Source organism: Nerophis ophidion, linkage group LG04, assembly GCF_033978795.1.
Source record: "Nerophis ophidion isolate RoL-2023_Sa linkage group LG04, RoL_Noph_v1.0, whole genome shotgun sequence".
NCBI lineage: Eukaryota > Metazoa > Chordata > Actinopteri > Syngnathiformes > Syngnathidae > Nerophis > Nerophis ophidion.
This window is the reverse complement of record NC_084614.1, coordinates 76,610,381-76,671,328: the sequence shown is the minus strand read 5'-3', so window position 1 is coordinate 76,671,328 and position 60,948 is coordinate 76,610,381. Positions and strand designations below refer to the sequence as shown.

Below are 60,948 nucleotides of genomic sequence, written 5' to 3'. Positions count from 1 at the left end.
ATATATATACTTACAGCATGTTTCAAACAGACACAACTAAATAAATGGCTAATGGGTATATTATATTGATCATCTGATGCAGAATGGGATGTTTGTTTAGAGGCTTTAAGTGCAGTTCTCCTTTAATATTTTTGATAGCCTTTTAATTAGCGATTGTCTACGGCCATGCATACGGTCAAAACACCAGATGCTACTCCACAAAAATAAATAAATAAAAATACATTCTCCAATTAAACAGCTTTGTAAGCCAATTCTAATACATTAGATAGTAACAGTTAATGTAAACTTTTCAACTAATTAACTAATGCTTGCAACTGTGTTTATACAGATAGATAATTGTAAGCTTTTGACTATATAAAAAACAACAACTATATGCAGTCGCACATGGGCATTACATTTTTTCAAGTACCAAAAAATGGCATTAAAAAGCATTACATTTGAATTTGCATTATTATTGTTATTGCATTGCATTGCATAGATTTGATACCTGTAGAAACTGATGTGGGACAAAATTACGAATGGCTGATTATTATGTTCTTGCCTTGCAGGGTATGTCCTGAGATGCGGTACCCTTCCTGATTGGGACAATATTGAGGAGGCCAAGCTCAAGAAAGCTTTGGTAAACAAATGTCGGGCCAGAGACGGTTTTAAGTAGGCCCTTGTACCTGTCAAGTTCATTCTATGGTAGGATGTTTCCTTGGTAAACATGTTAAATATTTTGGTCTAGGTTTGCGCAGTATATATTGTAAAAAATTGCCCTATGATGTAGCTTTTAGTACCACGTTATTCTGTGATAATGCATATTGAGGTGTGCTGTGCCAAGCAAATTTGGCACTGATGCAACATCACTAACAAGCTAGTGGCTAATATCCCTTCACAGTGCAAAGTTTTTTCCAAATAAAAAAAATAATGCAATTACGCAGTACGTTACTGCTTACATAATCAGGTATATTAGTAGCTTTTGTAACCAATTTCAAAATATTTCAATGATCATTTATGTACCAAATGTTAGATTGTTATCGCAGGAGGCTGTTCTATTGTTTACAACAGTGTTTCTTAATCATAGGGCTGGGGCCCACTGTTTGGCTGAGAGTACCCCTTGGAAGCCGCCAATATATATCTGTTTCTTAGCTGTTGTCCGTCCATATGGGCAGCAATGGTACTCGGTTGTCTTACACTTTAGTGTAAGATGACTAATTCAGTGTTTATATTTCAGTTGGTCCCAGACTCCTCTTGTGGAAAAGTTGGTCGTGCCCCAAGGTAAAAATGTTAAGTATCCCTGGTTTTCAATGTGTGATTATTTTTTGTATGTAGACTAGTTCCACACAGCACAGTTACAATTTTATAAATGTATTTCAGTTTTTACTTGGAATATTTCAAAAATGGAAATTTTGTCATTTACTCACCCTCTTACTGAGATGAAGTCAAGTGTTTTTTTAACTAAGGTACATGGTTTGCTCAACAAGGAGTTAAAAAACTACACCTGACTTTTTCATAATAGCAAAGTGAGTACTCAAGGTCAAATTCATTTATTTTTGTATTTGTTTTATTTTTTGTATATTGTTTTCTGTTTTAAGTACTGTGAATGTCAATATGTACATTATGTATGTACTAATTAACTACATTTACATTTTTGTATTTAATCTATTTTTATATTATATTTTGTATTTTTGTGTAGCCAAATAAAGTGATACACCTTTCAATATTTGAGTATTTGTTTAGTGTTATTTCTAATTAAGTCAGATGAATATTTAAATTGCACTCTCAATTTGTTCTCATGATTCTCAAATTTGAGATATGATAATACATTTAAGAGAAATAATCAAGACATGAAAAAGACATACATAAGATCTCTTTTATTGCTCATACATCTTGTTTCTTTCTCTTTTTATTATCCTTCAAAATAAATGAGACATAATTGAGATCAATGGCATACATATATGAGCTCTCGTCAGTGTATCCCACTTCTCAAATATTGCTCAAAGGGTTGTCTCAACTCAACCTCCTTTGTCTCAGTGATGTCTTGTCTCTTTTTAGCTTATTTATTGCTCCTAAGGGTCCCTTAGGAGCAATAAAAGAGAAACAATTGATCACAGAATTAGACAGATATGAGAAGCTCAAAATGTTCTCAAGATACGAGATTAAGCAACAGATGAGCAAGCAAATTTTTGCTATGGGGAGTTATTTGACAGAGTTGATCACTCATGAGTTAGTTTAACTCTGCTGAGATGCAATTAAGCCCCGCCCTGCATTTCACTTCAGTTGGAGGGAAAAGAGACAATAGGAACCATTTCGCTTCTCTCGTGCAGTTCCACAAGGTAAGTGCAATTTAATCAAATGTACTGAAACAGCTGCAAATTAATGCTGTGAAATGTAGCATGTACAATAAAACATGTATGGAGAATATGTGTTTTAGCAACTAAGCTTTTTTTGTCACCAGTTCTGAACAACAAAATCGGTCATGCTATTAGCTTGCATTTCTAAGCTAGCAGACAGTAGTAGCAAGTCACTTCAACTTTAAAAATGACAGTAAGTCACTTCCTCAAAGCCATGATAAACAAAGTTTTTACTGTACAAAATATTATTTAAGGCTGGAACTAACAGTTGTGGGGGCTTTTGTTATTTTGTCCCTCACACTCTAAACTTCAAAAAACTGCAAAAACCTGTGGAGACATGTTTCTCTTGTCCAATTTTGTCTGCGGAGGGATAAGCTCAGTAGTTACTGGTTCATTTATTGCTACTCTTCAAGTTTTGGTGTTATTTATTATCAGGGTATTCACTGGGTCATGGACATATTGTATTAAATATTAAATGAGATTTAATTTAATTTAGTATTTAATTCATACCAGGGCCTTTACAAGCATCTGAAACTGTCTTGACCTAGGAATATATAAATGTAAGAACTGATTGTTGTTGGTTTTTTTTCTTGATTAGATAAAAATAATATAGCTGCAGCCTCTCCTCTGTTCTCAGGGGCACAGAAACACACGCACGTCAGTGAGCAGCAGAGCAGAGGTTACGGTGGATCCCGTGAAATGACAGTAACTGTAACATCAGTTTGATGACATCTAACTGTAAGTACTGTATGTGAAGAAAAACCTCCTCGAGTATAAACATCTGTAAAACCTGCGCAAACATGTGAAATACTTTTTAATCCGTTTGCTCCTCCATCTCTCATTTATCCTCTGACACAGCATGCTGGCTCATCTTTAAGCTGTAGCAAACAATCTAGCAGTCGTTGTCCTTATACTTTCTGCTAACCATAACTCGCCACTGAAATGATTGTGTTAAAAGTTTCTGCTGGCAGAGCCAACCAGCCCTCACTGCCACATAAACAGCTGAGAAAGGAGGAAAGAGATAGGACAGGAAGAATAACTAATGTTTTTTTTTCTTTTTTGCTGTGTTTTTAATCCTATTTTGAAATTATTCAATATTGTGACAACAGGAATATGATTAAAATGACTTGTTTCCAGTGAGATATTGTTCAGATGATATTGTGACTTTTCTGTTGTAGAAATTACTGTTACTGCTCTAACATTTAGTTTTAATTACAATATTCAATTGTGATCCCTTTCAAAATTCTCTCCCTCTCTCTGTCTCATGTATACATAAATATAGACACATATATATATATATATATATATATATTATAAAGCAATCATTTAGGAATGAAAAAGAAAATTATTGATAGAGGCCCCTGCAAAATATTAACAAATCTTATCCTTTACTGTGACACATTGACCTCTAAACTGTTCTTTCTTTAAATATTGACTTTCTTTAATATATGTTTTGCATGTCTCAGTGAAGATGCTGGTCCAGGTGAAGTACAACCAACAGCAGAAGTATGTGAAGCTGGATGACGTTGAGGGACAGTTTGACTTTCTCCAATTCCATGGAAAAGGTGTTTCAATTTACTTAATCTTACCTTAAAAACTGTTTAAAAATAGACCCACTTTCTTTAAAAACCTCATGTTGTATACTCTGGTGTCTTTACATGCCTGAAGCAGATTCCTTTATAAATGGGGATAATTTACTCAACATGTGTGCCACCTAGAATGTAAAGCATTTTATACACAAGAACAGTTAACTGAGAAAAGCCAATACTTAACTTTTAAATTTGGACTTAAGAAGTGTCAGGGTTACTTGAGGGAAAAAATCACCAGTGGATGACTCCATCTAACTAGAACAGTCATTTGCTGTGAGACAAATGAAACTGCACATAAAGCACATAAATCACAATTTTCTCATACTGTTTCCCAGTCTTTGAGAGATTTTGCCTGCCACCCGATGCAAGCATTATGTACAAGGATGCAACAGGGACAGAAGTTGATGCGGAAATATTCAGCGACCTGGTTGGACAAGGCAATGTGGTGCTGACAATATTCTCAAGCCAGGGTGAGATATAACATCATGTATTATCAGGCACTCTGTACACTACTGAATAAAATGATCAAATGTTTTTTTTCTTTTATTCCTTTAGAATTTTCAGACCTGTCCTTGTCCTCTGCATCTGAGATCTCTGACTCTAGCTTCAACTCAAGCGGAACTCTTACCATGGATGAGATCCCTCGCAAGAGACAGCGAAAAGAGAATAAGCATGATGCAACATCAGCTAAACAGGTTTGAACAAAGCTTGATTCACTTGAGTTTTTTTACACATTAAAACAGTTTTTGCGTGTCAAGGATAGCTGTTTATCACCATATTTTGCATTTTCATGTTTTTGTTTTTCATCAGTTGATTGAAGCTGTGTTAAAAGCCAAGTCTGGCAGTGAAGCAGTACTTCAGGAGTACCAAACAGAAACCCTAACAGATATCACAAGACGACAAATGGTCAACATACTGGTGGCTCACATGATTGATAGTCATGGGTATGTATGTTTTTACATTCTATTTTTTTGTGCTTGATAACAACATGGCCATTACATGGATCTAGATTAAAAATTTGATATCTCCTATCAGAAACCTTCCCACTAAGGCAGTCAGAGAGGAATATGCTCTTGGCATAGTGACACTGTTCCCGTCTCTCAAGGATCCTTACACCAAGAAAGGCTATGTAATTCTTATTTTTATTATTTATGACTATTTTCATGTCATTCTTGCATCAACATTTATTTCAATAATTGCAATTTTTGGCCCTGATGCTAAGTGCATAGCACTGATATGAATTCTCTGAGATTTCTCATGAACTAAGTATGACAATGAATTTAATCTTTTTTCATTTCAGGAACACTTCTATGATGCTGCTAGTAGCACAGGATACATTTCTTGGCGTCTGAAAACAGTCCAAAGGAAAATTCGGCGTGGATCTGAGGCGCCACCAAGTAGCTCTTTGAACCTTTCTTCAGGAGGCCCAAAGTTCCAAAGGATTGTCAATGTCGACAATCAGCTTGATGGGGATGCTTGTCAAGAGGCAGTATCGTTGCTCAACCATACCACAGACAATTCCGTGATTCTCCAGAAGATGAGAGAGACATTTCAGCACCGTCAGAAGCTTGTTAATGACCCAGGTACAAGTGGTGATATCCTCTCCATCTTCCCAAGATTCCTCGATACAAAAGGATTGGTAAGTTTGGAATGAGATGTTTGGAGCAGCCTGACATTTGAAAGTATTTCCTTCGGTGGTAGTTAAATATCTTCTTTCTTAAAGGTGGAGCAAGACTTCATTCTCCTATTTGATGATGAGACATCCTCCAGGCTGCTTCAGAAGTGGGATGTGTTCTTCAAACCAAACATCATAAAAGAGGCTAAGCGACTTACTTCAGCACCAGAGTTGCGGCGCTTGTTACAGTCAGCAGAATGTTCCATTGGAAGTGAGGAGGCAACATGTGAGTTGTATTTGTTTTTCTTCTTTTAAAGTATCTCCTGTATCTCTGAAAATGTATCTGATATTTGGAATAAATATGAACATTAGATGGAGGAAATGTGAAAATTCTTGAGTTAATTCTTGTGAATCTTTGTCCTCAGCTTACGACCATGAAATGGCCTCCCTGTTGTTGCTCATACATCTCCTTCCACCACCACCAGGAGGACCGAAGTCTCCAAACATCAGTGCATGTGATGCCATTGAGAGACTTGTTGTCTTTCATAAGGTAATATTATGAAAGTGATAACTACTTGTCATGTGTCATGTTCTTAGCCACAAGTGAAAATGAAGGCAGTTAAAAAGTGAATGAAACTTAAATTAAGTCTTAACACTCATTCCGATCTTTGCACTGAGATTGAGAGGATGTTTGAATAATGACTTTAATAATGTTTTTTTGTGGCAGCACAATATTCTGGTGTCTAATACTTAGTTTCCTTCTCTCAACCTAAGTCATGCTGCAGTATGGAGGAGCATCTCCGCAACCAGCAGGGTCGGCAGCCATACCTCCTCGCTGTTGGCCGTCAGAAGAGCAAGATCGACAGCTTCTACATCGCCATGGATAAGCATCTCATCCCATGCCAGGCAAACCGCTCCCTTGGGGCATTTGTTAAACTTTTCAAAGCACATTTTGATGAATATAAAGTTGGGCTTGTTGTTTCTTTCAACTTTGATGTGTTGTACTTCTGTAGCCTGTTTCATGATGTATGGCTTTTGATTATTTCTTTTTCAATCTACAATTCCAATAAATAACACGTATTTCCAGATTACTGATAACTTTTTCAAAATAAAATGTAATTCCTGAATAAGATAATTGTATCGAATCCAATGGATTGTCTGGTCCTAGAATCTCTTTGTAATGTTTGTTTGATTCCCCCAAAATACGACACAGTCTAATTTGAAAAACATATGTGCCTCGTCGGCTGTAGTAAAAAAAAAAAAAACCCATGCCTCCTCGGTCTAACCTCTCCCAGCCCTTTATCTGCCGTGTCAAAGATGGATCAGAGACCACCTTGGCCCCTAACCCCCACTTCTTCTCCACTACCAAGAGAACAGTAATTAATCCGAGCTGAGTTTTTTAGAATATTCCAACATGACTTTTTACTTTCATTTTGTATCAAAGCTGAGTTGTGCTCTCTGGTTTATTTTGCAAATGAACCGACAGAACATGATCATGTACAAGACTCGCCTACCCACAATGCACTGCAGCCCAACGCTCCTGGTCGGATGTTTGTATCGGGGTTCATGGAGAGATGCGGTAAAGAGTGGTAGCCAAGACACACAGTCACACACGGCAATTATTTTGACCTGGGGAGCAGATTCAGAGGAAAAAATGTGTCTGGGGGGCCGGGATATCTGATTTTCAGGTACAAAAAACTTCACAATGACACAAAATAAACACAACAGTTAAACCTCACACTAAAAACAAGACATTTACTTGTACGTTCAAAAGACAGACTAGAACAAGACAAGACATGCAATGTCATCTACAAAATGTTATGTAAATGTTAGTCATTACACACGTGGCTATGGTTTTGATGTATTTGTTACAGACATGTTTACGTCAAGTAACATCACATGGTTCCATTTGCACCTTTCAACAAATCTGAAAAGGAATATTAAGAAGTAAGACTTATATTTAATCCTACCTCTTCTCCGAGCACACGGTGACTGTACATACGGGTCGAAAAATGTCTGTGGAGTTTTAAGGCAAATACCAGATGAGTCGCCCGCTGGCCTCTTCTAAAATTAGCTCAAATAGCAGCACTTACCAGTGAGCTGCCTCTATTTTTTAAATTGTATTTATTTACTGGCAAGCTAGTCTCGCTTTGCTCGACATTTTTAATTCTAAGAGAGACAAAACTCAAACAGAATTTGAAAATCCAAGAAAATATTTTAAAGACTTGGTCTTCACTTGTTTAAATAAATTCATTTATTTTTTTACTTTGCTTCTTATAACTTTCAGAAAGACAATTTTAGAGAAAAAATACAACCTTAAAAATGATTTTAGGATTTTCAAAAACATATACCTTTTTACCTTTTAAATTCCTTCCTCTTCCTGACAATTTAAATCAATGTTCAAGTAAATTAATTTCTTTTATTGTAAAGAATAATAAATACATTTTAATCTAATTCTTTATTTTAGCTTCTGTTTTTTCGACAAAAATTATTTGTGAAGTATTTCTTCAATTATGATTAAAATTAAAAAAAATTATTGTGGCAAATCTAGAAAAACCTTTAGAATCAAATTTAAATCTTATTTCAAAGACTTTTGAATTTCTTTTAAAATTCTTCTTCTGGAAAATCTAGAAGAAATGATTTGTCTTTGTTAGAAATATAGCTTGGTCCAACTCGTTATATATTCTAACAAAGTGCAGATTGGATTTTAACCTATTTAAAACATGTCATCAAAATTCTAAAATTAATCTTAATCAGGAAAAAATACTAATGATGTTCCATAAATTCTTTTTTTAGATTTTTTCAAAAAGATTCGAATTAGCTAGTTTTTCTCTCCTTTTTTTCGGTTGAATTTTGAATTTTAAAGAGTCGAAATTGAAGATAATCTATGTTTCAAAATTTAATTTTGATTTTTTTCCTGTTTTCTCCTCTTTTAAACCGTTCAATTAAGTGTTTTTTTCATCATTTATTCTCTACAAAAAACCTTCCGTAAAAGGAAAAAAAATGTATGACGGAATGACAGACAGAAATACCCATTTTTTTATACATATAGATTTATTTATTAAAGGTAGATTGAGCAAATTGGTTATTTCTGGCAATTTATTTAAGTGTGTATCAAACTGGTAGCCCTTCGCATTAATCAGTACCCAAGAAGTAGCTCTTGGTTTCAAAAAGGTTGCTGACCCCTGATATAAATGAATGTCACAATGGTAATAAAATGTTATATAGCAAAGTAAAAGTTGTGTTTCTTATCTAAGTAAATGTAACTCGTTACTACTCACCTACGTGGATAAGTGTGTTCACCTTTGACAGGTACGACAAAATAAAAATAAAAATGATCACCATCGAGTTTAGGTGACTTGAAACAAGCATGCATTCAATGTTTGGCTTTACCGTGTCTACTTTTACTTTCACTTTCTTTGATATTCTGCCAGCAGAAGCGTCTGCCTCACACTTTTCCCCCACGTTCAGCACTTTGGCCACAGCGAGTCCATCTCATGAAGGCTTTCTGCTGACTTTTTTACTCAGGATGAAACTTCCTGATGCAACCCTGGCCGGGAATCGAACCCATGCGAGGCAGATGCGTGTCCCGTTACCAGAGGTGGGACCAAGTCATTTTTTTGCAAGTCAAAAGTAAGTCTCAAGTCTTTGCCCTCAAGTCTCGAGTCAAGTCCCGAGTCAAGACAGGCAAGTCCGAGTCAAGTCCAAAGTCAATACTGGAAAGTCCCAAGTCCTGCATTTTGGGTTTCGAGTCATTTCAAGTCTTTTTAACCAGACTAATATATGTACACAGATTGTGTATGCTTTTAAAACGCTGTATGTATTTATTATTAAAAAAAACAGTGCTGACATTGCACTTCATAATAGCACTATTAACCAGTTATTCTAAACATTTAACTCATTCCTTTACAGTACAAACACATCTGAAAAAACAAGTGCAACTGTACTTATTTGCACAAAAGTGTTAACATTGTATTTCCATGGAATATTGCATTGTAACTAGTTCATCAGCAGTTTGTCATGTTGTCACCTTATCTCATTGATCTCATCTCATACTGTATGTGTTTATGTCTGTGTACACATGAAAAACCACAAATGCATGAACATAACAATGAACAGTGCTGTACTTGTTAGATGTCAGGGCCCTATGCAATATGTACACATATTCTTAATATAGTATACATTTTAACTGACCTTTATTTGACTATGTTTGTCTTTTTGTAGGTGGCTAAAATACGCGGTGCTGCTGACCGCCGTCTAATATTACGTTACTGTGTGTGATACATTCATTAACGTAACGTTATGTGTAGGTACCTCATGCAACCCTGCTTAAAAAAAATCACTTGACAATAAGTATGAATAAGGTAACATCTGCAGTGGACGCAACAGATTGCCGTGTTTGCAATGACGTTATAATCATAGACATCTTATAAGTAGACGCAGAATTGGCTGCTGTGACGCAAGTAATTTGGCCGCCATCTTGAAGTGGTGATGAGGAGCCGGCAAACAGCCTAAACTAACATTTGACAGGTAGAAAAAAAAGATGCTGGGCTGGTTTTCAGCGTTTTCCTGCTCAATTGAGCGGACTGTTGAAAATAGGAATTGGAGGATTACTTTTCACAAGTAAGAATTTACATTAACATACTATTGGTTGTATTTTGTGAAAATAATATTACCTCAGAGTTAAGCAGGAGCAAAGAACTACAATATTTGTATGTGAAAATCACAAAGAAATCTTCTGGGGGAGGATGACCCCACTACAGGTATGTGGTTTACAAACTTTCAGGCCCAACTAAAACAAAATTCACCAGCCGCCACTGATTATGATGCATTCTCATTTTATTGTAACCACAGATAAGTCTTCAAGTAACAATATTCAAATACTAACTTTGTTGAGTAAGACAGAATGGTTTTATTCTGAATCCAGTGAAACAGATTGGTGGTTTTAGCTGAAATAAAGACTTTCAGGTGTTTATATATGTTTAAGTATTTGGCAGACACTTGTACCCCCTGTGAACATTTTTTTTAATTCAAGTACCCCCTAATCAGAGCAAAGCATTTTTGGTTGAAAAAAGAGATAAAGAAGTAAAATACAGCACTATGTCATCAGTTTCTGATTTATTAAATTCTATAACAGTACAAAATATTGCTCCTTTGTAGTGGTCTTTCTAGAACTATTTCGAAAAAAAAAAAGATGTAAAAATAACTAAAAGCTTGTTGAAAAATAAACAAGTGATTCAATTTTAAATAAAGATTTCTACACATAAAAGTAATCAACTTAAAGTGCCCTCTTTGGGGATTGTAATAGAGATCCATCTGGATTCATCAACTTCATTCTAAACATTTCTTCACAAAAAAAAAACTTTAACATCAATATTTATGGAACATGTCCACAAAAAATCCAGCTGTCAACACTGAATATTGCATTGTTGCATTTCTTTTCACAGTTTATGAATTTACATTCATATTTTGTTGAAGTATTATTCAGTAAATATATTTATAAAGGATTTTGAATTGTTGCTATTTTTAGAATATTTTAAAAAATATCATGTACCCCTTGGCATACCTTCAAGTACCCCCATTTGAGAACCACTGGTCTATAGGTCCGTAAGATATATAGATATCTAATGTATTCATACATTGTTTATGTAAGATATACGCATGTATATATAACCTAATCATATTGTTTCTTTAACTTAAAAATAGCTGACTGTTTTTTTCCCCTTCTCTGGGATTATATTCCCAGTTTTGATCTCCGACGTCTGGTCACTTATAGCATATAAGAATATTCTATTTCTGTTAAGCAAATTATGAACATGCCAAGACATGTGTCTTTTATCATAGTTACACGTATGACAAAAAAAGCGCGTGAGTATCAGTGGTATTCAGTGAGTTAATATGAATTAAATGTGCTGACAATTCATTGCTCCTGCCAAAGGAATTGCCCTGAGTGAAGCGGATCACCACTCCAAGATGGCGGCCGCGCGTCACGTCAGCGGCAATAGGCAGTAGCGCTCGATGCTGTGTCTACTTATAAGACGTCTATGGTTCTAACGTTAGCAGTGAGTTTACAGCCTCACTCATTTAACTACACAACGAATAAAAGTTACGTTACTCAGCCAATAAACGTTAGCTTACATTCAAAACGTACCCTTCTTTGTGCAACTTCAAATGTCGAACGAAGTTGGAAGTTGTTGCGTCTCCGTCTGTAATCTTCCAACCGCATGTTTTGTATACGGCAGATTCCTGTTTTGTTGACCAAGTCGTACTTTTAATACCCGAACGAAACAATTTATGGCATAAATTTATTCACTTATTCTTCTGTTGTTTGAAAGCTCTTCTTTGTTGGTTTTCCTGCAATTTGATTGGATGAATGCTGTGTGACGAAAACAATATGGATGTAATTTGATTGGCTGTTGTACTGACAGGTAGCGCACAGGCTGTCATCGCACACATGTTGACAAACACGCGTACACAATGGAAGATACGGAGCGCTCCTGAATAACTTTTTAATTGTTGGGTTTTGGGGAAAGTACCAATGATCGTGGTGACTGCTTGTATTATCTGGAGCAGTTTACCAAAGGACAGCCCAGAGAGTTGGTGCGCAGTTGCCTCTATATGCCTACAGAGAGAGGCTATGCTACAGCAAAACGCCTACTAAGGGAACACTTTGGAAATCCTTCAAAAATAACAGCAGCCTACATGGACAAAATTATGGCATGGCCAAACATCAAGTCTGAGGATGTAAAAAATCTCCAAGCTTTCGCACTGTACTTGCGAGAATGCTCCAATGCCATGGATGAGCTGCAGTACTTGGACGAGCTCAACATGCCAGCTAGCATGAAGATGCTCATACAAAAGCTGCCACACAAATTAAGGGACCAGTGGAGAGGAAAAGCAGCCGACATTGTTGACCAACAAAGGCGACGTGCTTGTTTCACAGACATTGTGAAATTTATTGAACAGCAAGTCAGAATTGCTTTGGATCCTGTCTTTGGCGACATTCAAAACATCCTTCGAAATAAAGCAGTAACCAAACCCAAGCCTATACATCAACGCAAATCACAGTTCAGAAGGAACAGTTTCGCAACTCATGTGGCAGTTGTCGTTAAACCTAAACCGACTCCACACCTCAATAAGTTTGTGAACACCTCCAAGACAAACTCTATTTCCTGTCTTTACTGTACAAGTGAACATGCATTGGAGGACTGTCCAATACTGGAAAATAAGGCACATAGGGAAAAGCTTGACTTTCTAAAAGAAAAAGGCCTGTGTTTTGGTTGCCGGTGCACAGGGCACCTGAGCAAGAGTTGCAACAGGCGCATCACGTGCTCTTACTGCAACAAGACGCATCCCAAAGTGCTACATATTGACAGGAGGCATCTGGAAAGTGGAGAAAATAGCCAACTTCCAAAGGTAAAAGCAGATATTTGCACTACATCCTCAACTTGTGGCCATACAGGGGCTGGCAAATATGGAATTTTACCCATCCTGCCTGTTCAAGTGAAGTACTCAAAGGGCAGCAAGATAGTCCAGACATATGCTTTCCTAGATCCAGGAAGCACAGGGACCTTCTGTCCTGAACATTTGGTGAACAGGCTGAACACAGAAGGCCGAAAAACAAAAACCCACTTGCGCACCTTGGGGCACAGTAAGGTGGTCCCGAGCAGTGGTCTGGAAATCTCTCAGCTTACTTGTAGTAAGTTTTTTTGAGCTTCCTGATGTCTTCACTCAAAGGCAGATGCCCGTGTACACTAACAATCTGATTGGTGAGGCAGAACTTGATAAGTGGCCTTACCTCCAAGGCATTAAAATTCCTCGGATAACTGCCAACGTGGACCTGTTAATTGGTACCAACGCCTCAAAGTGAATGGAACCACGGGAGGTGATTAACAGCCACGGAGATGGACCTTATGCTGTCAGAACCCTATTGGGGTGGGTGATTAATGGGCCATTACAAGGCAGTGACACGCCCCACAGTTACTGTTAACAGTTTGGAGGAACTGCCTATGAACCAGTACATGCATGATTTCAATGAGCAGGGATCCAAAGATCAAAAGGATATGTCAAAAAAGGAAAAGAAGCCCAAGATAGAGAAGCCCAGCAGGAAGACACCAAAAAGAAAACGGAGCGCAGATGACAGTGACGATGAAAGAAAAGTCAGTCGAATGCGAACAATACGCCAGGCAGTCTCCAAGGCCGTGTCGAAACAGCGGGAAATCCTTCTGGGTGACGGAGGCCGTGAGGATGAAGAGCAGGATGACCCAGAGGAAGCTTACCTGGATCCTGATGAGTCTGGCAGTGATGAAGACTTCATGGTGGAAGATGACGAGGACAGCGACTATGGCAAGTCCAAAAAGAGAAGAGTTCCCTGAAAGAGGAGGAAGAAAACGACCCCGAGAGTCCTTTGGGAGAAGAAGAGGAGGAAACTGAGAAGAAAAAAAAGCTCTCCTACCCCCAAGGTGACGAAGAAAGCTGATGGCCAGGAGTAGGAAAAGAAGACAGCTACAGTCTACATGTACTGTTGGTAATAGATCACCTGTATTGGATGTGCATAAGGAAATGGAGGCAGAGGCAATATATCGCTGACCTTTTTTGGAACAGGTGGTTTCACGAATATTTACCGTTGCTACAAGAGCGACAAAAGTGGACAAATGAAAAAAGTTTGTCTGCAAACAAAAAGGATTATCATCTAAAGACCTGTTACAAAGACTAATGATCTATTGCTAACGATGGATTCTGATGCGTCATCTATGTTGCTGCTCCTCGATCTTAGCGCTGCTTTCGATACTGTCGATCATAATATTTTATTAGAACGTATCAAAACACGAATTGGTATGTCAGACTTAGCCCTGTCTTGGTTTAACTCTTATCTTACTGATAGGATGCAGTGTGTCTCCCATAACAATGTGACCTCGGACTACGTTAAGGTAACGTGTGGAGTTCCCCAGGGTTCGGTCCTTGGCCCTGCACTCTTCAGCATCTACATGCTGCCGCTAGGTGACATCATACGTAAATACGGTGTTAGCTTTCACTGTTATGCTGATGACACCCAACTCTACATGCCCCTAAAGCTGACCAACACGCCGGATTGTAGTCAGCTGGAAGCGTGTCTTAATGAAATTAAACAATGGATGTCCGCTAACTTTTTGCAACTCAACGCCAAAAAAACGGAAATGCTGATTATCGGTCCTGCTAGACACCGAACTCTATTTAATAATACAACTCTAACATTTGACAACCAAACAATTAAACAAGGCGACACGGTAAAGAATCTGGGTATTATCTTCGACCCAACTCTCTCCTTTGAGGCACACATTAAAAGCGTTACTAAAACGGCCTTCTTTCATCTCCGCAATATCGCTAAAATTCGCTCCATTCTGTCCACTAAAGACGCCGAGATCATTATCCATGTGTTTGTTACGTCTCGCCTCGATTACTGTAACGTATTATTTTCGGGTCTCCCCATGTCTAGCATTAAAAGATTACAGTTGGTACAAAATGCGGCTGCTAGACTTTTGACAAGAACAAGAAAGTTTGATCACATTACGCCTGTACTGGCTCACCTGCACTGGCTTCCTGTGCACTTAAGATGTGACTTTAAGGTTTTACTACTTACGTATAAAATACTACACGGTCTAGCTCCATCCAATCTTGCCGATTGTATTGTACCATATGTCCCGGCAAGAAATCTGCGTTCAAAGGACTCCGGCTTATTAGTGATCCCCAAAGCCCAAAAAAAGTCTGCGGGCTATAGAGCTTTTTCATTTCGGGCTCCATTACTCTGGAATGCCCTCCCGGTAACAGTTCGAGATGCTACCTCAGTAGAAGCATTTAAGTCTCACCTTAAAACTCATTTGTATGCTCTAGCCTTTAAATAGACTCCCTTTTTAGACCAGTTGATCTGCCGTTTCTTTTCTTTTTCTTCTATGTCCCACTCTCCTTTGTTGAGGGAGTCCGGTCCGATCCGGTGGCCATGTACTGCTCGCCTGTGTATCGGCTGGGGACATCTCTGCGCTGCTGATCCGCCTCCGCTTGGGATGGTTTCCTGCTGGCTCCGCTGTGAACGGGACTCTCGCGACTGTGTTGGATCCATTGTGGATTGATCTTTCACAGTATCATATTCTCATAGTCATTATTGTCACCGACGTCCCACTGGGTCATTATTGTCACCGATGTCCCACTGGGTGTGAGTTTTCCTTGCCCTTATGTGGGCCTACCGAGGATGTCGTAGTGGTTTGTGCAGCCCTTTGAGACACTAGTGATTTAGGGCTATATAAGTAAACATTGATTGATTGATTGATGGATATGCCTTCTAGGTGAAGGTATTGAGTAAATTAACTGCATTATTGCAAAAGGGAACATGAAAACCAAAGAAAGAGGTGTTTGTTTTTGGTATTATGGCTCTATTTTTGTTTTATTGATTCCAAATTAAATCACTCTGTTCGTCACGCCAGCAGCAATTAGGGGCTGGTGTGTTAGAGCCAAATACACTTTCTGTCTGTCAAATTGATGACGTCACTCAAGGGGTTGGCTCCAAGGCCAAGTGCCTGGATATTTAGGGAGGAGTCAGGATCTTGCCCAGGTGTTGCTGAGTAGAGGCGCAACAGTTTTTGACTGTGCCAGGCTAGTGTTTGTTTGCTCCCGTGTATTTTCCGTTTTTGAACAAAGTGTGTTATATAATTGTGACTTTATGTTAGTAAATATTTTGGTTAAACATGGACACAATTCTGGGCCTCAATTATTAGCCGGTTGCACACGTCTGAACTAGCTTCATTTATATTCGGCAACCAGTAGCAGTAAAAGTATAGGACTTTACCGCTACAGGGGTTTTGGATATTAATTATGAAATGTTGTTCCTAGATTACATCCATGCTAATAAAAAAAAAACTGCAATGACGTATTTTACAGACAAAAAGTTACACACTTTATCCCATGCCTGTGCAACAGCGTACATCTGGGCCCCTGTAGAGGGGGTCCAGACTGAGGCCAAGGGAAACAAACCTCATAGCCATAACACACATAAACATGTGTGTAAGAGGGAAACGTCAAAGAACACAAAGGACATTAAAGACTTTAAAAGATGAGAGCTGATGCAACCAGACGCAAAAGTAAAACAACAACAAAAAACAAACATATACACTCTGTGGTGTTCCACGCCAACGTCTGCTGTGGTGGGGGGAGTATGGCCGGAGACAGGAGCAGACCCAACAAAGCAACCAAGAGAGCCAAGTCCGCATGGATGAACGAGGATAGATAGAAGGATAGTACTTTATTGATTCCTTCAGTAGAGTTCCCTCAGGAAAATTAAAAATGCCAGCAGCAGCGTACAGAACTGAGGTCAAATTTAAAAAGTAAATCATAAATAAGAAGGGCATGTGTTATTGTTTTGCATCCCCTGTCATCCTCGTACAGGGGTGTCCAAAGTGTGGCCCGGGGGCCATTTGCGGCCCGCGGGTAATTTTGTAATGGCCAAAGCAAATTCTAAAAATACAATAAAAAAAAAAAAGTGCTATTAAAGAGCAAACAGGTGAAATGTGACAAGAAAATGTTGCAATGTTTACTCTAATAACACAAAGCTGCCATCTAGGCTGTTGTTTACTAAAAAAATAACAATAAATAAAAATCAATGTCATTATGGATTATTGACCTATTCAAGGCTCCAACGACGCCACATTAAATATTCCACTTTGAGATATTTTTGGGGGAAAATGTTGCATATTTTGTGTTTGCCATATAAAAAAAAAAAAAACACCAATAATATATATATATATACTTGATGGATGGATCTGAAGTTCATCTGAAGATGATTGTGTTTAAAGTAAACAGTAAAAAAATATATTTTTTGTTATTTCTAATGAGTAGGACACTTTTGGATCTCCAATAATTTCAGTAGGATTTTTCTTTTGTGTCATTGCTAAAAAAAATAAAAAATTAAAATCAATGTTTTTATGTGTTGAATTTTTTAAGGCTCCAATTATTACATACTCTCAAATATTCCACTTTAAAATTCTATTGGGGGAAACTATTGCATATTTTGTGTTTTTTTCCATAACAAAACAGGGTTTTCTTTGACAAAAAGGGCATACAACTTAAATCTTTGAAAAGGTTATATTGACAGATAGACCTAATGTTGATCTACAGATTTAAACCTGGAATAATAATAATAAAAAATAATGACACATTTTAAATATATTTTTGACCAAAATCCTTTGGGGTCCCTGGGATGAAGCCTGAGTGGAGGCCTAAATGTATATTTTTATACATATATTGAATATGTTATATAGCAAAGTAAAAGTTGTGTTTCTTATCTAAGTAAATGTAACTCGTTACTACTCACCTACGTGGATAAGTGTGTTCACCTTTGACAGGTACGACAAAATAAAAATAAAAATGATCACCATCGAGTTCAATGTTTGGCTTTACCGTGTCTACTTTTACTTTCACTTTCTTTGATATTCTGCCAGCAGAAGCGTCTGCCTCACACTTTTCCCCCACGTTCAGCACTTTGGCCACAGCGAGTCCATCTCATGAAGGCTTTCTGCTGACTTTTTTACTCAGGATGAAACTTCCTGATGCAACCCTGGCCGGGAATCGAACCCATGCGAGGCAGATGCGTGTCCCGTTACCAGAGGTGGGACCAAGTCATTTTTTTGCAAGTCAAAAGTAAGTCTCAAGTCTTTGCCCTCAAGTCTCGAGTCAAGTCCCGAGTCAAGTCCAAAGTCAATACTGGAAAGTCCCAAGTCCTGCATTTTGGGTTTCGAGTCATTTCAAGTCTTTTTAACCACAGACTAATATATGTACACGGATTGTGTATGCTTTTAAAACGCTGTATGTATTTATTATTAAAAAAAACAGTGCTGACATTGCACTTCATAATAGCACTATTAACCAGTTATTCTAAACATTTAACTCATTCCTTTACAGTACAAACACATCTGAAAAAACAAGTGCAACTGTACTTATTTGCACAAAAGTGTTAACATTGTATTTCCATGGAATATTGCATTGTAACTAGTTCATCAGCAGTTTGTCATGTTGTCACCTTATCTCATTGATCTCATCTCATACTGTATGTGTTTATGTCTGTGTACACATGAAAAACCACAAATACATGAACATAACAATGAACAGTGCTGTACTTGTTAGATGTCAGGGCCCTATGCAATATGTACACATATTCTTAATATAGTATACATTTTAACTGACCTTTATTTGACTATGTTTGTCTTTTTGTAGGTGGCTAAAATACGCGGTGCTGCTGACCGCCGTCTAATATTACGTTACTGTGTGTGATACATTCATTAACGTAACGTTATGTGTAGGTACCTCATGCAACCCTGCTTAAAAAAAATCACTTGACAATAAGTATGAATAAGGTAACATCTGCAGTGGACGCAACAGATTGCCGTGTTTGCAATGACGTTATAACCATAGACATCTTATAAGTAGACGCAGAATTGGCTGCTGTGACGCAAGCAATTTGGCCGCCATCTTGAAGTGGTGATGAGGAGCCGGCAAACAGCCTAAACTAACATTTGACAGGTAGAAAAAAAAGATGCTGGGCTGGTATTCAGCGTTTTCCTGCTCAATTGAGCGGACTGTTGAAAATAGGAATTGGAGGATTACTTTTCACAAGTAAGAATTTACATTAACATACTATTGGTTGTATTTTGTGAAAATAATATTACCTCAGAGTTAAGCAGGAGCAAAGAACTACAATATTTGTATGTGAAAATCACAAAGAAATCTTCTGGGGGAGGATGACCCCACTACAGGTATGTGGTTTACAAACTTTCAGGCCCAACTAAAACAAAATTCACCAGCCGCCACTGATTATGATGCATTCTCATTTTATTGTAACCACAGATAAGTCTTCAAGTAACAATATTCAAATACTAACTTTGTTGAGTAAGACAGAATTGTTTTATTCTGAATCCAGTGAAACAGATTGGTGGTTTTAGCTGAAATAAAGACTTTCAGGTGTTTATATATGTTTAAGTATTTGGCAGACACTTGTACCCCCTGTGAACATTTTTTTTAATTCAAGTACCTCCTAATCAGAGCAAAGCATTTTTGGTTGAAAAAAGAGATAAAGAAGTAAAATACAGCACTATGTCATCAGTTTCTGATTTATTAAATTGTATAACAGTGCAAAATATTGCTCATTTGTAGTGGTCTTTCTAGAACTATTTGAAAAAAAAAGATGTAAAATTAACTAAAAACTTGTTGAAAAATAAACAAGTGATTCAATTTTAAATAAAGATTTCTACACATAAAAGTAATCAACTTAAAGTGCCCTCTTTGGGGATTGTAATAGAGATCCATCTGGATTCATCAACTTCATTTTAAACATTTCTTCACAAAAAAAAAACGTTAACATCAATATTTATGGAACATGTCCACAAAAAATCCAGCTGTCAACACTGAATATTGCATTGTTGCATTTCTTTTCACAGTTTATGAATTTACATTCATATTTTGTTGAAGTATTATTCAGTAAATATATTTATAAAGGATTTTGAATTGTTGCTATTTTTAGAATATTTAAAAAAATATCATGTACCCCTTGGCATACCTTCAAGTACCCCCATTTGAGAACCACTGGTCTATAGGTCCGTAAGATATATAGATATCTAATGTATTCATACATTGTTTATGTAAGATATACGCATGTATATATAACCTAATCATATTGTTTCTTTAACTTAAAAATAGCTGACTGTTTTTCTTTCCCCTTCTCTGGGATTATATTCCCAGTTTCGATCTCCGACGTCTGGTCACTTATAGCATATTAGAATATTCTATTACTGTTAAGCAAATTATGAACATGCCAAGACATGTGTCTTTTATCATAGTTACACGTATGACAAAAAAAGCGCGTGAGTATCAGTGGTATTCAGTGAGTTAATATGAATTAAATGTGCTGACAATTCATTGCTCCTGCCAAAGGAATTGCCCTGAGTGGAGCGGATCACCACTCCAAGATGGCGGCCGCGCGTCACGTCAGCGGCAATAGGCAGTAGCGCTCGATGCTGTGTCTACTTATAAGATGTCTATGGTTCTAACGTTAGCAGTGAGTTTACAGCCTCACTCATTTAACTACACAACGAATAAAAGTTACGTTACTCAGCCAATAAACGTTAGCTTACATTCAAAACGTACCCTTCTTTGTGCAACTTCAAATGTCGAACGAAGTTGGAAGTTGTTGCGTCTCCGTCTGTAATCTTCCAACCGCATGTTTTGCATACGGCGATTCCTGTTTTGTTGACCAAGTCGTACTTTTAATACCCGAACGAAACACTTTATGGCATAATTTTATTCACTTATTCTTCTGTTGTTTGAAAGCTCTTCTTTGTTGGTTTTCCTGCAATTTGATTGGATGAATGCTGTGTGACGAAAACAACGCGGGTGTAATTTGATTGGGTGTTGTACTGACAGGTAGCGCACAGGCTGTCATCGCACACATGTTGACAAACACGCGTACACAATGGAAGATACGGAGCGCTCCTGAATAACTTTTTAATTGTTGGGTTTTGGGGAAAGTAGCAATGATCGTGGTGACTGCTTGTATTATCTGGAGCAGTTTACCAAAGGACAGCCCAGAGAGTTGGTGCGCAGTTGCCTCTATATGCCTACAGAGAGAGGCTATGCTACAGCAAAACGCCTACTAAGGGAACACTTTGGAAATCCTTCAAAAATAACAGCAGCCTACATGGACAAAATTATGGCATGGCCAAACATCAAGTCTGAGGATGTAAAAAATCTCCAAGCTTTCGCACTGTACTTGCGAGAATGCTCCAATGCCATGGATGAGCTGCAGTACTTGGACGAGCTCAACATGCCAGCTAGCATGAAGATGCTCATACAAAAGCTGCCACACAAATTAAGGGACCAGTGGAGAGGAAAAGCAGCCGACATTGTTGACCAACAAAGGCGACGTGCTTGTTTCACAGACATTGTGAAATTTATTGAACAGCAAGTCAGAATTGCTTCGGATCCTGTCTTTGGCGACATTCAAAACATCCTTCGAAATAAAGCAGTAACCAAACCCAAGCCTATACATCAACGCAAATCACAGTTCAGAAGGAACAGTTTCGCAACTCATGTGACAGTTGCCACTAGACCTAAACCGACTCCACACCTCAATAGGTTTGTGAACACCTCCTGTCTTTACTGTACAAGTGAACATGCATTGGAGGACTGTCCGATACTGGAAAATAAGGCACACAGGGAAAAGCTTGACTTTCTAAAAGAAAAAGGCCTGTGTTTTGGTTGCCTGTGCACAGGGCACCTGAGCAAGAGTTGCGACAGGCGCATCACGTGCTCTTACTGCAACAAGACGCATCCCAAAGTGCTACATATTGACAGGAGGCATCTGGAAAGTGGAGAAAATAGCCAACTTCCAAAGGTAAAAGCAGATATTTGCACTACATCCTCAACTTGTGGCCATACAGGGGCTGGCAAATATGGAATTTTACCCATCCTGCCCGTTCAAGTGAAGTACTCAAACGGCAGCAAGATAGTCCAGACATATGCTTTCCTGGATCCAGGAAGCACAGGGACCTTCTGTTCTGAACATTTGGTGAACAGGCTGAACACAGAAGGCCGAAAAACAAAAACCCACTTGCGCACCTTGGGGCACAGTAAGGTGGTCCCGAGCAGTGGTCTGGAAATCTCTCAGCTTACTTGTAGTAAGTTTTTTTGAGCTTCCTAATGTCTTCACTCAAAGGCAGATGCCCGTGTACACTAACAATCTGATTGGTGAGGCAGAACTTGATAAGTGGCCTTACCTCCAAGGCATTAAAATTCCTCGGATAACTGCCAACGTGGACCTGTTAATTGGTACCAACGCCTCAAAGTGAATGGAACCACGGGAGGTGATTAACAGCCACGGAGATGGACCTTATGCTGTCAGAACCCTATTGGGGTGGGTGATTAATGGGCCATTACGAGGCAATGACACGCCCCACAGTTACTGTTAACAGTTTGGAGGAACTGCCTATGAACCAGTACATGCATGATTTCAATGAGCAGGGATCCAAAGATCAAAAGGATATGTCAAAAAAGGAAAAGAAGCCCAAGATAGAGAAGCCCAGCAGGAAGACACCAAAAAGAAAACGGAGCGCAGATGACAGTGACGATGAAAGAAAAGTCAGTCGAATGCGAACAATACGCCAGGCAGTCTCCAAGGCCGTGTCGAAACAGCGGGAAATCCTTCTGGGTGACGGAGGCCGTGAGGATGAAGAGCAGGATGACCCAGAGGAAGCTTACCTGGATCCTGATGAGTCTGGCAGTGATGAAGACTTCATGGTGGAAGATGACGAGGACAGCGACTATGGCAAGTCCAAAAAGAGAAGAGTTCCCCGAAAGAGGAGGAAGAAAACGACCCCGAGAGTCCTTTGGGAGAAGAAGAGGAGGAAACTGAGAAGAAAAAAAAGCTCTCCTACCCCCAAGGTGACGAAGAAAGCTGATGGCCAGGAGTAGGAAAAGAAGACAGCTACAGTCTACATGTACTGTTGGTAATAGATCACCTGTATTGGATGTGCATAAGGAAATGGAGGCAGAGTCAATATATCGCTGACCTTTTTTGGAACAGGTGGTTTCACGAATATTTACCGTTGCTACAAGTGCGACAAAAGTGGACAAATGAAAAAAGTTTGTCTGCAAACAAAAAGGATTATCATCTAAAGACCTGTTACAAAGATATGCCTTCTAGGTGAAGGTATTGAGTAAATTAACTGCATTATTGCAAAAGGGAACATGAAAACCAAAGAAAGAGGTGTTTGTTTTTGGTATTATGGCTCTATTTTTGTTTTATCGATTCCAAATTAAATCGCTCTGTTCGTCACGCCAGCAGCAATTAGGGGCTGGTGTGTTAGAGCCAAATACACTTTCTGTCTGTCAAATTGATGACGTCACTCAAGGGGTTGGCTCCAAGGCCAAGTGCCTGGATATTTAGGGAGGAGTCAGGATCTTGCCCAGGTGTTACTGAGTAGAGGCACAACAGTTTTTGACTGTGCCAGGCTAGTGTTTGTTTGCTCCCGTGTATTTTCCGTTTTTGAACAAAGTGTGTTATATAATTGTGATTTTATGTTAGTAAATATTTTGGTTAAACATGGACACAATTCTGGGCCTCAATTATTAGCCGGTTGCACACGTCTGAACTAGCTTCATTTATATTCGGCAACCAGTAGCAGTAAAAGTATAGGACTTTACCGCTACAGGGGTTTTGGATATTAATTATGAAATGTTGTTCCTAGATTACATCCATGCTAATAAAAAAAAACTGCAATGACGTATTTTACAGACAAAAAGTTACACACTTTATCCCATGCCTGTGCAACAGCAAACATCTGGGCCCCTGTAGAGGGGGTCCAGACTGAGGCCAAGGGAAACAAACCTCATAGCCATACCACACATAAACATGTGTGTAAGAGGGAAACGTCAAAGAACACAAAGGACATTAAAGACTTTAAAAGAGGAGAGCTGATGCAACCAGACGCAAAAGTAAAACAACCACAAAAAACAAACATATACACTCTGTGGTGTTCCACGCCAACGTCTGCTGTGGTGGGGGGAGTATGGCCGGAGACAGGAGCAGACCCAACAAAGCAACCAAGAGAGCCAAGTCCGCATGGATGAACGAGGATAGATAGAAGGATAGTACTTTATTGATTCCTTCAGTAGAGTTCCCTCGGGAAAATTAAAAATTCCAATTGCACTGTACAGAACTTTGATCAAATTTAAAAAGTAAATCATAAATAAGAAGGGCATGTGTTATTGTTTTGCATCCCGTCATCCTCGTACAGGGGTGTCCAAAGTGTGGCCCGGGGGCCATTTGCGGCCCGCGGGTAATTTTTTAACGGCCTTAAGCACATTCTATAAATACGATTTTTAAAAAAAAGAAAAAACAGAAAAAGTGCTACAAAAGAGCAAACAGGTGAAATGTGACAAGAAAATGTTGCAATGTTTACTCTAATAACACAAAGCTGCCATCTAGGCTGTTGTTTACTAAAAAAATAACAATAAATCAAAATCAATGTCATTATGGATTATTGACCTATTCAAGGCTCCAACGACGCCACATTAAATATTCCACTTTGAGATATTTTTGGGGGAAAATGTTGCATATTTTGTGTTTGCCATATAAAAAAACAAACAAACACCAATAATATATATATATATAATTGATGGATGGATCTGAAGTTCATCTGAAGATGATTGTGTTTAAAGTAAACAGTAAAAAAATATATATTTTGTTATTTCTAATGAGTAGGACACTTTTGGATCTCCAATAATTTCAGTAGGATTTTTCTTTTGTGTCATTGCTAAAAAAAAAAAAAAAAAAATTAAAATCATGTTTTTATGTGTTGAATTTTTTAAGGCTCCAATTATTATATAATCTCAAATATTCCACTTTAAAATTCTATTGGGGGAAACTATTACATATTTTGTGTTTTTTTCCATAACAAAACAGGGTTTTCTTTGACAAAAAGGGCATACAACTTAACTCTTTGAAAAGGTTATATTGACAGATAGACCTAATGTTGATCTACAGATTTAAACCTGGAATAATAATAATACAAAATAATGACACATTTTAAATATTTTTTTGAACAAAATCCTTTGGGGTCCCTGGGATGAAGCCTGAGTGGAGGCCTAAATGTATATTTTTATACATATATTGAATATGTTATATAGCAAAGTAAAAGTTGTGTTTCTTATCTAAGTAAATGTAACTCGTTACTACTCACCTACGTGGATAAGTGTGTTCACCTTTGACAGGTACGACAAAATAAAAATAAAAATGATCACCATCGAGTTCAATGTTTGGCTTTACCGTGTCTACTTTTACTTTCACTTTCTTTGATATTCTGCCAGCAGAAGCGTCTGCCTCACACTTTTCCCCCACGTTCAGCACTTTGGCCACAGCGAGTCCATCTCATGAAGGCTTTCTGCTGACTTTTTTACTCAGGATGAAACTTCCTGATGCAACCCTGGCCGGGAATCGAACCCATGCGAGGCAGATGCGTGTCCCGTTACCCCAGCAGGGACGCCTCACGCTTGGGAGACATAACGGAGGTGAAAGTTAAGACGTGAAATAAAAAGAAGTGAGGATGTCCTGCGGTGTAGCGACTTTATGTCTATCAATCATTATTTGTATTGATGCTTTCTTGAGAGGACTACAATACGATCACTGATCGGATGTTCCAGCCCTGTCATTACTTTTAACTCTCAATCTCACCTTCATTCCTCTTTCTTTCTTTTCTTTCCAAGTTTGGCGGCCAACTTGACACACCTTTTTGTTGTCAAGTCACGTGATTTCCCAGAAAAGCCACACAAGCATTTACCTGACGTGGCCACAAGGGGCGCTCTCTAGTGAGTCCAGTAGAAGACTTCTTGTCAGTTGACTGCTGCCACTTTTCTGTGCAGAATAGCGTTTCGTTTTCTCTCCTCACTGTGACGTCACAGAATGCTGACTCCTCATTGGCTCAGGTGGAGTATTATAAAAAGAGCCTCGACAGTTCCTGGTTCATTTTTCCTGTTTGCGAGTCAAGCGAGTGTTCGTCACTTTTTTCTTTCTCTGCGGGATTAAAAGTGGCAAACATCTTTTTGTTTCACGCTGACATCATGAACTTGTTTTTATTCTTTCTTCTGGTCGTGCAAATGCACAGCGTGACGCCTGGTAAGTCCTTTTTATAAGTTTATTAATATTTTATTCATAAATCCTCTTTGTGCCTTCACTTATTTGACTTCTGAGAGTTTCTGTTACTTATTAATGAAATTATTGTTGTATTATTTAAGACCTTTATTACTTAATCCTGGTTCTTTTTAAACATATTTATTGTTTTCCCTTTTTCCTAGTAAAAAATTAAAATGTTCCAAGAAGTTTACAGAAGCAGATAAATCCGTTTAGGCTCTTTATTTATTTTCACTTTAGTGTTTCTTGTTCAAAGACTTATTTTTTCCAAGGCTTGTAAGAACGAACACAAATCTTCAAACACGGAAGTGTCAGAAAATAATCAAGTGTAGTAACATCACCCCGCCACAAGATGTCAGTAAGAGTCGACATCAAATGGGCAGAACAGGTTGTGTTCAACTCTGTTGTACTTTTTATTCAGCCTCCATTGTAGAAAATATATGTTTATTTTCAAAATGTTCAAACCGTCAACAGATGTTAGTAATATTATTAATGTGTTGTATTTGTCATAGAACATGTGAGTCTTGACTGTGATATCTAGCAGTGTTTGATGTTCACTTTAAGACCCGACTGAAGACGGAAGGAGCTAAAATATTCACAGTGCAAGATTGTTGAACATGAAACAAAATAATAAAAAGTCATCCTGTTGTTGTTTTCTTCTTTCAGTGATTCACACGCTGCAGTATTTCTACACTGCGTCCTCTCAAGTTCCAAACTTCCCAGAGTATGTGGAGGTTGGTTATGTTGATGGAGTTCAGATTGATCACTATGACAGCAACAGCAGGAAAGCAGAAGCCAAACAGGACTGGATGAACAAAATCACAGCAGAGGAACCAAAATACTGGCAGAGACAAACAGAGATCGGTGTTGGTAATGAGTTGATTGGCAAACACAACCTTGAAGTTCGTAAGAAGCGTTTCAACCAAACTGGAGGTTTGTTTATGTTGAACTTTCTACTACTTAAATGTATTTGATGTACTCTTTTTATACTGTAGTAAACACACATTACTGCACTGATACTTGTCTCTGTCCATCCCATAATAACCTACACTAATACTGTGTGTGTGTGTGTGTGTGTGTGTGTGTGTGTGTGTGTGTGTGTGTGTGTGTGTGTGTGTGTGTGTGTGTGTGTGTGTGTGTGTGTGTGTGTGTGTGTGTGTGTGTGTGTGTGTGTGTGTGTGTGTGTGTGTGTGTGTGTGTGTGTGTGTGTGTGTGTGTCACTCTGCTTTACAACACTGTGTGTGTCTCAGGTGTTCACATTCTCCAGTGGATGTATGGATGTGAATGGAATGATGAGACTGATGAAGTTAAAGGTTGGGATCAGGAAGGTTATGATGGAGAAGATTTCATATCGTTGGACATGAAGACATGGACATTTACTGCAGCAAAACAACAAGCTTTCCCCAGCAAACTCAAGTGGGACCAGAACAAACATCTACTAGATGACAAGAAGTTTTACTACACTGAGGATTGTCCTTCTTACTTGAAGAAGTATGTGAACAATGGGAAGGAGGTCCTAATGAGAACAGGTAGAAACACAACATGTACTTTCACCTTTTAACTTGTTAGCACTCCCCCTATAGGAACATTACTGACATTACACCCTGTCTCTTTATACTCTTCTCTCTTTCTCTCACCTTCTCTCCATCTTTACCTTCATTCCAACCTTCTCTCCATCTTTACCTTTGTTCTCACTTTCTCTCCATCTTTACCTCCATCTACACCTTCTCTCCATCTTTATCTCCACTCTAACCTTCTCACCATCTTTATCTCATTCTCTTCTTCTTTCCATCTTTACCTCCATCATCACCTTTTCTCCATCTTTACCTCCACTCTAACCTTCTCTCCATCTTTACCTCCATCCACACGTTCTCTCCATCTTAAACTGCGTTCTCACCTCTCCATCTTTACCTCCATTCTCTCCATCTTTATATCCTTCTCTTGATCTTTACCTCCATTCTCTCCTTCTCGCCATCTTTACCTTATTCTCTCCATCCCTCCATCCTCACCTATCCAACTTGACCTCCATTCTCACCTTCTCTTCATCTTTACCTCCGTTCTCCCTTTCTCTCCATCTTTACCTCCATCCACACGTTCTCTCCATCTTTACCTCCATCCACACCTTTTCTCCTTCTTTTCCTCCATCTACACCTTCTCTCCATCTTTATCTCCACTCTAACCTTCTCTCCATCTTTATCTCATTCTCTTCTTCTTTCCATCTTTACTTCCATCCTCACCTTTTCTCCATCTTTACCTCCATCCACATGTTCTCTACATCTTTACCTCCACTCTAACCTTCTCTCCATCTTTACCTCTGTTCTCACCTTTTCTCCATCTTTACCTCTTTTCTCCCCTTCTCTCCATCTATACCTCCATTCTCCCCTTCTCTCTATTTGTACCGCCATTCTCTCCATATTTACCTCCATCCACATGTTCTCTCCATCTTTACATCATTCTCTCCTTCTCTCCATCTTTACCTCCATTCTCTCCTTCTCTCCATCTTTATATCATTCTCTCCTTCTCTCCATCTTTACCTCCATTCTCTCCTCTCCATCTTTATATCATTCTCACCTAATCTTCATCTTTACCTCCGTTCTCACCTTCTCTCCATTTTTACCTCCATTCTTCCCTTCTCTCCATCTTTACCTGCATTATTACCTTATCTCCATCTTTACTTTAATCTACAATTTCTGTCCATCTGTACCTCCATCCACACCTCTCCATCTTTACCTCCGTCCACACCTTCTCTCCATCTTTCCTCCGTCCACACCTTCTTTCCATCCACACCTTCTCTCCATTTTTACCTCCATCCACACCTTCTCTCCATCTTTCCTCCGTCCACACCTTCTTTCCATCCACACCTTCTCTCCATTTTTACCTCCTCTCCATCTGTACCTCCATCCACACCTCTCCATCTTTACCTCCGTCCACACCTTCTCTCCATCTTTCCTCCGTCCACACCTTCTTTCCATCCACACCTTCTCTCCATTTTTACCTCCATCCACACCTCTCCATCTTTACCTCCGTCCACACCTTCTCTCCATCTTTCCTCCGTCCACACCTTCTTTCCATCCACACCTTCTCTCCATCTTTCCTCCGTCCCCACCTTCTCTCCATCCACACCTTCTCCCCACGTTGTCCTGTGTTCACACGTGACATCACTTCCTGTGCAGAGCTTCCAGAGGTGTTCCTGCTCCAGAAGACGCCGTCCTCTCCGGTCAGCTGCATGGCGACAGGTTTCTACCCCGACGGTGCCGACCTGTTTTGGAGGAAAGACGGCGAGCAGATCTTCGAGGACGTGGAGCACGGAGAGATACTCCCCAACCACGACGGAACCTTCCAGATGTCGGTGGCGCTGAAAGTGGAGGTGACGGCCGACGTGGAGGGCAAGTACGAATGTGTGTTTCAGCTGTCAGGCGTCAAGGAGGACTTGGTCACCAAGCTGGAGAGAAGAAGCATCCTGAGCAACGCAAGCCATGAAGGTGAGAAAGACACATTTAGTTGGAGATGTTTCCCATCACAAGTCCACCTGTCACCATTATTGATCCATGTCACCATGACAACGCTTGACGTCTGCATGCAAAGTAGTCATGAAGGTTTCCTCTTCATGCTTTGTCACTCCACTTGTGCTTTTTTGCTCTCCACAGACAACTTGAGCGTCGCCCTCGCTGCCACGGCGGCGGTCCTCGCTGTGGCGGCCATCATCATCATCATCATCATCATGGTCATGGTCAGGCGTCACAGAAACAGACAAGGTGAGGGACGCCAATGTCCTCTGTCTTCTTCTTCTCGGTGCACTCGGTCCAGGCCGTGAGTTGATGCTTTCATCCGGGCTGCAAAGGTGCGGCCATCTTTTAGTTGCCTTCCAGCCAAACACTCAAAGATCCACAGAGACAGAGCGCACACTCTCACGTAGAAACACGGCGTGACGTGAGGGGAAAAGTCCACTTCACCTTGTTTCTCTTTCATTTCAGCCCAGTACGATCCAGCTGGTAAGTAAAACATCTTTTCTTTGAGCCGCAAGAAACAAAGCCGTGGTGAAGCGTCACTCACATGGAGGTCTGATGTGGACCTTTGTTACAAGTTTAGCCGGAAAAGCCCAACTGGAGCTGACTCCTTCACAATAAAAGTCCCTCCTGTGAGCACACGCAATACAAAGTCTGGCATATCTCACTTTTGACAGGAGTCCTCATGATGAGGATCAGCCAAATGAGACATCAAGTGTGCTGACTCGTCATGTTTCCAAGTCACACCTCAAAGATCTGATGTGAGTGACGAGGCACCTTCTGGATGTTCTTCCTTCACCGTTTGCGTTTGTCCCGCAGCTCGCCACGGCGGCGTGGAGCTCGACGAGAACGTGCAGGCGGCTGAAGGCTGAGTAAGCTCACATGGACTGTCTGCACCTCCAAATGTTCTTGTGTGAAGATGATGTTCAACTTGGATTCACCTGCTTCTGTCGGGAATGTGCTGAGTGGTCTTCTTCCTCCAGGATGCTTTGTGCACTGGAACACAGGGAGATGTCTCCATCGCTGAGGGACGTCATCACACTCGGAGATGAGATGGAGATGTGCTTTGTTCTTCGTCCGACTGCTCCTCACGCTATTCCATGTATTCTTCTTTGGCCGTTAAAAGACTTTCAAGATCAAACGTTGGTGGCTGTAAAATCGCACGTTTCATGGCCTTGACGTCATGACGAGGATTTCTTCTTTTCTTTCAATGGCCGCTGCTTATGATCAATATCACATTGTGTCACATCTCTGTCAATAAATCCGTTTTTCCTCCACTCGCCTCGCACTGCTTTCTTGGGGACCAGGAAGAGTCTCAGTCATAAAAATGGTAGAATTAGGTCATTTTTGTTTGTTTTTACATTTTCATTCAACACTTTTGGTCCCACTTCCTGTTTGTCTCCCTGAGCCCTTTTCCCTCCTCACCTGTCGCTGATTGGCAGCCTGGCCACACCTGGTCATGGGGTGAGGGTGATGGGTCAAATGCAGAGGAAAATCTCACCACACCTAGTGTGTGTGTGACAATCATTGGTACTTTTACTTTAATCAACTGGCTTCTATTTATGCCCGCCTCGCCCTCCAGTCAGGGCTCAAGGATTGTTTTGTGAAACGTTACTTTGGTTTTTCTGTATGCTGCTTATGCTTCTGTGCACTTCCCTGCTGCACCTCCTTGTGCTCCCTGTGGGAATTAAAAGACTCTCACCCGCATGTCGTCCTCCTGTCTCCTGCATCTTGGGGTCACAACTAGAGCAGCCATGCAAGTACGTGACAGCTTCTTCATTTCTGTTTTTTTTTTTTTTTTGCCCTTTTAGTCAAAACCCCTTTTTTTTGTAAGGCAAACACAAAATATCCTATAAAAATATTTTGACGTCAAATTTTGTATGTGACGTATTTGGAGCCATGAATAGTTTAAATAATTTGTAATCAATCAATGTTTATTTATATATCCCTAAATCACAAATGTCTCAAAGGACTGCACAAATCATTACGACTACGACATCCTCGGAAGAACCCACAAAAGGGCAAGGAAAACTCACACCGAGTGGGCAGGGAGAATTCACATCCAGTGGGACGCCAGTGACAATGCTGACTATGAGAAACCTTGGAGAGGAGCCCAAATGTGGGCAACCCCCCCCCCCACCCCCCTCCTCTAGGGGACCGAAAGCAATGGATGTCGAGCGGGTCTAACATGATACTGTGAAAGTTCAATCCATAGTGGCTCCCACACAGCAGCGAGAGTTCAGTTCAAAGCGGATCCAAGACAGCAGCGAGAGTCCCGTCCACAGGAAACCATCCCAAGCGGAGGCGGATCAGCAGCGTAGAGATGTCCCCAACCGATACACAGGCGAGCGGTCCATCCTGGAACTCAACTCTGGACAGCCAGTATTTCATCCATGGTCATTGGATGGGGGGGACATAGGAGAAAAAAGAAAAGAAGCGGCAGATCAACTGGTCTAAAAAGGAGGTCTATTTAAAGGCTAGAGTATACAAATGAGTTTTAAGGTGAGACTTAAATGCTTCTACTGAGGTAGCATCTCGAACTGTTACCGGGAGGGCATTCCAGACGGAAAACGCTCTATAGCCCGCAGACTTTTTTTGGGCTCTAGGAATCACTAATAAGCCGGAGTCTTTTGAACGCAGATTTCTTGCCGGGACATATGGTACAATACAATCGGCAAGATAGGATGGAGCTAGACCGTGTAGTATTTTATACGTAAGTAGTAAAACCTTAAAGTCACATCTTAAGTGCACAGGAAGCCAGTGCAGGTGAGCCAGTACAGGCGTAATGTGATCAAACTTTCTTGTTCTTTTCAAAAGTCTAGCAGCCGCATTTTGTACCAACTGTAATCTTTTAATGCTAGACATGGGGAGACCCGAAAATAATACTTTACAGTAATCGAGACGAGACGTAACAAACGCATGGATAATGATCTCGGCGTCTTTAGTGGACAAAATGGAGCGAATTTTAGCGATATTACGGAGATGAAAGAAGGCCGTTTTAGTAATGCTTTTAATGTGTGACTCAAAGGAGAGAGTTGGGTCGAAGATAATACCCAGATTTTTTACCGAGTCACCTTGTTTTATTATTTGGTTGTCAAATGTTAAAGTTGTATTATTAAATAGAGGTCGGTGTCTAGCAGGACCGATAATCAGCATTTCCGTTTTTTTGGCGTTAAGTTGCAAAAAATTAGCGGACATCCATTGTTTAATTTCATTAAGACACGCCTCCAGCTGACTACAATCCGGCGTGTTGGTCAGCCTTAGGGGCATGTAAAGTTGGGTGTCATCAGCATAACAGTGAAAGCTAATACCGTATTTGCGTATGATGTCACCTAGCGGCAGCATGTAGATGCTGAAGAGTGCAGGGCCAAAGACCGAACCCTGGTGAACTCCACACGTTACCTTAACATAGTCCGAGGTCACATTGTTATGGGAGACACACTGCATCCTATCAGTAAGATAAGAGTTAAACCAAGACAGGGCTAAGTCTGACATACCAATTTGTGTTTTGATACGCTCTAATAAAATATTATGATCGACGGTATCGAAAGCAGCGCTAAGATCGAGGAGCAGCAACATAGATGACGCATCAGAATTCATCGTTAGCAATAGATCATTAGTCATTTTTGCGAGGGCTGTCTCCGTGGAGTGATTTGCCCTGAAACCGGATTGAAAGGTTTCACATAGATTGTTGGACGCTAAGTGTTCATTTAACTGCTCCGCAACAATTTTTTCGAGGATTTTTGAAATAAAGGGAAGGTGAGACACCGGTCGGTAGTTTACCATGAGGTCAGGATCGAGGTTAGGTCTTTTAAGAAGAGGATGAATAACCGCTTTTTTGAATGCTAGGGGAACAGTGCCTGAGGAAAGTGATAAGTTTATAATATTTAGCACTGATGGACCTAATAATACAAAGAGCTCCTTGATCAGTTTCCCAGGAAGAGGGTCAAGTAAACATGTTGTTTGTTTTATTCCATTTACACGTTGTAACAATTCCTCTAATGTTATTTCCTCAAAATGAGAGAAACTATTTTGGAGGGCAGTATCCGCCGTATATACCATCGTATCAGTGTTAATAGAACCCCGTTGTAGCTGGGACGCATTGTCTTTAATCTCCTTTCTAATGACTTCAATTTTCTTACTAAAGAATTGCATAAAGTCATCAGCTGAGTGGGTTGAGCTACTGGAAGGAGTCCCTTGTTGGGTTAGCGATGCTACCGTACTAAACAAAAATTTAAGATCTTTTTTATTACGGTGGATGAGATTTGAGTAATATTCAGCTTTAGCTAAGGTAAGCATGTGTTTATAAGTTATTAAACTATCACTCCATGCTTGATGGTGCACCTCAAGTTTAGTCGTGCGCCATTTGCGTTCCAGCTTTCTACATAATAATTTCTGAGCTCTAGTTTCTTCCGTAAACCAAGGGGTGCGCTGTTTTGGAGCCTTTTTTAACTTTAGCGGTGCTATGTTATCAATGGTTTCGCGCAGGGCGTCGTTAAAGTTGTTAGTGAGGTTATCAATAGAGCCCACATATTTTGGGAATGGTGCCGTTACCGAGGGCAGTAGGTCAGCAAGAGTTGTCGTTGTGGCCGTATTAATGTTGCGGCTGCTATAGCAGTTATTATTATTATTAGTTTGACGAACATGCGTCTGAACCTCGAATTTTATAAGGTAATGATCGGAGAATACTTTAGTATACGGGAGTATCGTAATTTTGGAAACGGTGATACCCCTGACAAGCACTAGATCTATCGTATTACCGTTGCGATGCGTGGGTTCATTTATTATTTGTGTAAGACCACAGCTATCAATTATAGTCTGGAGCGCTACGCACGGTGGGTCCGATGGGGTATTCATATGGATATTAAAGTCCCCCATTATGATTATATTATCGGCGTGCGTCACTAGATCAGCAACAAACTCTGAGAATTCATTGATAAAGTCCGAATAGGGCCCTGGGGGGCTGTAGATAACAGCCAGGTGTAGAGACAGCGGTGTGACAGACCTCATAGTAAGCACCTCAAATGATTTATATTTATTATTTATGTTAGGACTAAGGTTAAAGTTTTCGTTGTATATTAGTGCGACCCCCCCACCCCTTTTAAGGGGACGGGCAATATGCGTATGTGTAAAGTTAGGAGGACATGCCTCATTTAGCACAAAAAAGTCGTTTGGTTTAAGCCAGGTTTCGCTGAGACTGATGACGTTAAGATTGTTGTCTCTGATTATATCATTAACTAACAACGTTTTGGGAGACAATGATCTTATGTTTAAAAAACCCATCTTATAGGTAGTGGGCTGTTTTAGGGAATTTTTGATCAAATTATCCGTAGTAGCAATATTAATAATGTTGTGTTTATTATGCCCAGTGCATTTAGTATAATTACGACCATATCTAGGAGTTGATACGACGGGAAGTTTCCGATTTTTTTGTTTGTTGCTTTGATAAACTGCACGCATCAGAGTTAGCCACCTCAGTAGAACATATGTCCAACTCTGAAACAATCAAAGCAGAAAAAACTTGTTCTAATTTAACTGACCCCTTACCCAGACCAGTAGTCTTGCATCTTCCATTTAAATCCGGCTTCAGGATGAAGGGAAGTGGTGTTCTGTGGGGATTAGCCTTCTGCTTTGTTTTTAGCGCCGCTCGGCATCCGCGTTTCCGATCACAATGTCTGCATTAGTTTTTTTGTTTTTGTTTGTTTGATAGGGAAAAAAAATTGTCCAATATTCATCTTTTTTAGTGAAAATTCAAATAATTACTTAAATATCTGCATTAGAGTTTTTCTAGTCAGACAGGGAAAAAATATTGTCCAATATTTAACTTATTTTTGTCCAAATCCAAATAAATACTTAAATATCTGCATTAGGTTTTTTTTAGTTTGACAGGGAAAAAATATTGCCCGATATTTAACTTTTTTGGTCAAAATCCAAATAAATACTGAAATATCTGCATTAGGTTTTTTTTTTCTAGTTTGACAGGGAAGAAATATTGTCCAATATTCAACTTTTTTTTTGTCAAAATCCAAATAAATACTTAAATGTCTGCATTATTTTTTTTGTTTGATAGGGAAAAAATATTGTCCAATATTCAACTTTTTTAGTCAAAATCCAAATAAATACTTAAATATCTGCATTAGTATTTTTTTGTCTGGTTTGACAGGGAAAAAAATGTTGTCCAATAGTCAACTTTTTAGTCAAAATCCAAATAAATACTTAAATATTTGCATTAGGTTTTTTTTTCTGGTTTGACAGGGAAAAAAATATTGTCCAATATTCAACTTTTTTTTTGTCAAAATCCCCAAAAATACTTTAATATCTGCATTAGTTTTTTTTTGTAGTTTGACAGGGAAAAAATATTGTCCAATATTGAACTGTTTTAGTCAAAATCCAAATAAATACTGAAATATCTGCATTAGGTTTTTTTTTTTCTAGTTTGACAGGGAAAAAATATTGTCCAATATTCAACTTTTTTTTGTCAAAATCCAAATAAATACTTAAATGTATGCATTATTTTTTTTTGTTTGATAGGGAAAAAATATTGTCCAATATTCAACTTTTTTAGTCAAAATCCAAATAAATACTTAAATATCTGCATTAGTTTTTTTTGTCTGGTTTGACAGGGAAAAAAATGTTGTCCAATATTCAACTTTTTTTTTGTCAAAATCCACAAAAATACTTTAATATCTGCATTAGTTTTTTTTTGTAGTTTGACAGGGAAAAAATATTGTCCAATATTGAACTGCTTTAGTCAAAATCCAAATAAATACTGAAATATCTGCATTAGGTTTTTTTTTTCTAGTTTGACAGGGAAAAAATATTGTCCAATATTCAACTTTTTTTTGTCAGAATCCAAATAAATACTTAAATGTATGCATTATTTTTTTTGTTTGATAGGGAAAAAATATTGTCCAATATTCAACTTTTTTAGTCAAAATCCAAATAAATACTTAAATATCTGCATTAGTTTTTTTGTCTGGTTTGACAGGGAAAAAAATGTTGTCCAATATTCAACTTTTTTTTTGTCAAAATCCACAAAAATACTTTAATATCTGCATTAGTTTTTTTTGTAGTTTGACAGGGAAAAAATATTGTCCAATATTGAACTGTTTTAGTCAAAATCCAAATAAATACTGAAATATCAGCATTAGGTTTTTTTTTTCTGGTTTGACAGGGAAAAAATATTGTCCAATATTCAACTTTTTTTTTGTCAGAATCCCCAAAAATACTTTAATATCTGCATTAGTTTTTTTTTTGTAGTTTGACAGGGAAAAAATATTGTCCAATATTGAACTTTTTTAGTCAAAATCCAAATAAATATTTAAATATCTGCTTAACTTATGATTTCAAAGACAGCGATCCATCAATTGTACACTATAAAAATGACCAATAGATTTTACTGTAAAATTTAGGGAGTTTTTTTCCAAACCATATTACTGTAAATCTAAAAAAAACAAGTTTGTTGTGTTTTTACAGGAAAATTCTATGGACTGAACTGTCAGTTTTTGGGGTTTTTTTTACTGTAAAATCCACAGTTGATTTTATGGTACCATGTTTTATTGTGGTAAAAAACTTGCAGCGGATTTCCCAAAATTAAATTAAACAGCGGTACTGTATTTTTATTTACAGCAATATGTTGTAAAAATAAAAAAACACCATATATTTTACTGTAAAAGTCTGGCAACTGCTAGTTTTTTTTATATAAAAAACTAGTAAAATCCACAGATTTGTTTTATTCTTTATGTAAAAAAAAAAAAAGCTAAATATTTAAATTCATATTTAAAATCATGAACTATTGACGGTTACAAAGTGACCCTCAATAAAAACAAGTTTGACAGCTCTGTGTTCGAACGATGACAATTGTGACTTTAATCAAACTAAGTTTTGATAACATCAAAAGACAAACATTCTTTACAATAAAAATAATCCACTTTGGAACGATGAGACGTCCACATGTCAATCAAGTCCCGGTGGCCACGCCCACACCGCGTCACCTCCTGTGTCTGTCCGCCTCCCGTCTCCGCTCACTGTCCTCGCCTCCTCTTCTTTTCCTGTCCTCGTCTCCTCCCCTCCGTCTTCTTCGCTCGTCCTCGTCGCCTCTTCTCCTGTCCTCGCCTCCTCTTCTCCGTCTGTCCTCGTCCTCCCTGGCGTCGCCGCCTCTCTGCCCGTTGTGTTCCGCCGGCGCCCTCCTCTGGTTGTACTGGTCGTAGGCGCCGTCCTCCTTCTCCTCTTTCACTCGGATGGCGGCGGCGGGAGGAGGAGACTGTCTTTCTTTCTTTGTCTTCTTCTCCTTCTTTTTCTTCTTCTTCTCTTTCTTATCTGCGGAGGGAGGAAGCGGCGATGAAGGTCCGTCGGGACGTGAAGGGGGAAGTGACCTCACCTTTTTTGGCCTTCTTCACGGGGGCGACGTCCGGCTCGTCGTCCTCACAGGAGGAGGCGGAGGGAGTGTGGGACGCTTTGGGGGCGCAGCCTTCCTCCCTTAGCTGCTTGGTGACGTCATCTATGTCCTCCGCGTCCTTGGGGGGGCGGTAGTCTCTGACGTGGTCCACGCGGATGGTGCGACCTTTGATCTGAAAAGGCGTGGAGCAGCTGTTAGACAACAAAACCGTGTTTTCCCCAGCAACGCCGACGCCCACCTTGATGCCGTTAAAGTTGTCCACCGCCAAGATGGTGCTCCTCTGGTCCTCGTAGCACAGGAAGCAGAAGCCTTTACTCTTGCCGGTCTTCTTCTCCCGCACCAGGTTGATGTTGACGATCTCTCCGTACCTGAAAAGTCCGCCGTCACGTCAGCTGATCATTGCTGTGTTCATGTGGGATCTGTCCTTGTGGCTTGTGCAGCCCTTTGAGACACTCGTGATTTAGGGCTATATAAGTAAACATTGATTGATTGATTAATTCACACAATAGGTGTTTTTTTTTTGTTTGTTTTTTAATTAAAGGCCTACTGAAATGAGATTTTCTTATTTAAACGGGGATAGCAGGTCCATTCTATGTGTCATACTTGATCATTTCGCGATATTGCCATATTTTTGCTGGAAGGATTTAGTAGAGAACATCGACAATAAAGTTCGCAACTTTTAGTCGCTAATAAAAAAGCCTTGCCTGTACCGGAAGTAGCAGACGATGTGCGCGTGACGTCACGGGTTGTGGAGCTCCTCACATCCTCACATTGTTTACAATCATGGCCACCAGCAGCAAGAGCGATTCGGACCGAGAAAGCGACGATTTCCCCATTAATTTGAGCGAAGACGAAAGATTTGTGGATGAATATAGTGAGAGTAGAAAAAGGAAAAAAAGACTGTATCCTTTCATGTCTTACCACAACAAATACGAAATTTATAAAATATTATTCCGACGTCGTTGTCAAACTTGACCGCCCGCTGTCCGAGGAAACGCCGGAAGTGACCTCGTCAGCGGTTTTTATGAGAAAGTGACGGCGCTCACCGGCGACCAGCCGCCGGTTGTCATGGTAACCTGCTTGTTTCGAGGTGGTGTGTGTTAGAGCAGTGTTTTTCAACCACTGTGCTGCGGCACACTAGTGAGATACAGTCTGGTGTGCCATGGGAGATGATCTAAAGGCCTACTGAAATGAGATTTTCTTATTTAAACGGGGATACCAGGTCCAATATATGTGTCATACTTGATCATATTTTTGCTGAAAGGGTTTAGTAGAGAACATCCATGATAAAGTTCGCAACTTTTGGTCGCTAATAAAAAAGCCTTGCCTGTACCGGAAGTAGCAATTGATGTGCGCGTGATGTCACGGGTTGTGGAGCTCCATCACATCCTCACATTGTTTACAATCATGGCCACCAGCAGCGAGAGCGATTCGGACCGAGAAAGTGACGATTTCCACATTAATTTGAGCGAAGATGAAAGATTCGTGGATGAGGATAGTGAGAGTGAAGGACTAGAAAAAAGAAAAAAAAGACAGGGCAGTGGGAGCGATTCAGATGTTATTAGACACATTTACTAGGATAATTCTGGAAAATCCCTTATCTGCTTATTGTGTTACTAGTGAGATAATACTGTCAGCATCAAGTATTTACAGAAAGAATGTTCGCATTTACAAAATAAGATGCAAAATGTTTGTATTTACAAAAAAGGTGCAGAATGTTTGACTTTACAAAACAGGTGCAGAATGTTTGCATTTACAAAAGAAGGTGCAGACATAAATAGATAAAAAACAAGGGCTATGTCTGAAATTACTGCAGAGTAGCGAAAACACACTAAACAGGACTGGGAAGACGCCAGGAAAGAAAGACAAAAACTGGATTTCCCAGCAAAAAAAAAATGGCAATTTTGACGGATAAGCAGAAGACCTGGGCACTGGGAGAGAGGGACAGGTGTGGCATTTGATGTTTGCATCATATCTATATATTGTTGTAGGTCAGGGGTAGGGAACCTATGGCTCTGGAGCCAGATGTGGCTCTTTTGAAGACTGCATCTGGCTCTCGGATAAATCTGAGCTGACATTGCTTAACACGATAAGTAATAAATAATTCCACTTGTAATCACAGTGTTAAAAATTACGTTCAAAATATTCTCATGCTTTTTTTATGTTCAAGATCATGCATTAATGGTAAGAAATAATTCATTTATTATTGGTTAGTGTGGGGCTTGCCCTCCTGGGGCTTCTTCGGACCACCAAGAGCCTGTTTTAGGGTTACAATATTGTTTTATTTTATTTTTCTCTCAGTTGCTTTCCAGCAATTGTCTTTTTCTCTTTCGTCCTCACTCGCGCTCTGGCTCCAGCCCCAACCCTGTCTCTCCTCCTGGCTGCTGCTTATAACAGAGCGACAGGTGATTAGATAACAAGGCCCAGGGGGGCCATCTACGCACCTGTCGCTGATTTCGAGGCCGGGCCTGGCAACATCCTGCTTTGCTGCAGGCCCGCAGGCCACGCCCCCTCCACAGTTAACTTCAGAATAACAATGTTATTATAAAGAATAAGAGACCTATTATACTCTGGAAATGTTGGTCTTACTTAAAAATGCACGTGTTCAGTGTTAAAAAAAATATTATATGGCTCTTAGGGAAATACATTTTAAAATATTTGGCTTCTTGGCTCTCTCAGCCAAAAAGGTTCCCGACCCCTGTTGTAGCTGAGGTCGATATACTCCAAAATCCCAAATCTCGATGCCGATTATCGATCAATTGCTAATTGCACGTGACAACTTACTGAGAGAAGACGCAGATGATGTCACCTTCGGACAGCTCGTATGGAAAACCTCCTGCAGGAAAGCAGAGAGTGAGAATCCGTCACCCCCGAAACGCCGCTCACCCTCTCCTCACCTATATAGACCCAGGCGCTGTCCTTGTACTCGCTGTGCCAGGAAGCTTTCTCGTTGATTCCCAAATGAGCCTCTCTCTCGTTCAGCTCGTTGATGAGCTTCACTTTGGTCAGCGGACTGCAGAGCACAAACACAAAAGCTTCAATATTAGACTTAGACAAACTTTCTTGATCCACAAGGGGAAATTGTTCCTAGAACAGTTTTGGACTTTTACTAGCAGCTATAAATGTCAACAAACAATGACCAGAAATGGTTATAGATTCTTTGAAACAGCTCATGAATACACTGGTGTAAAAATAGTCTGAAAATGAGTCAGAAGAAGCATAGCTTAGTGTTTTTTAATCTCACCCCTCATCCAATCACGATTACATATCATTCATTCACGCCAAGTGTTCAATGAGTCAACAAGCATAACAATAATTCATTTCTTTATTTTGTTTTGAAGTACTTTATTCATTTCCTGTGTTTGAATCTCATCTTTCCGGTTACTTTAAGACCTCAACCCCAGATCACACCTCACTCCAATCCGGCTCAGGGTGGAGGACAGAGTCAAACAACTTGCACTGAGCCTGGTCTATAAAATCCGCTACACCTTCCTGATACCGAAGTACATGTCAAACTACTTCCTTAACGTAAATGCCCGCCATAACCACAACACCAGGGGGAGCTCCACAAACCACGTTAAACCCAGATTCCGATCTAACAAAGGTCTTAACTCATTCTCTTTCTATGCCACATCAATGTGGAATACACTCCCAACAGGTTTAAAAGTAAGTGCATCTCTTCCCTCCTTCAAAACCGCTCTAAAACAACACCTCCTGGCAACTTCAACACTTTACTAATGTAAATAATCAAATGTATTTCTAATGTATATACTGTATTTCCTTGAATTGCCGCAAGGCATATAGTATGCGCCTGCCTTGAATTGCTGCCGGGTCAGACTCGCATCGCAAAATAATTAGCGCATGCTTAGTATTACTGCCAGGTCAAACTCCTGACGTCACGAGTGACACTTTCCCTGTCATCATTTTCAAAATGGAGGAGTCTGATTTTAATACCGGTAATTTGAAATCGCATAAAGGGAAGAAGATTAAGAGCTATTCAGTAGGATTTAAGGTCCATGCTTACATCACACTCAAATTTGTACTGCATGCCTTTGGTAAGTGCCAGAGTGAGAAGAGGTTTGAAAATAATTAGCGCATGCTTACTTTTACCGCGTGCCTTTGGTAAGCGCAGGAGTGAGAAGAGGTTTTAAATTAATTAGCGCCCCGGCGGCAATTCAAGGAAATACGGTACTTGTTCTTATGCTATCTGAACTCACTATGTTCTCTGCTGGCTGTACATATCCTACTAAGTAAGACCTACACTGTTTCAATGTCCATTTCTCTGTTGATGACTGAAGTACTGATATCAACCAAAGCTCCTCATCCCACCCCCCGGATTGTAAATAATGTAAATAAATCAATGATGATTAACTTGTGTGATGACTGTATTATGCTGACAGTATATATTTGTACCATGAATTGATTAACGTAGACCCCGACTTAAACAAGTTGAAAAACTTATTTGGGTGTTACCATTTAGTGGTCAATTGTACGGAATATGTACTGTACTGTGCAATCTACTAATAAAAGTATCAATCAATCAATCAATCAGCTTAGTGTTTTTTAATCTCAACCCTTCATCCTATCACAGGGGTGTCAAACTCAAATATAGAGTGGGCCAAAATTTTAAACTGAACAAAGCCGCGGGCCAAAGTTGAACAAATAAACCTTTTAATAAGGACCCAAACAAGTTTTGCATTGAATATTGAACAAGCAAGGCTTATATAACTTTATAGTGACATGCAAAATCCAGTTTCAAGTAATAATAATAATAATAAAAAAAATATCAATGGTACATCAAATAAAGTTTAAATAAAAAATGAATGACTGTTTTCTATTTTTAGCCCTTCTGAGGTAAATATCAAAATAAACTTTTTCCACAGGCTAATAATACATTTGAAAATAAAATAACAATAATGAATGAATCAAACATTCAAGCCTTGAAGTAGCAAGAGAAAGTGCATGAATAAATTGTTAATTATTGCTCAGTTTGCTCCACTATTTGCTTTACCACTGAATATGGAACAAGCAATAATTATGTAACTTAATAGTGCAAAATCAACTTTCAAAAAAAAACAAAAAAAAAACATCAATGGTAAAATTAATCAAATTTTAATAAAACATTTAATGCCTCTTCTATTTGCAGCCTTCTGAGGTAACTATCAACATACCATTTTTCCACAGGCTAATAAATCTTAAAATAAAATAACAAGGAGATTGGTGTGGTTAAGTGTGGGGGGCGGGGTTAGGTGGTAGTGGTGGGTGCATATTGTAGTGTCCCGGAAGAGTTAGTGCTGCAAGGGATTGTGGGTATTTATTCTGTTGTGTCTATGTTGTGTTACTGTGGGGATGTTCTCCCGAAATGTGTTTGTCATTCTTGTTTGATGTGGGTTCACAGTGCGGCGCATATCTGTAACAGTGTTAAAATTGTTTATACGGCCACCCTCAGTCTGACCTGTATGGCTGTTGAGCAAGTATGCCAGCATTCACTTAAGTGTGTGTATAAGTCGCATATATTATGTGACTTGGCCGGCACGCTGTTTGTATGGAGGAAAAGCGGACGTGACAACATATTGAAGACAAAGCTAAAGGCAGTGGCTTATAGGCACGCCCCCAATATTGTTGTCCGGGTGGAAATCTGGAGAAATTCCGGAGAATGGTTGGAAAATCGGGAGAGTTGGCAAGTATGCGTATTAGCGGCGAATGCAGTGTTACCGGCGGGCCAGCTCTAATGTTAATTTGATATTGTCTCAAAGGGCAAATGAAGTTGCACGGGCCAGAGTTTGACACCCAGGTCCTATCATGATTACATATCATTCATTCACGCCAAGTGTTCAATGCGTCAACACGCATAACAATAATCCATGTCTTTATTTTGAAGTACTTTATTCACTTCCTGTGTTTGAACGTCATCTTCAAAATTGGAGAAAATTAGTGTATTTGATCGCTTACGCGGTGATGAAAAGCACGACAAATGCAACACACAGAGGTCATTTGATCATTCTTAGAAAATAAACATTTAAATTGAGGATTTATATTGGCACTAGTGTGTGAATGTTTGTCTATCTGTGTTGGCCCTGCGATGAGGTGGCGACTTGTCCAGGGTGTACGCCGCCTTCCGCCCGATTGTAGCTGAGATAGGCACCAGCCCCCCCGACCACAAATGAAATAAGCGGTAGTAAATGGATGGGATGGATTTATATATTCGTCATTTGTTTATTTTTATTTGCCAGTGTGTTCGAACGTAGCCACATTAGCTGTTAGCACTAGCTAGCACAACCCGGCGGTCAACACCAAAACAGTACGAAACAGCAAAAACACATTAACACCAAAAAAACTTTTTTTTATACAAATAAAGTAGTAAAGTACATCGTGCATGATAAATATAAATATTATACAAACTCACTTCATTGTGTAGCGGGGTCGACGCTCCCGTGCGAGAGACGACTTCCGGTTGAACCCCTTGCCTGTGCTGCCCCCTGCTGCTTGGAGGTCTTTGCCCTTATTTAATGTTTTTGTAACCGAATTATGTCTTCAAGCAGGGGCGTCAAACTCATTTTTAGATCGGGGGCCACATGGAGAAAAATCTACTCCCAAGTGGGCCGGACTAGGAAAATTACAGCACGATAACTTGAAAATATAGGCAAACATCAGATTGTTTTCTTTGTTTAAAAACAGAACAAGAGTGCACATTCTGAAAATGTAAAAATGATAATGTTTTTTTGGGGTTTTTTTTACACTTACATCTTGTGGTTAATAGTATTCTACCTTTATTTGTGTTTTTTCATACGATCGGAATTGATAAAATGGGAGCCATTACCTCCCTGCTTGGCACTCAGCATCAAGGGTTGGAATTGGGGGTTAAATCATGAAAAATGATTCCCGGGCGCGGCACTGCTGCTGCTCACTGCTCCCCTCACCTCCCAGGGGGTGATCAAGGGTGATGGGTCAAATGCAGAGGAAAAAATTTCACCACACCTCGTGTGTGTGTGTGTGACAATCATTGGTACTTTAACTTTAACTTTATGTGATCATGTTCATCAGTCAACTCATTGGTGTTAATTTTCAATCTACAAAGATAAAAACATTATATCAAAATCAAATAACAGGATGTTTTTATGTAGTTTGTTCATTTTCAATATTTTATATTTGTAGCTCATCTGCAAAGATACGAAGAATTGCCATTGCAACATCTAGTGGACACATTTACAACAGCGGTTTAATTCAATTAGCGGGCGGCATAGCTCGGTTGGTAGAGTGGCCGTGCCAGCAACTTGAGAGTTGCAGGTTCAATTCCCGCTTGTGCCATCCTAGTTACTGCCGTTGTGTCCTTGGGCAAGACACTTTACTCACCTGCTCCCAGTGCCACCCACACTGGTTTAAATGGAACTTAGATATTGGGTTTCACTATGTAAAGCGCTTTGAGTCACTTGAGAAAAGCGCTATATAAATATAATTCACAATTAAGAAAAATTGGCTCATTGTTGTACTTGGCAAACTCATCCAGCGGGCCGGATAAACCTGTTTGCGGGCTTGATCTGGCCCGCGGGCCGTACTTTTGACACCCCTGTGTTAAAGGTAACGTAGAACGTTATTAACATGACGATAACATACTATAGGTCAGGGGTGTCCAAACTTTTTCCACTGAGGGCCACACACTGAAAAATCAAAGCAAGCGGGGGCCATTTATTTAAAAAAAAACAATACAATATATGTATAAAAAAATATACATTTAGACCTCCACTCAGGTTTGTGTTGGTAAAAATAAAATGTTAAAAATGTGTCATTATTCAGTATTATTATTTTTTATTATTATTCAAGTTTTAAATCTCTAGATCAAGGTCTATCTGTCAATATGACGTTTTTAAAGATTGAAGTTGTATGCTCTTTTTGTCAAAGAAAACCCTGTTTTTTATGGAAAAAAAACACAAAATATGCAATATTTTCACCCAATAACCGCTCTGAGATCGTTAGGTTGGGAGTTCAAACCCCGGCCGAGTCATACCTGAGACTATAAAAATGGGAGCCATTACTTCCCTGCTTGGCACTCAGCATCAAGGGTTGGAATTGGGGGTTTAAATCACCAAATGTGATTCCCGGGCACGGCACCGCTGCTGCCCACTGCTCCCCTCACCTCCCAGGGGGTGATCAAGGGTGATGGGTCAAATGCAGAGGAAAAACTTTGCCACACCTAGTGTGTATGTGACAATCATTGGTACTTTACTTTTAATAAAATTTTTAAGTAAAATATTTGAGATCATATAATAATTGGAGCCGTGAAAAGGTCAACAACTCATAACACCATTGATTTTAATTCACTATTATTTTTTGTGCAATGACACTTAAAAACAAGACACACTGATCCAAAAGGGTCCTACTCATTAAAGTGTTAAAAAATAAATAATATTATTTTTTACTGTTTACTTTTAACACTATGGTCTCGAGTTTAACTTCAGATCTATCCGTCAATTCTAAGTTTTTTTTTGTAGTTTATGTTTTTTGTTTGTTTGTTTTAGGCCCTTCTTTGAAAAAAAAAAACAGCTCAGTTTTTTATATGGCAAACACAAACTATGCAACATTTCCCCCAAAAAATATCTCAAAGTGTAAAATTTAAAGTGACGTAATTGGAGCCTTGAATAGGTCAATAATTCATTATTGATTCTGATTGACTATTTATTTATTTTTCCAAAGGAAGAAACAGCCTGCATGACAGCTTTGTGTTATTAGAGTAAACATTGCAACATGTTCTTGTTACATTTCACCTGTTTGCTCTTTTATACCACTTTTTATGTTTTTATTTTTTTTCCATAGTATTTTTTTAAATGTGCCGTGGGGCCGTTAAAACATGACCTGCGGGCCGCAAATGTCCCCCGGGCCGCACTTTGGACACCCCTGCTAAAGGTCATTTAAAGCAGTGGTCCTCAACCTTTTTGTATCCGCGGACCGGTCAACACTTAATAAATTGTCCCGCGGCCCGGGGGGGGGGGGGGGGGGGGGGGTGCTTTTTTTTTCTTCTTTTTTTTTTTGTCATGAAAAAGGGACGTTTTTGTCATGAAAAGGGGAGGTTTTTGTGGTTGGTGCACTAATTGTAAGTGTATATTGTGTTTTTTATGTTGATTTAATAAAAAAAAAAAAATATATATATATATATATATATAAATATATGTATACATATATTTTTTGTTTTTAAATAAAAATGAATACAACATTCTTCTGCGGCCCGGTACCAATCGGGCCGCAGTGGTTGGGGACCACTGATTTAAAGTGACTTGTTGGCACGCAGTTTGTGTTTAGTGAAAAAAAACTAAACCACTAGAGGTCCGCCGGCACACTAGAGGGCGCTGTCCAAATTGTCGTCATCCGCCGCCGGAACAGTTAGTAAACAACAGCTTCAGTTTAAAAATGCTAGGCTAGCTACTGTGTGTCGTTTCTACGTCTTGTTGACAATTTAAATATAGTTTATTTAAATAGATATATTTTTTAAACTTGAGTGTTCAGATAAATAATTCAGCTTGTGATGAAGATTGATATCTGTGTTCTAGCAGGATGATCTCGCAGGTCTTCGTCTTGTCCTCCAAAGGCGACCGCCTCGTCTACAAAGACTGTATCCTTTCATCTCTTACCACAACAAATAAGACATTTGTAAAATATTATTCTGACGTCGTTGTCAAACTTGACCGCCCGCAGTCCGAGGAAACGCCGGAAGTGACCTCGTCAGCGGTTTTTATGAGAAAGTGACGGCGCTCACCGGCGACCAGCCGCCGGTTGTCATGGTAACCTGCTCGTTTCGAGGTGGTGTGTGTTAGAGCAGTGTTTTTCAACCACTGTGCCGCGGCACACTAGTGAGATACAGTCTGGTGTGCCATGGGAAATGATCTAAAGGCCTACTGAAATGAGATTTTATTATTTAAACGGGGATACCAGGTCCATTCTATGTGTCATACTTGATCATATTTTTGTTGAAAGGATTTAGTAGAGAACATACACGATAAAGTTTGCAACTTTTGGTCGCTTGTCTGTACCGGAAGTAGCAGACGATGTGCGTGTGATGTCACAAGTTGTGGAGCTCCATCACGTCCTCGCATTGTTTACAATCATGGCCACCAGCAGCGAGAGCGATTCGGACCGAGAAAGCGACGATTTCCACATTAATTTGAGCGAAGAAGAAAGATTCGTGGATGAGGATAGTGAGAGTGAAGGACTAGAAGAAAAAAAAACAGGGCAGTGGGAGCGATTCAGATGTTATTAGACACATTTACTAGGATCATTCTGGAAAATCCCTTATCTGCTTATTGTGTTACAAGTGTTTTAGTGAGATTATATAGTCGTACCTGAAAGTTGGAGGGGGTGTGGTGACGGCCAGTGTCTCCGAGGGAAGCCACATTTCTCAACCGTCGGAGTAAGCATCCGACGGTCGGTGGCGGCCGGTGGGAGGAGGCAAGAAAGTTCACAGCTACAGGAGGAACGACGCAAACTCTCCGCTCATGTCTACGGTAAGAGCCGGATGTAAACAAGGAAACACCGGCTGTGTTTGTGTCGCTAAAGGCGGCCGCATTTCACCGCTTCCCACCTACGTCTTTCTTCTTTCACGTCTCCAGTATTAATTGAACAAATTGCAAAATATTCAGCAACACAGATGTCCAGAATACTGTGTAATTATGCGATTAAAGCAGACTACTTTTAGCTGTGATCGGTGCTGGATCAAAATGTCCGCTACAATCCGTGACGTCACGCAGCATCGTAAGCGTCATCATACCGCGACGTTTTCAACAGGATACTTCGCGCGAAATTGAAAATTGCAATTTAGTAAACTAAAAAGGCCGTATTGGCATGTGTTGCAATGTTAAGATTTCATCATTGATGTATAAACTATCAGACTGCGTGGTCGGTAGTAGTGGCTTTCAGTAGGCATATTATTCCGACGTCGTTGTCAAACTTGACCGCCCGCAGTCCGAGGAAACGCCGGAAGGGACCTCGTCAGCGTTTTTTATGAAAAAGTGACGGCGCTGACCAGCGACCGTCCACCAGTTTGCATGGTAACCTGCTTGTTTCGAGGTGGTACGTGTTAGAGCAGTGTTTTTCGACGACTGTGCCGCGGCGTGAGATACAGTCTGGTGTGCCATGGGAGATGATCTAAGTTCACTTATTTGGGTTAAAAATATTGTTTGCAAACCAGTGATTATAGTCTGCACATGATGTGTTTTTGTTGAGTGTCGGTGCTGTCTAGAGCTGGGCAGAGTAACCATGTAATACTCTTTCTTATCAGTAGGTGGCCGCAGGTAGCTAATTGCTTTGTAGATTACGTAAACAGCGGGAGGCAGCGTGCAGGTAAAAAGGTGTCTAATGCTTAAAGGCCTACTGGAATGAGATTTTCTTATTCAAACGGGGATAGCAGGTCCATTCTATGTGTCATACTTGATCATTTCGCGATATTGCCGTATTTTTGCCGAAAGGATTTAGTAGAGAACATCGACGATAAAGTTCGCAACTTTTGGTCGCTAATAAAAAAGCCTTGCCTTTACCGGAAGTAGCAGACGATGACGTCACCCGTGTGAGGGCTCCTCACATCCTCACATTGTATATAATGGGAGCCTCCAACAAAAATTGCTATTCGGACCGAGAAAACGACAATTTCCCCATTAATTTGAGCAAGGATGAAATATCGTGGCTGAGGATATTGATAGCGAAGGACTAGAAAAAAAAAAGGCGATTGCGTTGTGAGGGATTCAGATGTTTTTAAACACATTTACTTGAATAATTTTGGGAAATCCCTTATCTTTCTATTGTGTTGCTACTGTTTTAGTGAAATTAAATAGTACCTGATAGTCGGAGGGGTGTGTCCACGGGTGTGTTGACGCCAGTGTCTGAGAGAAGTCACGGCAGCTGCATGGACGGCGCAAGCTCCGCTGATCTCCGGTAAGAGGCGACTTTTTACCACAATTTTCTCACCAAACCCTGCCGGTTGACAAGTGGTCGGGAACCATGTTCGCTTGACCGCTCTGATCCATAGTATCCGAGAATTTTAAACAAGGAAACACCGTGTGTTTGTGTGGCTAAAGGCTAAAGCTTCCCACCTCCATCGTTCTACTTTGACTTCTTTATATTAATTGAACAAATTGCAACACAGATGTCCAGAATACTGTGTAAATGCGCGATGAAAAGAGACAACTTTTAGCCGCAAGTGGTGCTGCGCTAATATGTCCCCTCCAACTCGAGACGTCACACGCACGCGTCATCATTCCGCGACGTTTTCAACAAAAAACTCAGCGGGAAATTTAAAATTGTAATTTAGTAAACTAAACCGGCCGTATTGGCATGTGTTGCAATGTTAATATTTCATCATTGATATATAAACTGTCGGTAGTAGTGGGTTTCAGTAGGCCTTTGAACCAAAAACAAAAGGTGAGTGCCGTTAAGAAAAGGCATTGAAGCTTAGGGAAGGCGATGCAGAACCAAACTAAAACCAAACTGGCTACAAAGTCAACAAAAACAGAATGCTGGACGACAGCAAAGACTTACTGTGGAGCAAAGACAATGTACATCGGAACATGACATGACAATCAACAATGTCCCCACAAAGAAGGATAAAACCAATGAAATATTCTTGATTGCTAAAACAAAGTAGATGCAGGTAATATCGCTCAAAAAAAGACAGGAAACTGCTACAGGAAAACACCAAAAAAAGCCACCAAAATAGGAGCGCAAGACAAGAAGTAAAACACAACACACAGGAAAAGAGCAAAAAAGTGCAAACAAGTCAGGGTGTGATGTGACAGGTGGTGACAGTACACCTACTTTGAGACAAGAGCTATAGTCATGCATGCTTACTTATGCTTTAAAGTCATATCCAACAATTGCGACAACGACTTTATATTGTCACCTGAGTTTCATTTTTTAATGATTTCTGTTGGTGGTGTGCCTTCCGCATATTTTAAACGAAAAAAATGTGCCTTGGCTCAAAAAAGGTTGAAAAACACTGTGCTGGACGACAGAAAAGACTTACTTACAAAGACTTCTTTGTCCCCACAAAGAAGGGTAAAAACAATTGAAATATTATTGATTGCTAAAACAAAGTAGATGCAGGAAATATCGCTCAAAAGAAGACACAAAATTGCTACAGGAAAATACCAAAAGAAGCCACCAAAATAGGAGCGCAAGACAAGAAGTAAAACACTACACACAGGAAAAGAGCAGAAAAGTGCAAACAAGTCAGGGTGTGATGTGACAGTACACCTACTTTGAGACAAGAGCTATAGTCATGCATGCTTTCTTATGCTTTAAAGTCATATCCAACAATTGCGACAACGACTTTATATTGTCACCTGAGTTTAATTTTTTAATGATTTCTGTTGGTGGTGTGCCTTCCGCATATTTTAAACTAAAAAAATGTGCCTTGGCTCAAAAAAGGTTGAAAAACACTGTGCTGGACGACAGCAAAGACTTACTTACAAATACTTCTTTATCCCCACATAGAAGGGTAAAAACAAGTGAAATATTATTGATTGCTAAAACAAAGTAGATGCAGGAAATATTGCTCAAAAGAAGACGCAAAACTGCTACAGGAAAATACTAAAAAAAGCCACCAAAATAGGAGCGCAAGGCAAGAAGTAAAACACTACACACAGGAAAAGAGCAAAAAAGTGCAAACAAGTCAGGGTGTGATGTGACAGGTGGTGACAGTACACCTACTTTGAGACAAGAGCTATAGTCATGCATGCTTGCTTATTTATGCTTTAAAGTCATATCCAACAATTGCGACAACGACTTTATACTGTCACCTGAGTTTCATTTTTTTATGATTTCTGTTGGTGGTGTGCCTCTGCATATTTTCAACGAAAAAAATGTGCCCTGGCTCAAAAAAGGTTGAAAAATACTGTGCTGGACGACAGCAAAAACTTACTTACAAAGACTTCTTTGTCCCCACAAAAAAGGGTAAAAACAAGTGAAATATTATTGATTGCTAAAACAAAGTAGATGCAGGAAATATCGCTCAAAAGAAGACACGAAACTGCTACAGGAAAACACCAAAAAAAGCCACAAAAATAGGAGCGCAAGACAAGAAGTAAAACACAACGCACAGGCAAAGAGCAAAAAAGTGCAAATAAGTCAGGGTGTGATGTGACAGGTGGTGACAGTACACCTACTTTGAGACAAGAGCTATAGTCATGCATGCTTGCTTATGCTTTAAAGTCATATCCAACAATTGCGACAACGACTTTATATTGTCACCTGAGTTTCATTTTTTAATGATTTCTGTTGGTGGTGTGCCTTCCGCATATTTTAAACGAAAAAAATGTGCCTTGGCTCAAAAAAGGTTGAAAAACACTATGCTGGACGACAGCAAAGACTTACTGTCGAGCAAAGACAATGTACATCCGAACATGACATGACAATCAACAATGTCCCCACAAAGAAGGGTAAAAACAAGTGAAATATTCTTGATTGCTAAAACAAAGTAGATGCAGGACATATCGCTTAAAAGAAGACATGGAACTGCTACAGGAAAATACCAAAAAAAGCCACCAAAATAGGAGTGCAAGACAAGAAGTAAAACACAACACACAGGAAAAGAGCAAAAAAGTGCAAACAAGTCAGGGTGTGATGTGACAGGTGGTGACAGTACACCTACTTTGAGACAAGAGCTATAGTCATGCATGCTTGCTTATGCTTTAAAGTCATATCCAACAATTGCGACAACGACTTTATACTGTCACCTGAGTTTCATTTTTTTATGATTTCTGTTGGTGGTGTGCCTCTGCATATTTTCAACGAAAAAAATGTGCCTTGGCTCAAAAAAGGTTGAAAAATACTGTGCTGGACGACAGCAAAAACTTACTTACAAAGACTTCTTTGTCCCCACAAAGAAGGGTAAAAACAAGTGAAATATTATTGATTGCTAAAACAAAGTAGATGCAGGAAATATCGCTCAAAAGAAGACACAAAACTGCTACAGGAAAATACCAAAAAAAACCACCAAAATAGGAGCGCAAGACAAGAAGTAAAACACTACACACAGGAAAAGAGTAGAAAAGTGCAAACAAGTCAGGGTGTGATGTGACAGGTGGTGACAGTACACCTACTTTGAGACAAGAGCTATAGTCATGCATGCTTGCTTATGCTTTAAAGTCATATCCAACAATTGCGACAACGACTTTATATTGTCACCTGAGTTTCATTTTTTAATGATTTCTGTTGGTGGTGTGCCTCTGCATATTTTCAACGAAAAAAATGTGCCTTGGCTCAAAAAAGCTTGTAAAACACTGTGCTGGACGACAGCAAAGACTTACTTACAAAGACTTCTTTGTCCCCACAAAGAAGGGTAAAAACAAGTGAAATATTATTGATTGCTAAAACAAAGTAGATGCAGGAAATATCGCTCAAAAGAAGACACAAAATTGCTACAGGAAAATACCAAAAAAAGCCACCAAAATAGGAGCGCAAGACAAGAAGTAAAACACTACACACAGGAAAAGAGCAAAAAAGTGCAAACAAGTCAGGGTGTGATGTGACAGTACACCTACTTTGAGACAAGAGCTATAGTCATGCATGCTTGCTTATGCTTTAAAGTCATATCCAACAATTGCGACAACGACTTTATATTGTCACCTAAGTTTCATTTTTTAATGATTTCTGTTGGTGGTGTGCCTTCCGCATATTTTAAACGAAAAAAATGTGCCTTGGCTCAAAAAAGGTTGAAAAACACTGTGTTAGAGGATGTTGGACCTTGAACGCATCGCCTCCCCCCCCCCCCCCCCTCCCGCAGAGACACAAAGAGGTCCACTTCGTCCACGTCCGGCAGGGAGGACTCTACTTGGTTGCCACGACAACAGCAGACTCCTCCCCCTTCGTGGTCATTGAGTTCCTGAACAGGTAACGGAGATGGACCAAATGACGTGTTGCCATGGTTGCCATGGCGTCGTAATGGAGAGGAGAATCTCACGTCAGGTTCGCTGCCCTGGTGAAAGATTACTGCGGCGGCCTGTCGGAGAAGTCGGTGCAGATGAACTTTGCGCTCATCTACGAGCTTCTGGACGAGATGTTGGTGAGTCCTCCTCGCCGATGTCGTCGCACAGGTGCGTGCGGTCCACCTGATGTTTCTGGCCCCCGCAGGATTACGGTTACGTCCAGTCCACGTCGTCTGACGTCCTGAAGAACTTCATCCAGACGGAGGCGGTCTCGCCGCGACCCTTCAGCCTCTTCGACCTCGCCAACGTGGGCCTGGTGCGCCGCCGACGCCACTAGCACATACAGTCGTGGTCAAAAGTTTACATACACTTGTAAAGAACATAATGTCATGGCTGTCTTGAGTTTCCAATAATTTATACAACTCTTATTTTTTTGTGATAGAGTGATTAGAGCACATACTTATTGGTCACAAAAAAAATCATGAAGTTTGGTTCTTTTATGAGTTTATTTTGGGTTTACTGAAAATGTGAGCAAATCTGCTGGGTCAAAAGTATACATACAGCGATGTTAGTATTTGCTTACATGTCCCTTGGCAAAGTTTCACTGCAAAAAGGCACTTTTGGTAGCCATCCACAAGCTTCTGGTTGAATTATTGACCACTCTTGAGAAAATTGGTGCAGTTCAGCTATATTTGCTCCTTTTCTGACATGGACTTGTTTCTTCAGCATTGTCCACAGTACTTTGAGAAGGCCATTCCAAAACCTTCATTCTAGCCTGCTTTAGCCATTCCTTTTCCACGTTTGACCTGTGTTTGGGGTCATTGTCTTGTTGGAACACCCAACTGCGCCCAAGACCCAACCTTCGGGCTGATGATTTTAGGTTGTCTTGAAGAATTTGGAGGTAATCCTCCTTTTTCATCGTCCCATTTACTCTCTGTAAAGCACTAGTTTCTTTGGCAGCAAAACAGGCCCAGAGCATAATACTACCACCACCGCGGTTGACGGTAGGAATGGTGTTCCTGGATTTAAAGGCCTCACCTTTTCTCGTTCAAACATTGCTGAGTATTGTGGTCAAACAGCTCGTTTTTTGTTTCATCTGACTACAGAACTTTCTTCCAGAAGGTCTTATCTTTGTCCATGTGATGTCAGATGAAACAAATCATCAGCCCGGAGGTTAGGTCTGTCAATGGAACTGGTGCTTTACAGAGAGTAAATGGGACAATAAAAAAGCAGGAATACCTCTAAATTCTTCAGGACAACCTAAAATATCAGCCCGGAGGTTGGGTCTTGGGCGCAGTTGGGTGTTCCAACAGGACAATGCCCCCCAAACACACGTCAAAAGTGATAAAGGAATGGCTAAATCAGGCTAGAATTAAGGTTCTGGAATGGCTTTCCCAAAGTGCTGACTTAAACGTGTGGACAATGCTGAAGAAACAAGTCCATGTCAGAAAAGCAACACATTTAAAAATTCAACCAGAAGCTTGTGGATGGCTACCAAAAGCGCCTTATTGCAGGGACATGTAACCAAATACTAACATTGCTGTATGTATACTTTTGACCCAACAGATTTGGTCACATTTTTAGTAGACCCATAATAGATTCAGAAAAGAACCAAACTTCATGAATGTTTTTTTTTGTGACCAACAAGTATGTGCTCCAATCACTCTATCACAAAAAAATAAGAGTGGTAGAAATTATGGGAAACTCAAGACAGCCATGACACTATGTTCTTTACAAGTGTATGTAAACTTTTTACCACGACTGTACGTCCCCCCACGTGGTCCACGTAGCCTCGCTGACCGCAGTGTTCTTGTCCCTCCGCAGTTCGGAGCCGACACACAGCAGAGCAAAGTGGCGCCGAGTTCTGCCGCCACAAGGCCGATACAGGTACGGCATCACGTGACCCACCTTCAGGCAGGAAAAATCCACCTGTGCTTGTGTGTGTGTGTGTGTGTGTGTGTGTGTGTGTGTGTGTGTGTGTGTGTGTGTGTGTGCAGGGAGGGAAGAGTGAGATATTTGTGGACGTCATCGAGAGGATGACGGTGGTGATCGGCGCCAACGTGAGTACCGGCCTCTGCGCAGTACGGGCATGGTGTGCGCGCACACTTAGCACGTGCACATTGTGTGCAGGGCGTGCTGATGAAGGCGGACGTGCAGGGCGAGGTCAAGGTCAAGTGCTTCCTGCCCAGCTGCTCAGGTGAGACTTGGAAAAGCGTGACACGGCAGGCGTGCATTAACCCTTGGTTAGACCTGGGACATTTGCGGGTTTTTATTAGAAATGTCCCTCATTGACTCCCTTTTATTTGATATAATGTAAACCTGCCATTTTACGGTGATTTTCCCATGATAACCAAATGAATCCAAGCCTGTCCCTTTGAAATATGTGCAAATCCTATTAGAGGTGTAATATGCCCCTCTCAACCACTAGATACTGCCAGCGTTCCATAGAGCAGTGTTTCTTGACCATGGGGCCCATTGTTGGGCACCAAAAAAATCTGTTTCTCATAAAGAAACATACTCAGTTGTAATACACCTTTCCACCACTTGTGGCAGTAATGACAATCTCAAACAAACAGAAGAGTAGAGCCAAAGTCACGGAGAAGTTATTTAGGCACAAGAATTATGACTAAAGTGGTGAAGGTGTAGTTTCATTTGGTCTTTAATTTTCTTATTAATTTAATGAAAAACATACTCAGTTGTAATACACCTTTCCACCAGTTGTGAAGTGAAGTATATTTATATAGCGCTTTTCTCAAGTGACTCAAAGCGCTTTACATAGTGACACCCAACATCTAAGTTACATTTAAACCAGTGTGGGTGGCACTGGGAGCAGGTGGGTAAAGTGTCTTGCCCAAGGACACAACGGCAGTGTCTAGGATGGCACAAGCGGGAATCGAACCTGCAACCCTCAAGTTACTGGCACGGCCACTCTACCAACCGAGCTATGCCGCTCCGAACAAACCGAAGAGTAGAGCCAAAGTCACAGAGAAGTTATTTAGGCACAAGAATTATGACTAAAGTGGTGAAGGTGTATTTTCATTTGGTCTTTAATTTTATTATTGTTGTGGCAGTAATGACAATCTCAAACAAACAGAAGAGTAGAGCTAAAGTCACAGAGAAGTTATTTAGGCACAATAATTATGACTAAAGTGGTGAAGGTGTATTTTCATTTGGTCTTTAATTTTATTATTAATTTAATGAAAAACATACTCAGTTGTAATACACCTTTCCACCACTTGTGGCAGTAATGACAATCTCAAACAAACAGAAGAGTAGAGCCAAAGTCACGGAGAAGTTATTTAGGCACAAGAATTATGACTAAAGTGGTGAAGGTGTTGTTTCATTTGGTCTTTAATTTTATTATTAATTTAATGAAAAACATACTCAGTTGTAATACACCTTTCCACCACTTGTGGCAGTAATGACAATCTCAAACAAACAGAAGAGTAGAGCCAAAGTCACGGAGAAGTTATTTAGGCACAAGAATTATGACTAAAGTGGTGAAGGTGTATTTTCATTTGGTCTTTAATTTTATTATTAATTTAATGAAAAACATACTCAGTTGTAATACACCTTTCCACCACTTGTGGCAGTAATGACAATCTCAAACAAACAGAAGAGTAGAGCCAAAGTCACGGAGAAGTTATTTAGGCACAAGAATTATGACTAAAGTGGTGAAGGTGTATTTTCATTTGGTCTTTAATTGTATTATTAATTTAAGTATGTATTTTAATATTACGTAACCACATGTTAATTCATTATTATTTTATTTTTTTGAGCTCTTTATTTTTCAGTAAGGTATATTTAATTAGCATTTATTTTTGTAATCAGTTTTACTTAAGCCTTAAAATAACATTTGTGCTTAACACATGCTTTTTTATCATTTGACAAGGTTTATTATGTTAAACTGTAAGTAAGTCAGATATAGTTAAAAATATGATTAAAATCCACAGTAAGATTACTAATTCAGTGTTAATATTTGTGTAGGCCCCAGGCCTTTTTGTAGTGGAAAAGTTAGGCTCTGGGGTTAAAAAGGTTAAGAACCCCTGCCATAGAGTACCATATACTGTAGTTATATGTAAAAAAAAAAAACAATCCCAGCAGGAACAAAACATTGAAACAAGGTTGAGAACTTGTTCAATTAGGTCGTGACGTTGAGCAATTCAGTCTTAGCGTTGGAACAACATGCTATACATTGAATTTTGGTCATTTCCCAACCGTTATTCTACAACACAAATACAACGTTGAAACAACATGTTTCCCCAACGCTTATTTAGTGTCAGGTTCTGGCGTTAATTTGACCCTTGAATTTTGGTCATTTCCCAACCGATATTCTACAACATCAAACAACATGCTTTTTGACAATGTTGAATCAATGTTGGGTTCTGACATTGATTTGACTATTGTATTTTGGTCGTTTTCACAACCAATTGTTTACAACACAAATACAATGCTGAAACAACATGGTTTTTGACTACATTTATTCAATGTTGGTCTCTGACGTTAATTTGACCATTGAAATTTGGTCATTTTCCCAACCATTATTCTACAATTTAAATACAACGTTGAAACAACATGATTTTTGACGATGTTTATTTAATGTCAGGTTGTGACGTTGATTAGACCAGTGAAATTTGGTGATTTCCCAACCAATTTTCTACAACACAAATATAACATTGAAACAACATGCTTTTTGACGATGTTTATTCAATGTTGAGTTCTGACGTTGATTTGACCATTGAATTTTGGTCATTTTCCCAACCAATATTCTACAACACAAATACAACGTTGAAACAACATGATTTTTGACGACGTTTATTCAATGTCAGGTTGTGACGTTCATTTGACCAGTGAAATGGGGTAATTTCCCAACTATTATTCTACAACTCAAATACTACGTTGGAACAACATGCTTTTTGACGACGATTATTCAATGTTGGGTTCTGACGTTAATTTGACCATTCAAAGTTGGTCATTTCCCAACTATTATTCTACAACACAAATACAACGTTGGAACATCATGCTTTTTGACGATGTTTCTTTAATGTTGGGTTCTGACGTTGATTTGACCATTGAATTTTGGTAATTTTCCCAACCAATATTCTACAATACAAATACAACGTTGAAACAACATGCTTTTTGACGACATATATGTAATGTTGGTTTCTGACATTAATTTGACCATTATATTTTTGTCATTTTCCCAACCAATATTCTACAACACAAATACAACATTGAAACAACATGCTTTTTGACGACGTTTATTTATAAATGATAAATGATAAATGGGTTGTACTTGTATAGCGCTTTTCTACCTTCAAGGTACTCAAAGCGCTTTGACACTACTTCCACATTTACCCATTCACACACACATTCACACACTGATGGAGGGAGCTGCCATGCAAGGCGCTAACCAGCACCCATCAGGAGCAATGGTGAAGTGTCTTGCTCAAGGACACAACGGACGTGACAACGTTGGTACTAGGTGGGGATTGAACCAGGGACCCTCGGGTTGCGCACGGCCATTTTCTCCCACTGCCCCACCTTTCTGACGTTGATTTGACCATTGAATTTTATTCATTTTCCCAACTAATATTCTACAACACAAACACAACATTGAAACAACATGCTTTCTGACAATGTTTATTCAATGTTGGGTTCTGATGTTAATTTGACAATTGAAATTTGGTAATTTTCCCAACCATTATCCTACAACACAAATACAATGTTGAAACAACATGACTTTTGACAACATTTATTCAATGTTGGGTTCTGACGTTAATTTGACCATTCAAAGTTGGTCATTTCCCAACTATTATTCTACAACGCAAATACGACGTTGGAACATCATGCTTTTTGACGATGTTTATTCAATGTTGTGTTCTGACGTTAATTTGATCATTAAATTTTGGTAATTTTCCCAACCAGTATTTTACAACACACATTCAACGTTGAAACAACATGCTTTTTGACAACGTTTAATCAATGTTGGGTTCTGACGTTGATTTGACCATTGAATTTTGGTCATTTTCCCAACCAATATTCTACAACACAAATACAACGTTGAAACAACATGCTTTTTGACGACATTTATGTAATGTTGGTTTCTAACATTAATTTGACCATTATATTTTTGTAATTTTCCCAACCATTATCCTACAACACAAATACAATGTTGAAACAACATGACTTTTTCAAGTTTATTGTTCTTCGGTCAATGGTCAACAAAGCAAAAAAAACAGTTGTACATTCATAGATTGAAAATAAAAAGTTGTACATTCATAGATTGAAAATGAAAATGAAAAATGTTACAGACCGAAAGGGTTTAGGCTGAAGTTAAACACTTATTGCGCCTAACCCTATAAACAAATTCAAGTACAAAATAAACTTCCGAAAGTTATAAAAAGTCCTTTGCACAACATATTATAAATACACATTTTAAACAACATTATAAACAACATCATAAACAACATGAACGTAGTTCAATTTTATACACAGTACAGGCATGACAAATATCCCTGTGTACATATAAGACCTTTGCACTAATTATATATACAATATACACAAACAATTGTACTTCTATTATTATTTATATCTCATGTTTAATTTTTAATTAACATTAATCGTAGTATTAACTACAATGTTAATTCAAGAGTGATATATTTTTTCAAGACATTGGTCTTAAAGTGTTTTTTAAATGTGTGAATGGAACTGGAACATTTGAAGGAATCATCCAAGCTGTTCCACAGTTGAACTCCTCTAACAGAAACACATCTACTTTTTAAGCTTGTTCTTATTTTTGCTTTCTGAAAGAAAGCTGAACCTCTGAGGTCATAGGGATTCTCTCTGGGTTTAAATCTCACTTGTAAACATCCAGGCAGCATGTGGTTATGAG

The 60,948-nt window shown here is 39.5% G+C and overlaps 4 protein-coding genes across 4 annotated transcripts in view; 3 read left to right on the top strand and 1 right to left on the bottom strand.

Annotated features, from left to right (window-relative positions):
* Nucleotides 1-22,499: 22,499 nt before the first annotated feature.
* Nucleotides 22,500-23,027, top strand: LOC133550460 (nuclear ubiquitous casein and cyclin-dependent kinase substrate 1-like). The gene has a single exon (XM_061896443.1). It carries the CDS (start codon nt 22,500-22,502, stop codon nt 23,025-23,027), a length of 528 nt encoding a protein of 175 aa, XP_061752427.1.
* A 2,940-nt stretch (nt 23,028-25,967) lies between these two features.
* LOC133551923 (class I histocompatibility antigen, F10 alpha chain-like) lies at nt 25,968-31,027 on the top strand. The gene is made up of 8 exons (XM_061899130.1): nt 25,968-26,229; nt 26,911-27,177; nt 27,495-27,773; nt 29,418-29,726; nt 29,892-29,999; nt 30,219-30,236; nt 30,570-30,622; nt 30,734-31,027. The coding sequence occupies exons 1-7, from the start codon at nt 26,175-26,177 to the stop codon at nt 30,620-30,622; spliced, it is 1,089 nt and encodes a 362-aa protein (XP_061755114.1). The 5' UTR covers nt 25,968-26,174; the 3' UTR covers nt 30,734-31,027.
* Nucleotides 31,028-37,593: 6,566 nt separating this feature from the next.
* On the bottom strand, nt 37,594-44,639 carry rbmx2 (RNA binding motif protein X-linked 2). Its single transcript, XM_061899147.1, has 6 exons — nt 44,555-44,639; nt 41,046-41,161; nt 40,933-40,984; nt 38,387-38,516; nt 38,131-38,320; nt 37,594-38,069 (listed from the first exon to the last, which is right to left on the bottom strand). Exons 1-6 carry the CDS (start codon nt 44,557-44,559, stop codon nt 37,741-37,743), a joined length of 822 nt encoding a protein of 273 aa, XP_061755131.1. The 5' UTR covers nt 44,560-44,639; the 3' UTR covers nt 37,594-37,740.
* Nucleotides 44,640-47,486: 2,847 nt separating this feature from the next.
* Nucleotides 47,487-60,948, top strand: part of ap4m1 (adaptor related protein complex 4 subunit mu 1) — a 25,326-nt gene continuing 11,864 nt past the window's right edge. Inside the window, exons 1-8 of the mRNA XM_061899108.1 lie at nt 47,487-47,752; nt 47,836-47,921; nt 53,912-54,018; nt 54,094-54,190; nt 54,259-54,369; nt 55,878-55,940; nt 56,051-56,113; nt 56,184-56,250. Coding sequence (XP_061755092.1) covers nt 47,695-47,752; nt 47,836-47,921; nt 53,912-54,018; nt 54,094-54,190; nt 54,259-54,369; nt 55,878-55,940; nt 56,051-56,113; nt 56,184-56,250 — 652 coding nt within the window. The 5' untranslated portion in view covers nt 47,487-47,694. The remainder of the gene's footprint in view (nt 47,753-47,835; nt 47,922-53,911; nt 54,019-54,093; nt 54,191-54,258; nt 54,370-55,877; nt 55,941-56,050; nt 56,114-56,183; nt 56,251-60,948) is intronic.

Coding starts and splice junctions, on each gene's coding strand:
- LOC133550460 (XM_061896443.1), top strand. CDS start 22,500: ATGACACGCCCCACAGTTACTGTTAACAGTTTGGAGGAACTGCCTATG.
- LOC133551923 (XM_061899130.1), top strand. CDS start 26,175: ATGAACTTGTTTTTATTCTTTCTTCTGGTCGTGCAAATGCACAGCGTG. Junction 26,230..26,910: donor AATGCACAGCGTGACGCCTG/GTAAGTCCTTTT, acceptor TTCTTCTTTCAG/TGATTCACACGCTGCAGTAT. Junction 27,774..29,417: donor GGAGGTCCTAATGAGAACAG/GTAGAAACACAA, acceptor CTTCCTGTGCAG/AGCTTCCAGAGGTGTTCCTG.
- rbmx2 (XM_061899147.1), bottom strand. Junction 40,985..41,045: donor CAGCGCCTGGGTCTATATAG/GTGAGGAGAGGG, acceptor GCTTTCCTGCAG/GAGGTTTTCCATACGAGCTG. Junction 38,070..38,130: donor CGTGAAGAAGGCCAAAAAAG/GTGAGGTCACTT, acceptor CTCCCTCCGCAG/ATAAGAAAGAGAAGAAGAAG.